At 30.7% G+C, this 67,365-nt stretch overlaps 6 protein-coding genes across 19 annotated transcripts; 4 read left to right on the top strand and 2 right to left on the bottom strand.

Annotated features, from left to right (window-relative positions):
• Window positions 1-11,534: 11,534 nt before the first annotated feature.
• Window positions 11,535-12,898, bottom strand: LOC113874785 (transcription factor CYCLOIDEA). Its single transcript, XM_027512999.1, has 2 exons — window positions 11,885-12,898; window positions 11,535-11,597 (listed from the first exon to the last, which is right to left on the bottom strand). Exons 1-2 carry the CDS (start codon window positions 12,896-12,898, stop codon window positions 11,535-11,537), a joined length of 1,077 nt encoding a protein of 358 aa, XP_027368800.1.
• An 11,204-nt stretch (window positions 12,899-24,102) lies between these two features.
• On the top strand, window positions 24,103-39,591 carry LOC113845926 (DNA mismatch repair protein MSH2). 2 transcript variants are annotated; one of them, XR_003501597.1, is made up of 14 exons: window positions 24,159-24,387; window positions 24,532-24,581; window positions 25,228-25,260; window positions 25,914-26,987; window positions 27,359-27,913; window positions 28,049-28,159; window positions 28,306-28,395; window positions 28,489-28,560; window positions 28,708-28,818; window positions 29,309-29,435; window positions 30,181-30,380; window positions 31,462-31,611; window positions 32,434-32,705; window positions 39,581-39,591. XR_003501597.1 is itself a non-coding variant. In XM_027473635.1 (13 exons), the coding sequence occupies exons 1-13, from the start codon at window positions 24,336-24,338 to the stop codon at window positions 32,632-32,634; spliced, it is 2,826 nt and encodes a 941-aa protein (XP_027329436.1). In that variant the 5' UTR covers window positions 24,103-24,335; the 3' UTR covers window positions 32,635-32,944. The 2 variants fall into 2 exon arrangements, 1 of the variants encoding a protein (XP_027329436.1); XM_027473635.1 differs by lacking the exon at window positions 39,581-39,591 and having other exon boundaries at window positions 24,103-24,387; window positions 32,434-32,944.
• On the top strand, window positions 37,212-44,761 carry LOC113845928. 9 transcript variants are annotated; one of them, XM_027473641.1, is made up of 15 exons: window positions 37,244-37,675; window positions 39,045-39,135; window positions 39,391-39,475; window positions 39,744-39,828; window positions 40,156-40,225; window positions 41,036-41,105; window positions 41,789-41,834; window positions 41,944-41,982; window positions 42,064-42,190; window positions 42,268-42,473; window positions 42,591-42,665; window positions 43,220-43,289; window positions 43,500-43,580; window positions 44,139-44,218; window positions 44,343-44,705. In XM_027473641.1, exons 1-15 carry the CDS (start codon window positions 37,560-37,562, stop codon window positions 44,419-44,421), a joined length of 1,320 nt encoding a protein of 439 aa, XP_027329442.1. In that variant the 5' UTR covers window positions 37,244-37,559; the 3' UTR covers window positions 44,422-44,705. The 9 variants fall into 9 exon arrangements, 8 of the variants coding, with proteins under 8 accessions (XP_027329438.1, XP_027329442.1, XP_027329437.1 ...); XM_027473637.1 differs by having other exon boundaries at window positions 37,212-37,675; window positions 41,944-42,190; XR_003501598.1 differs by having other exon boundaries at window positions 41,036-41,126; window positions 41,944-42,190; window positions 43,220-43,393; window positions 44,343-44,713.
• A 1,899-nt stretch (window positions 44,762-46,660) lies between these two features.
• Window positions 46,661-50,878, top strand: LOC113846174 (protein DENND6A-like). Of its 3 annotated transcripts, none has more exons than XM_027474149.1 (5): window positions 46,661-46,690; window positions 46,954-47,049; window positions 47,434-49,239; window positions 49,393-49,579; window positions 50,206-50,878. In XM_027474149.1, exons 3-5 carry the CDS (start codon window positions 47,624-47,626, stop codon window positions 50,425-50,427), a joined length of 2,025 nt encoding a protein of 674 aa, XP_027329950.1. In that variant the 5' UTR covers window positions 46,661-46,690; window positions 46,954-47,049; window positions 47,434-47,623; the 3' UTR covers window positions 50,428-50,878. The 3 variants fall into 3 exon arrangements, with proteins under 3 accessions (XP_027329950.1, XP_027329949.1, XP_027329951.1); XM_027474150.1 differs by lacking the exon at window positions 46,661-46,690 and having other exon boundaries at window positions 46,735-47,049; window positions 47,434-47,946; window positions 48,007-49,239; window positions 50,206-50,543; XM_027474148.1 differs by lacking the exon at window positions 46,661-46,690 and having other exon boundaries at window positions 46,697-47,049.
• Window positions 50,879-54,382: 3,504 nt separating this feature from the next.
• On the top strand, window positions 54,383-55,869 carry LOC113847047 (transcription factor MYBS1). Its single transcript, XM_027475891.1, has 2 exons — window positions 54,383-54,879; window positions 55,069-55,869. The coding sequence occupies exons 1-2, from the start codon at window positions 54,458-54,460 to the stop codon at window positions 55,565-55,567; spliced, it is 921 nt and encodes a 306-aa protein (XP_027331692.1). The 5' UTR covers window positions 54,383-54,457; the 3' UTR covers window positions 55,568-55,869.
• A 2,582-nt stretch (window positions 55,870-58,451) lies between these two features.
• LOC113845990 (histone deacetylase 15) lies at window positions 58,452-66,355 on the bottom strand. Of its 3 annotated transcripts, XM_027473776.1 has the most exons (19): window positions 66,231-66,340; window positions 66,043-66,123; window positions 65,670-65,874; window positions 65,366-65,560; window positions 65,035-65,149; window positions 64,272-64,348; window positions 63,305-63,380; window positions 63,164-63,228; window positions 62,616-62,671; window positions 62,052-62,175; window positions 61,831-61,956; window positions 61,652-61,702; window positions 61,369-61,437; window positions 60,774-60,882; window positions 60,225-60,304; window positions 59,856-59,938; window positions 59,725-59,770; window positions 59,321-59,492; window positions 58,453-59,076 (listed from the first exon to the last, which is right to left on the bottom strand). In XM_027473776.1, exons 3-19 carry the CDS (start codon window positions 65,856-65,858, stop codon window positions 58,964-58,966), a joined length of 1,746 nt encoding a protein of 581 aa, XP_027329577.1. In that variant the 5' UTR covers window positions 65,859-65,874; window positions 66,043-66,123; window positions 66,231-66,340; the 3' UTR covers window positions 58,453-58,963. The 3 variants fall into 3 exon arrangements, with proteins under 3 accessions (XP_027329578.1, XP_027329577.1, XP_027329576.1); XM_027473777.1 differs by having other exon boundaries at window positions 58,452-59,076; window positions 61,849-61,956; window positions 66,043-66,330; XM_027473775.1 differs by having other exon boundaries at window positions 66,043-66,355.
• Between the last annotated feature and the right edge of the window lie 1,010 nt (window positions 66,356-67,365).

Genomic DNA, 67,365 nt, shown 5'->3' with positions numbered 1-67,365 from the left:
TATTTACAAAAGCTAAAGGCGCATCTAAAACCAGAAGATATGTGAACAATGAAAGATAATATGGTTTTATTGGAGACATCATTTTTTATTTTGATAGCCTCGTCTAGTCCTATAGAGTGATGCCTATTGACTCACAGACGTTGAAAAATCGAATTTCCCCTACATTGCTGTTGTCATAATTTCCTTTCCCAGCATTGTTGCAGTAATATCAATTTTTCTTTGTTTCAATTGTAAAATTAAATAATTATAATTTTGGTCTGTACGTGTGTATGTATGCTTAATTAGCATTATTTGATACGATTTGAACACATTGTATTCAAAATTGTATGTAATTTTTTTTATTTGTGAACATGAATCTAAAAAATAATTTTTCCAAGTAAGAAAAAAAAAACCGAAGTTATCTCACTTTAATTGTATAAAAAACGTTGTCGTAAGAATTATACCATTTGGCTAAATGTCTCCATTAATGGATATTGATATCACAAGTATGTAGGTTCCTTGTAGTCAATAAAAATAATATTTTACAATAAAGAGTTCAATTTGATATATCTCTTTGTTAGTAATTATATAGTATATATATTTCTTTTGAATTTTTTAATTGAAATCCTAATTTATTTTAAAGCATGCATTCGACCTTTCCATACATAATTAAGACGAAAAGTGTGTGTGTAAATTAACATTTTCTTTTTTAGTTTAATTTGATTAGTGCAAATATCTCAAGTAATAAAATGTTACAGCCTGTCGTGTAAGAGACACATCTAGATTGATCTGTTTATTAATATTAATGGAAATAGTTTTTAGAATAATATTGCAATCAAACAGCTTCAACGAATGGTTTTAAAAAGTTGGTAAAAATTTGAAACTCAATGAATATTTGAGAACGAAACAATGCTTTTCCACATAAACATTATTTTATTTTTTTCCTTTCAGCTTTAAGCTGAAGCTATCAGTTGTACTTGCAGATTTTATCAAATTTCTTTCTTTATTTTCCAACGACCTTATTTTCTATACAGATATGTAATTTCGTACACTGTTACAGATTCCCGTTTCCTAATTTTTGGGTCATATAGATTTTCTTCTTTCTATGATGTTCGATTTGTTTTCTTATGGTGGCATTCAATAAATATTTTTGTTTATTTATCCTTTCTGTCCAAAACCATATGTATAGTTTGATGTACTTATAAAATGTTGTCGGGATGCAATTTACTGTATAGATAAGAAATGGGTGAAGCTTTTTTTTTGCTAAACAAATGAAATGGATGAAGAAATTATATGATGAAGTGTGGTGAAATTTAAACCCACGGAATGTGTAATATAATCATACCAAATAAATTGTTTTAATTACTAATTTAAATGAAATTGATTTGATGAAATGAATGACGTAAATATTCCAAAGATATATATTGTTTTATAATGTAATGCATAGCATTACTGTATAATACAAATAAGTTTTCTCTGCAGATTAATCATGAATTGACCCAGTTATGTTTTAGTAGATAAATGTGGATTCTCTTTCCTATTAACGAGAAACAATGATAATGTCATTTTATGATAAAAATTACACAAAAATTATTGTAAAATTTACTTATTGTTTATATAGATTTTTTAATTTTAGTTTTGTGTCTTTGTCTTTTTTTTTTTAATAAGATATTGGTATAATTTTTCATTAACATGAGAGGATCCTTAAATACTCAGTTTAAGAAAGAAAAAAAAAGGCAGAGAATGACAAATTATGCCACATTTTTCATATCACTTTCGTTAAAAAATTATTATATAATAATTTCTTTCACTATTCTTCACGAAGTTATTTTTATAGCACCTAATCAAATGTAAACAAAACATTAACTTTTACTTATTTACACTGTACTTTTTAATTAAATCCATATTATAATAAGATCCTCATCATGATATTCTCATGTTTTAAGTCCATTTTTAATATGAATACAATGTTTTTCTTTATTGAAGCACATTATTGTTTTCCGTTATCGCTTATGATATTTATATTCATATAAAACAAAAATAACGTTATTTTTTTTTTCATTTGCAAATGGGTCTGCTCTCATGAGAATCTATGAATATATATTATAAAACTTAATTATGTAACATATATAAAGAAATACAAATGAAAAAACATTTAAATGTTATATAAATATATTGAGGGAAATTTATTCAGGGACAGATATAGGGGGAGTAAGGGGGTCTTGGTCTCCATCCCAAAATATTTCTAAAGTAAATATATTTATATATATAATTAGTATAAATAATGAATAATTAAGTTTTTTAGTTATAGTAACTATGAACGGGATTATATTTATTTCAATAATATATTTATATTAAAATATTTGATATTCAATTTTTAATTAAAGATAGTGCATGTTAAATACATTGGCACTTCTTAAAATTTAATAAATTTTTATTTAATTTTTATATAATTATATAAATTAAAAAAGATTAAAATAATAAAAATATAGAAAAGCAACATTTTGTTAAACTTCAACAAACGTAAATGTAATTTATCCAAAAATATAATATATATATATATATATATATAGAGAGAGAGAGAGAGAGAGAGAGAGAGAGAGAGAGAGATTATATTTACTTTCATCTCCCTTCGACTAGGTCCTTGAATTAGTTAATATCAATGAATGTTCAAAATATATAACATTATTGATGTCGTTTTATTCACATAAGAAATTATTAAGAATCATTAAATGCCTGGAATAAAAGCTTTGATAAGACCAAGTTTATAAATAAATAAACTGGTATCGTAAAATGATTGAAGATCGAATTTATTCTGTAACAATCTATCATTAGACAGTAAAATATTTGAACTTATCTAAAATAATGATCAAAGAAATATTTTCATAATATTAGTGAAATGAATATTGGATAAATAATCTAGTCGTCCAATTTAATTGATGTCAAAGGGCTGCTGCTGTGAGTCCTAAGTTTTTCTCCACCCCCTTTCCCCTTTCTACAATCCCATTAGTCGTCACCCAAATTTTCAGACTAATTTTTATCGGAAAAACCAACGTGGGAAGATCCATAATGGAAGGTGCATGTGTTATCCCATTAATCATCAATTCAGCATCTAATAGAGATTTGCACTTTATTAACGTATATTTAATATTTAGTTTATATAGAAGTTGATTTTTGTGACAGATAAAATATTTTCCTTGTTAATGATATGATATGTATTATTGTGTTTCTTTTCTTGCTGAGTTTATGTTATTTGCATCTTGAAATGAACAAGATTGTAGGTCCTGTCAGTATGCTCAAGTATATGTAACGTGTTGTGCATGCGCATGATTTGATTACACGGTTGGTTTGGTCACTTTGAGGTGAGTGTTTGTTTTGTAACAAATGGAACATCGCTGATTTAATGTTGATATTAAAATGGACAGTGCAACTTGTTTGCTTTCTTTTCCATGTCCTGTTAATTACCTGTTTTTTTCTGCTTAGTTATTACGACTTTATAATGCTATTTTATGCATAAAAATTCTGTTCATTTAAATATCCTATATTTCTTCATCGTTACTATGCCAACTAATATGCATGCTTCTCATTGAAAACGATATGATCTTAAATTCTGTCACTAAGATCAATCAATTTTTGTTGTCAACTTTTGGTCAAATCGCATCAACAGGATTGAAGTCATGTTATTATTATTGTTTAATTTTATATATGTAAAAAAAATCAAAATGAAGAGAGTTGAGCCATGTATAATAGCTAGAGTAAATAAATATATTATGTATATTAAGCAAAATGATGAGTTTCATGAAAACATAAATAGAAATACACCGAAAACAACATAAGAAGTCTTATAGTTGTCCCCCTTAATGAATAGCAATATAAACTATTTTAAAAATAACGCAGGACTATAAATAAATTTTGTACAAGGACGGAACAGGCATTTAAGTATAATTAAAATTAATAATTAAAAATTTGATAAATTGTAGTACATATTAATTTAATAATTTTTGTTACGCAAAGTCATAGGTGTTGATTATAACAAATTCTTTATTTTATAAATATTATTTTATAAACTCGAATGTTCAAAATATAACATAAATACAATTACATATTTTTTTAATGCAAAAAATTTATTTTAAAAAATTATTTATTCACAAAATAATATTATTAACTTTTCATTTTTTAATAAAAATATGTAATTGTACTTGTAAATTATGAGTTAATTTAAATTTATATTTTATTAAATTTACTACCTACTTTTTTCCTTATTTAAAAAAAGAAAAAAATAGTGTTTTGCAATTACGATATATCAACGTAACTTAAAAAAAAAAAACTAAATATTGGGTGTTCTGTATGTGTACATGTCTGTCTTATTATAATTAGATCGTATGTACAAAACATGACTCACTTAGTATTATAACTTGTTTTTTTTATAAAAAAAATAGATTTTGTATCCAACACGTGTGACTTTTGTAAAAGAATATAATATTTATTTCACAATTCCACTTTTTTTAATTAATTTTCCACTTTTTGATAAAAACTTGTATCATTTAAAATTCCTTGTGTTTCATACCATTGTGCATTGTCGTGTATAAATTACAAAAATATAATTTGTTTATAATTATGCACAATACTTTTTAGCATTATTTAAAATAAACTTGATTTCTTACTAACCAGTACATAACTAACAATAAAGGCTTAAAACCTAATAATACATGTGTGTCAGTATAAAAATAATAAATTAAATAGGTATTTCAAGTTCATTAAATTTTACACCTATCGAATATGCTCAAGTTATTTTTCGTTTGGTATGAATTAGCATTGTATTAATTTTTAACCTCACATATAAAGGGATCATCCATCGTTTCCTATGCTTTAATTATTTGTCTCTCTTGACCTTGTTGAAGATCCGACATCAATTAATTATACATATGATTAAGTAAACAAATTATCGTAGAAAATGTCTTGTGCAATTCTTTTTTCTCCAATTTTAGAGTTGATTTAAGTTTATATTATCTCAATTCAATCCTGTGACACTGATTAGACGGAAATATTTAGTGTCAAATGTATTTACTTTGAGGCTAATGACATATTTAGTTGAAGGAAATGAAATGAGGAAGGATAGAAAGACATTTTGTATTTGAACGAGAGAGGGACTGTGTAAGAAAGACTGAAGTTGAGTTTTTTAGAAAATAATTTTCAATATTTAGAATTATTTATACAATTTTAAAAATAAAATATAAAAAATAAAATTAAATATTTATTTTTAAAATAGTAATTTTTTTTTCTCAGACCCAATAGGAGTGTAAAACTTGGTCAGTCCTCAATTTCAGTACACTCATTACTAAAACAAGTTTCGTAAGTCTATGATACACTTGATTGGTGTTAAAAACACATGCGCCCACTTAAAAGTGATTAGAAATTTTGTAAAAAAAATAAAATCGAATGAATGGAGAGTGAAGAGTGGAGAGAAAATTAATATTAATGAAATAGAAGCATAATGAGAAGATTCTTAATTTAGGAATATTAATGAACACTATGCACCCCTTCCTTTTTCTCCTAAGAATGCACATTTTTTTTCTATTAACAGTAGCATATAATACTATCATGGTTTTTTCCAAAAATCAAAAAGTAAATGTAAAGAGTATCCACTTTTTCTCAATACAGTAGTTGCAGGTCTAATTGTTTTGGAGAGAAAAATAAAATAAAATGTACATATAATATATTATCTTTACAACACAAAAAACAATATTAGTAAATTTTAAAATAAATAAATAATTACTAATAGAATGATACGTCTATGTTGATTTCAAATTTGTGTAAAAATAGATTAGGCAGGATTAAATACTATACGACACTTAAAATAAAATATTACAGTAGCTTTTAATTTTTATTGATAGTCATAAAACATTGTTTTTAATAATCGATGATAAAAAGAACTGCTAAATTTGTATAAAAATTGAATATATAGATTGTCAATCACCATCTATTGTTTGTTGACAACTGAGAATTAATGTTGTATATAATTATTTTTATGTTTTTACATACAAGCATCTAAAAAATATATCTAAAAATAAAAGAAATAACTTAAAGTTATCCCTCAAAATTATGTAAAAAGGAAATTGTTTTTGCTTTTCTTTTTCACGTTTCCCTTTAATTTAAAGGCATTGGTATCTTAAGAAGAGCAAAAACCAAAAGTGACAGACAGGCCAAGGACTGAGGGTTAGATAAGTTGCAGAAAAAACAGGCACTTGTCCTTGTGCAATTATTTTCTTGCCCTAATAATAATCTTTCAAGCCTAACACCTTTTTTCAAAAAGTTCAGATAGTACATATCTAATTCTCTATAACATTATCTCAAATTTAGTCCTGTATATATAAAAAATATTTTATTTTCTTGATTACTTAATATAAAGAAATCTTAAAAAAGTAATTTGAATATTTTCTTTGATTGTAGGGTAAATTATATTTTATGTAATTTGAATATTTTCGTCTCCTGGTAAACCTTTCTTAAAGAACTAAAATGATTAATATCACAGAAATTAAGCTGACATAAAGAGATATAGTGTATTTTATCTTTAATTCTATCATGCTAAAAATTTCCAGATAGAATAGAATTATAGCATATACATGTGATGGAAGAGAAATTAATGTCATTTTCTATCAAACAAGGACGGCACTAAGTGTTGCTATTTGAGAACAGCCACCCTCGGTTTGGTGTTTTCCATTTGAGCAAGCTCACAATAGTAGGGTCAAATGGTCAATCATTCATAGACATGCCAGTCTTTTCCGTTATCCATAGCCATTAGGGCTTCTCAGGCGTGAATGCTATGCCACTCACTGTTCAACTTATCTTTCCTACCTAGCTAGGGCTTCTCAGACTTTGTAACATATGAGTCAGAACTCAGAACAACCCGCTCTGCCTAACCATATCTGCATATGTATTTTATAGGATTTGCTATTATATCTATCTCATTTCTCGATCCGGGTATATGCTAATTCTCTTCCTTTGGTTATATATGTCACATATATGTTCTTTCTTTCTTCTGTAATTATCTAGTGATAAAGTACAGAGAAATTAAAGCCCAAAATGGGTTTCACATTTAGGGTGTTGGACACCATTTTTGTTTACTGAAAAAGTTGATTCCTTTGATTCCTCGCAGCTAAAGATAACTTTTTGAACATCTGGGTAATTTCTGTAGCTGCAGATGCACATAGGTGTATATCTGGGCTGGCTGTTTTTGTTTCTAGGATTATATTTCATTTTCTTCTTCTATAGCTTTGCTGCTAAAAATTAATGAGTATTTGGATCTAGCCAAAAAATTTAAATTACTAATTTACTATATGTGGAAGAGACCCAGCATGGTACTCTAGTGTTTAGGGCCTCCTTTCTGATCTTGTTCTTGTTTCTTCTTGATTTTCTTTTCTAAATAAAAAAAAAATAGATTTTGCACATTTATTTGTGAGTTTATTCACATGATGATTTTTGGATTTAGCACCAATTCACAGTAATGTATTCAACCGTTCAGGTTTTGGTTTTATCATCTTTTGGGTGGGTTTCTGGATTTCATCCTGGTTTTGTTAGGGTATTTACATGCTTATGTTATCTTTTTTGAAGTTTCCCTGTTTCTGGTTAAGCTTTGCATTGATTTTCCTGGAATTCATGATTGAGAGGGAGAAAGGAACAGGAAATTATAAGAAAACAGATTTGAAAGAATATATTAGGGCTGAAAATTTTCTCTTTTATATTTATTTCTGAAACACGGGGTCTCTGCAGCAAAGAATCCCGATGATTGAGAAGAAGAAAGAATTTAATCTGGAATATTCCTTTATGGATATTTGGTTTAAATTATTGTAAAGAAATAATCATTCCATGTTATTGATTTTTTAAAGAGAAATTAAAAAAATTATTTTTGAGAAAAAATTTATTCCAGTTTTTGTATTAAATAGAAAACATTTTTCTTATCATTTTGAGTTGTGTTTTATTTTTTACAAATCTTTGTAACAAGCTTCTTATTATTTTATAAAATAGATGTTACATAGAGAAGCATAAATATTTATTATATGTAAAAAATAAATGACACTAAAAAACAAATAAACCCAGTAAAGATTTTTTTGAATCAATTAATATCGAGGAATAATAATGTATTAATCGTTTATGTTATTTCATGCAATGTTGAGTAGATTAAATTTATAAAAAGAACTTGGTAAGTATAATTGTTTATGATTTTCTAGATCTTTTCTGATGCTTACATAATTTTGGGTGTCAGGGAAATTATTCTAAAAATTATAATTCAAACTCTTAAAGCTGGATTCATCTTTTTACAACTAAACAACTTCTATAGTTAGGTATTAGTGCAGGTTGCTCCCAAAATTTTCCAATTCAGAAACTTTATATAAATGGTAAAATCTCATTTGAAAATTAAAACCCAGGAAGAAGGTAGGTTTTTTTCTGTGTGTAAATTAGAGGTTTATCCAACAAAATTTCCGTTAGGAAACTGAACTAATAATTGAAACTTTTTAGATTCCTTCTCTCACTGATAGAAAGAAACAAAGGCACACACACCAGTAGGAGTGGCACTGCAGCTGATATTCTGAACCAAAACAGTAACTCTTTGCATTCTTTCTCTTTACTGCTGTATTAAGGACTTGTGTTTCTGTAGAATGCAATCTCATTCTCCTTATCTTTTCCTTTCTTCACTGTTCACTTTTGACCGCACGGAATGGAATATTAAGACCAGCCTCCGGAATAGGTCCATGTTATGTAACACACCCAAACTATGTTAATAATATGATACATTATATTAATAAATAACTTTATTAGTATATGTTTTGAAATATACTATATGTATGTAATGTTGTTAAAAATATATATTTTGTTGTCAATATAGACGTTTAATGTTTATATTTTTTTCATTTCGTTACTTAAATTTTATCATAATTAAAAAACTATACTGACAAAAGCTAAATAAAGAAAAAATTTGTTAGTAATTTTTTTTTTCTGTAGTGAGGAATGTCTGTTGTTAATAAAGAGGTGAATTTTTTTTTTTATGTTTTTAAAATTAACTTAAATGATATACTTAAAAATAACATTTTCTTTTTTATCACTATTTATTATTCTGAATGGACACAGTGTCTTGTTTTATTAGTTTGTTCAAAAAGGACATAATTGAAATGGAGCATTATTATTTATTTAATTGGAATGCAAATAATAGCTTTGAATTTACAAATCTTCATTGAATTTTTCTGAATGAATACTTAAATTATTATTTGCGCCAATTTAAATCTACGTCTAAATTATCTTCTGAAACAATGGTATAAACACAAATATTATCGTACTATTTTTGTTTTCCAAAATATTATCGTACCATACTAGACATACTCATTATTGCGTATCCCTGCTAACAGTTGTGGTTCAAAATTTTGTGGATTAAATTTAAGCGTTTGATGGGTATTTTTAAATTTGATCATTTCTCCACCCATAGAGGAAACACCATATAGAAAAGCAAAATCTGTCATTTCTTTAAAGCTCTTTTTGTAAAATAATGTCAAGTGCGTGGTAGTATTTTCTGAATTTGATGAAATGACTAAAGAACTGATTTAGTATGATTACATCTGACATAAAATTTCCAATGGGGGTAAAAGGGTAATTAGCATAACCTTCCTCTATATTTTGCTCCTATTATACTGACATTTATTTTGTGGTAAATTATATTTCTATCGTTTCTTTTATATATTATGTTTGTATTTGATAATTCCCTTACAAATTATCTTTACCAACCTTATTTTTTATAATTTTAAATTATACTTGTAATAATTAATGAAATAAACATAAGTAATCAATCCAATAAGTATCAGATATAATGAGTAGGAAAGTTTGCTATTGTATATTTATTTATTTATTTGCTCAAACACCCCCCCCCCCCTAATGGCAGCAAAATGTTTTATATTTGTTTATTCATCTATAACTCGTGAAGTTTTCTTCTCCTTCTACTCTGTTCATGATCTCCAACTTATTCATATCTACTTCTTTCTCACAAGCTAAAACGAAACGATTCTCCTAACCCCTCCCATAACCCTCAAATAAAAAAAGAAAGAAAGAAAAAGCAATTAAGCCACACATATATAGATCGTTTTTGAAAGCATAATCAAACATCATATTCTTTTAAAACACAAGCTTGAGAACACCCCTTGTTTAAACATAAAAATTAGATAAATGGAAATAATTAAGAAAACTATGGAAAGATGTATGTGAAAAAAAAATACACGACAAACGTACCAAACAATTTATGTAATCACCTCTATTGCACATAATTGTCGCTTACAAGCATATGAATTTCTTGTGTTCATGGACGAATATGTCATTGGAGTCAACTAATCCCTATTTATTGATCATACAAAACAACTTATAATTAGTAATTAAAAGCCCTACATTCTGGCACAAGATGATTTATATAGTTTACTGAAGTATCAACAAAATTCGATCGATACAACTGATTCTCTTAAATATGCTAGAATTTGATTATTAATCATGCATATAAAAAATTATTAGAAGAGACAAATTACTTTAATGATCTCTTAACCTTTGACAAATCATCGAAATAGCGTTTCTTGCTATAAAATATACGAACTTGATATTTTAAGACTTCGTAAATATGTATGGAATCTATTTTTGAGACTTCGTAAATAAATTCTCCCAAAATATATATTTTTTAATTTTTCTCTGTTGGAACTGTTTTTTTCATCCAAGCCTTCTAATTTTACTATCTGCCAATTTTCAAAACTAGATATTTTAAATTTATTTTATATTTTTGTCTCAATTAACATTCCTTTACGTGTTTAGCTTCGTCTTTATTTGTCTTCTTAAATCCGGTGTTATAATCAGGCTAAATATATAATTATGTCGAACATTCAAACGGATAAGCTAATCATACATGTACTGGAAGTGGATTTATAGTGGATCATCACCCAAGTGTCAATTCAGTCACGTCTATAAAGCTATACTGAATTCACAAATTGGAATACACTTAGGATTTATGAAGCTATCCACAAACAATTAGAAACATACATACATCTGAGAGGTAACCCTAACACTTTTCAAGGGATGATTGGATTTTGAAAAAAAACAACCACAACAAGAAAATATGTCAAGTAGCATCAACAAGACTATTGTGTGAATGGATATGGCGGCAATAACTGCATAAATTGAAACATGCCAAAGCTAAAATGTTAAAACTGGTAAAGTTAACACACATCCAACCAGAGTTGGGAAAAGGATTCAATTAATTATATTCTTAATTAAGACAATTACGAGACATTAATGAATTTTTAATAAATATGGAGGTCAGAGAGCAGAAACAAGAAAGAGATAACAGTTTATGGAGATGACATACAACTATTCACGAAATATTGTTTCCCACCCATATGCCAATAGATGGAAGATACCTTACCACATTACATGCCAAAAGGAAAGTAAAGAAATACATAGCATGATTGTATTTTATTCTGCTGACACATAAAAAGATGATGGGGGTGCAATTGATGAGCAATTGAGCATAGATATTAGATGTGATTGTTGTAGGCCTCCCAAGATTTTCCCAAGGACTGAAATTCTGCATATTGATGCTGCAAACAATTTCATGAAAGGATGAATGATCATCAGAAACATTACCGATAAAGTTGATCGATCTTGCATATATATATGCACTCCATAAACATAGAACATGCATGGTTGTCATTGACACATAAAACATACTAATTGTTAGACCAAGCATGCATATAACTTAAGCACCTTACTAACAATTAAATAAACAAAATGTTTATATTAAAAATTACGATGAAATATGTTAGCAAAATTTTTTAATAAAATCTTATTTTTAATTTCTTGATCTGTATCGCTAATTTGAACTTACCTCTTGAAGGATTGCTGGGTTATTGAGAGAATTGAACATCACAGTTGGGCTCCACTTGCTCATGATCACCAAAGAATTATCTTCGTGCGCCATGTCCTCTACGGTTCCCAAATGCTCTTTCGCGTGAGAACTTGGTTCTTCGGCCTCAGCAAGTTGAACATCCAAGGAGGGATGATTCACGCTTTGGCTCTGAGTACCTGCAGATTCTTCTACCGTTTCAAAGGGATTCCATGAACTCAAACGGTTCAGGTTCCGAGTCCTCATCTTTTCTCTTGTACGTTCTCTTGCCCTTTCTCTTGCCTTTTCCCTCGATTCCTTACCAATAGGATTGAATGCACTTTTTCTACAAAGCTTACTCGTTCTTCTCTTCACGTGTGGCTCCCTCTCTTGTTCTTGGTTAACTCCACTTACCACGACCTCGTCCAAGCTTGACACCCCTTCACATTCCGAAGTTGAGGATGCACTCTTGGCAGCACCACCACCACTCTTCTCTCTAACAAGTTGTTTGATTTCAACTTTGGCTTGGTTCAGTAACCACTCCACAGTTTTGCTGGCTTTGTCAAAGCCTAGCATGTCTTGCAAGCCAAAAAAGCTCTTGGCAACTTCAAGGGACAACCTCATTCTTCGATCCCTGAGTCCTCGTGCGGTGTTGATTTTACTGTGGCGATCTCTCTTGCTGGATCTCTTTCTAGGTGTGTGATCCATCATTGTGGTGGTGGTGCCTTGTGCACAAGGAATAATTGGTGGAAGCTCCATGTTAACAAGTGGAGGGTCTGCTAGAGATTGGTGGTGGTGAAGTAACAAGTCATGGTGTTGTTCGAGGAAGATATTGTCTTCAAAGGGGAATTGAAAAAAGGACAAAGGAGGAGGAGGGAGGGCGTAATTGGAATTGGTTTCCTCTTTTGAAGAATTATAAGTTGGGTTGCTTTCAAAGGAAAAAGGCCTAAAGCAAAATGGTTGGTTAGGGTACGAGATTAGGTCATTGCCGTTGAGGGAGGTATTTGAGGAATACATCTCTGGAATATGAATAATAAGATTAGCTGAGACTGCACCAAATAACCCTAGCCTTCAATAAGATGCACCTGGTTATTGGTTGGGCCTTCCAAAACCTGAGAACGACATGTTCACTCTCCTATTGAAAAAGAAAGATAGCAGCTATTAAATCCATCATTTTCCATCCATCCCTTCATTTTTTTGTTTTGCCTGTTTCCTGCAACAAGTAAAGGAAGACATAATTTGAGAAAGACACCCCTATCTAAATAATTAATACTGTTTTTTTTACCTAAAGGTGAGTGAGTGAGTGAGTGAGTGAGAGGGACACGGCTACGGATATGATGCACCACCGTATGTTTGTGTTCGTGTGTGTGTGTGGAGGGGTGCGTGTGTGTGTGAGAGAGTGGTAGCATAGTACAATTGGCTTCCTCAAGCAAAGTACCACAGTTTGAGAATGACAGCACATGGACAATAATACCTTATAAGCATGAGGGTTGAATTATGAGAGAGGGAGAAGAAGAGCTAGTAGTGAGTGAGTGAGTACTAGAGTAGAGATAATGTGAGAGACAAAGGACCCAACAAGAGCAATTTATTGTAGACAAGGGGCATCCTTTTTCTTAATCGTTTCTTTTGAGCAAAAAGTTATGATCTCTTTAGAACGATAAATTTGAGAGAAGTGAGTGGATAGGAAAAGTTATAATTTGTGCCACTTCACGTGGTGCGCACAGCACAGATGCGAGTTGACAGAAAACTAAAACCAACTTCCTTTCCCTCCCTCACTTTCCCCCACTCCTCACACCTTTAATTTGCTACTCCCTACCAATCTCACATAGGGACTGTTACTTAGCACAGTTTTTATAAAATTTATGAGAATTGTTTTTAATTTTTAAATAGGTTTCATAAAACAATTTTGTTAAAATAAGTACTTTTTGTTATGAACAAATTTTCGCATATTGAATAAGCATTTAATTAAATTTACTATTTGGGTTCTTCCTTTGTCCCACAAAGTGTGGTGCGTAGGAGTGGGATGTCACATGCCGTGACTTTTTATGGGAAGATTCACATAACTCAAATAATTTCATTTCTTCTTGTTATTCCCTTTGTCTTTTTTAACTATAATTTTGATTCACTGTTGTAAACCTCCACGTGTCAGTATGTCTCTAGCCCTAAAAGTAGATAATGGTGGAAACAAAGTACAATTATTTCCATCCAACGGGCTTGCAATGGTAGCCAATGCTCCCTTTGACTGGGGTTGCTCAGGTAGTCACTTTCACCAAAAAGAGATGCGCTATATATCACTCACTCTCTCTCTATCTCTCTATCTATCTCTATCTCTATCTCTCATTGTGTTGTGGTAGATGTCAATGTATGTATCTATCTATCGATATCAGAGTCTATTAGAGAATGTTGTTGTTGGTTCTCCTTCCCATGCGTGCTGCGTGCTTATCGGTTCTGCTTGGTTTGACATATATAGCTAAGTAGGTTCTCTCTCTCTCTCTCTATCTGTCTACCTCTCTATGAAGAAAGAAAGGAAGCAGGATAGAAATGCTTGTGCAATTGTGCACTTGTGCTTGTACTTGCCACTGGCATATATGTATAGAGTATGACACCTTCCAAGCCCTAATAACCAATTGCAACTTGCCATAGATTCAAAAACACCCCATGATCTCTCTCAACTTCTTGTCAAAATGGCAATAGTCCATCCACACTTGAAAGCGCTCTATAGTACACCAAATTTTTCTGTTTTTTTTTTTTTTCTCTCTCTCTTTATCTGTCTTTCTATTTATACATGCCGTCCTCCCCACTTATATCTCCAACCCTCTCTCTCTCTCTCTCTCTCTCTCTCTCTCTAGCTAAGCAGTCTCGATCAAGACCACTTTAGACTGGCATAATTACAAGGACCACACGATATATGGCAAAGCAAAGGGTTGTTCTGGGGTTGCTTTCAAGCAGGAGATAACTATGACAACAAAGCAGTGGTGAATTTATGTAGTACATACATATGTTCGAGTGCTTGATTGCGATTGCACAATTATCCTCTATAAAGTCGAGGTTAAATATTCTCAAAATGCTTTTATTTCGCTTCTATATATATATAGGGATTGTTTTTCTTTTTTTCTGTCTGTACCATATGAAGAAAAAGAAACAAAAATACTTTTGTGGTTGAAATTGCAAGCTTTAATTTCAACTCATTTATTTTATAAGCATCGCTGTTTCTTTTTTAAAAAAATAAATAAAAGGAAGAAAGGCGTACATTTGTGGGTTTTTTGAGAGGGACAATATATAAGTATGCACTCTTAAGAATAAATAAATAAATCCAACTCTGGAAATTAAAACAAAGACGTTGATAGTGAGATTTTAGCTTTGATGCCTAAAAAAAGGGTTTCCGTAATTTGTCGCAGAAATTAATTTTGTGCTAAGTATTGAATATCCATTTCTAATTCCGATGGGTAATAAGCCTATAATTGATGCATTTTCTCCTCGTGTTGAAAGTATGTGAAGTTCGTGAATTCCAACCAGGCATGTATATGATATCATACATATGTGGGCCAGAAGAAAGGACAAATGCTAGTCATTAGGGCATTACATTAAGTAACAAAAACTACTCTGCAAACTTTACATATATACAAGAGGGTACCCAAGTACCTTAGGTGGCTATACAGATTTTTTTCATGTTGGAGTATTCCCTTGGCTTTTCCCCCCAACATCAGAACTTGACTAGGTTGTTTATGTTCTGTGAAGTAACTAGATACCAAGATAGAATTGTTTGGTTCCTCTTTTGGATTTTTTTGCTTGAAGCTGTATTTGTTATTGAAGTATAGCTTTTGACAGAAAGCAGAAAGCATGCCCATCTTCGTCCATTATGAGAGGAACTTGTCCGCTAGCTAGAGTTCAAATACAATTAATTGATTAACGAGAGCAAGTTCTTCCTTGCATTAATTGTATTATCTTTTTTCTGCTATGATTTGATTAGATGGCCCTAAAGTTTCTTTCACACCCTAGGCAACTTTCCCAAATCAATGTTTATTGGTAGGGCCCAATGATTTGATGATTAAAATCTAAGCAGCAGTCGTTAGGGTTACCTCCGATGGTAGAATTAAAGAATCGACAAAAAAAGGCTTTGATTTTGATTTCTACTGTGGTCCTTTGTTAATGCGTTGTGTTGATTGGTTATCAAAGAATAATGAATTACTTCCTGCGCATTGTATGAATATTTTAAATTTAAATAAAAGTATAAATAATTCAATTTATGTCAGAAAGAAAAATGTTAAAATATTTAAAAAGAATTAATTTCAAACTATAGATATTCGTTTTATTTTTCTGTTTTTGGCCTTTAAGCAAGTATTTCATAGATATATAAAATTCTAAGATTAACTTTTATGTTGAGGTGTATAATTTTTTTCAAAGTGAAGATTCTAAATTTGATCCCTAATGTTACCTATAGAATTTGTCTAAGTTTATGATTCACTTTCACTATAATTGACCAACCAGTTTTGGGTAAAATATAGATGATTTCTCGTTACAATAGTATATGTAAATGAAGTATTAATATAAAAAAATATTAACATAAAAGAACACTTGTTAATAATTAAGAATTTGAGGTTTTTAAAAATACAGAAATAATTGTTAAATGATGGTAAAATCGTCTGTTGTAAAGAGAGAAAAAAAGCATGACATTAAAAATTATATGTATATTTAAGGATTAGGACTCAGATTTATAACACATAATCATTGATTACTATCATAGGCATGTAAAAAGTAATTAAAGTTTACCTCAAATTTCGAACTTTACAAATAATGCAGATAGTTTTATGTTTTTTTTCTAACTTTGTATTTTATAATCAATAACAAATTATGCTAGATGTATTATAAAAAAAATGGGAAATGTAAGATACGAACCATATTAATTTTGAATGAAATATTAATCATATAATGTGTATACGGACAGTGTGATTGCTAAGCAAGTTCTTATAAGGTATACTGGATGATTGTTTAAGGTATGATAATGAGGAAGAAGAAATTGAATAATATTATGGTAGATGGTAGTGCAACTCTTGTATGTAATTAATAGATGTTAGTCCTAGTTGAAGATTGCAAAGTAATGAAACCAGTGGTTATTAATTCTTCTACTATTTAATAAGCCTCTATACCAAAGAAAGTAACATTTATACAATTTGATGGAAGAGATGTCTGAAAGTCAAGCCAAGAATAAAAGTGAGACCACCACGCATGGATGCCACCTTACTAGAAAAGAAGAATGAGGTCTCTTGGTGGGTTTGACACAAAAACACAAACTATACTTGCTTTTGGAAAGGAGTGAACATTCCTACTAAGTAATTGAGTTGTTAGCAGCCTAATAAGGAAACCAGCCACGCAAAAACTAGCACCTTCAAAGGTCAATCCACTGCATAGGATACTGTCAAGGGCATATATAATTAGTGTGGTAACTAAAATTTGAACCTATTAATTCGATCATTGTTCCGATTCAGATATTATGGCAGTAAAGCTGCTAAATAGATTAATTAGCTAATCGTGACATGCTTGGTTGAAGTTGTTTAAGGGTTTATTTGTATAACTGCTTATTTAAATATTTATTTAATAAATACTTTTTAAAATGATGATCTATAAATTAAATGATACAATTTAAAAATAATTTGCAGTATCTTTCAAACAAGTCATAAACCAAGGTGGTATTATAAAATTGCTACAAATATCAAACCAAGGATTAAAGTGAAACTGTTCTGCAATAGAATTCGTCTATGCCATCTGTTATTATTATTTTGTGTAAATCTAAAAAAAATTACATTGAATTAAAAAAATTTATTTAATAGATTATAATTTATTATTTTGCTGACTGTAAAAAATAAAAAAAAATTTCTTTTATATATATATATATATTACAGTTGCATTTCTGTTAGGAGTTTGACGTAAATTTTTAGGAATATTACAACATATTGTAAATTATAAATTTTACTATAATGACAACTCGAAAATCCAGTACCAAAATAAGAAAAATGACAAATAAATACGTACTAGACTTGTACATACACGCACAGATAGTGATACAGTTGCGTGTGTGTTGTTTCTCTGAGCTAAACTTAGCAATAAACAGCTATTTGGATTTTTGTTCTTGATGTATTGCGTTTTATAGGAATTTTACAAACTAATAATTCCAAATTATAAACATGGGACGAAATTAATTAAAATGAAAACATGCAGAATTTATTTAATATGATTAAATGTAACTCTGATACAAACTACACATAAATGAGGGGAGTGAGTATGTGGATGTGTTTTAAGTATGGTTATTCTAATTTATAAAAGTAAATCTTTTTAGTAGCAGCCAATGTTGACTTTTCATCCTTCTCTGATAGTGACTATTATTGTTTCGGTTTCAGTTCTTGATTATTTATTAAGTTAGCTTCCCAAAATTCTTAGCTAGGAAAAAAAAACAGTCACTTTACCTCCTAATTTACAATATCAGTTAATGATAACAATATATTCTTTAATATATATGTTATTATTAGTTAAAATTATATTAATTTTATTTTTTTACTTTTAAATTAATAATTTTTAATAAATTTCAATCAACAGCCGCTAAAGAGTATATTATTAATATTATTTTATTGTATATTATGGTCACTTCTCTCCCATTTGTTAATTAATTTTCCAAAATACAGTAGCTTAATTTAAATATCGAGATGTGAATACATTGAGAGACACTTTATGTGTAATGGCACTCACTTGATCACAATAAGTGAAATACAAGTTATTTTTAATTTATTTAAGAATTTTTTTTATATAAATTATCATTTTTATATATGAAAATAACTTATTTTAAGAAAATTTATCATTAAATTTATAACATAAATAATTATTTTAATGATAATTTTTTTAAATAAGTATTTAAATAAATAATTATCAAATTTTACCCTTGATTTATTTTTAATCATCTTTTCAAGCCCTCAAAGATCTCTGTAAGGATCAAACATAGTCTCTCTCACCGTATTGTCGGAAAATGTGGAAGTGCATTAGGCTGAGTATAACTTTAGTTATTCACATTTTACAATATATTTAATTAATTGCTGGGGAAGGTTTAAGTAAAAAGTACTAGAAACGCATAAAAAAAATTAAAATTTCTAATATGATATATTTTTTTGGAATATTTCCTTTTAAAAACTAGTTTTATTACTTGGATATAAAAAAAATTGAACATTGTATACAATATGATATGATATATAATTTTTATTATTTATTTATTTTTATATACACATATCTAAAATTATATATTTTGAAATTAAAAGAACAACTTTTTGTTATTCCAAAATTGTATTTGTAAAATATTTTTCTAAATAAAAGTAGCAAATTGTTCGAAAGAAGTGTAAATTATAATAAAGCAAAAACATATTAAAAAGGAAAACTAGACAAAGATATATTGGGTTTAGATGAAGGGACCAATATATAAAATGATGAATAATAATTAAAATTCTCAGAAAAAGGCCTGAATAAGATTCCATTTTAAGAAATATGGATTATCTTATAATTATAAAATTATATGATATATGTGCAGGAGAAGGGGAGGAAAGTGCATGTGCGTGAAAAATGTATTTAATAAAAATAGTTTCAATATTAAAATTATAAGTTTAAATTTTAATTAAATAATTACTTATAAATAAATAAAATTAATTATTTTAAAGTTATAACATGTTAGACTATTTTTTATAGTTTAAATTTATTCTTAATAAAATATTAATATTTAATAAAAAAAATATCTGTTAATGATATAATATCTTAAAGTTATGTTTGTTATTCTTTTAATATAATCATTAAAATAAAATTCAATAATTTATATTTATTATTCTCATTATTGCTTTAACAAAATATTCTTTGATAGATAATTTGGCATTTTAAAATGTGATATCTACTGATACGTATATATAAACCCAGTAAGTCTGGGATGAATCATGCTTAAAGAGTAATTAAGTTAATTTGGACACTAGAGAGTGACTTATAATATGTACTAAATTAGATGATTTTTCTTAATGTGTTTACTGTTAAGAACCGTACTGCACGCTAAATTAATTCTTTCTGAAAATATGCTAAAAGAAAACGTTAGATTACAATCAGAGGTGCTTTTAAAAGAGATCTGTCTTTTCATGTCTTATACGAAGTTAAGGGTATTGTCTTACCTTTGTTCTTTATTGCTTGGTCTGATGCGCAGACAAATTACAGCACAAGTTAAATTTGATTTCAGATACATAGAATATGAAATAATCACCTTCATCAATTTCATGATTCGACCCACTTCACCACTATAATTCATAGATTTTACTAGGCATAGCAGCGATTCTTCTGTAGCCTTTCATTGTCAGCAAGTAATTGATCAGTAGTTGATTGTTAATCATAATCCAACTTAGAACATTTTTCCTAGATTGATAAAATGAGTTGCTTAATTATTGTCAACCTGGAACAGTGGCATTTCTTCAAAACTCCCCAGATGGGTATGTATTCAAGGATTAATGCATAATTATATTTGTAATTTTAATAACTGTTTAATTCTAATCATATGTTTATTTAAAATATAAAAGGACCGGGATAACAAAAAAAAAATCCAAAATAATATTCTATTAAGGTCAACGATCTTCTAGAGCAGTTTTTCTCATTATTCTTATCCAAGTACTAAAATTTGAGCTATGATGTTCAACTTTGTGTTGGGTTAATGCAGCTATTCAAAGCAATAAATGATATAGGACAAAAACTAACACACTATTTATTTAGAACTAAAAGGTCACACAATAATAGGCTACCATACATATTGCGTATGATATCATGATAAAGATGATGATACAGTGCATTAATTTTTACACGACTGTTAGAGGAATTTTGCTTGTGAAGGGTCGATGTCTGCCATTCAGTAGAAATTATCAAGCAAAGAAATGGGTTTCTTTATGAACAGAAGAAGGAACAAAAAAAAGAAAGACTATAAAGGAGGGGGGCCAGAAGCACATATCACAACTAGAAGTGTTTAGTTATTGTGTCAGCGCGAGTCACAAAACAGAAACCATCTAAATGCATAATAAGATAAATTAAAGTGGTTCAGGTGCAGGGTCCTATATATAGTTATTGGTGAAATATTCACTTGTGGTTATATCTATATATACCATAAATATAGTGAGCAATTGTAAAGGTTATACACAGAAATGCGAGGTTCATTTATGATGGTGTGTGGGTGCATGGACAAAGACAACATAGGGTGGGGGCGACAAAGATAGATGATTTAGTTACAACATTTGGATATGCTATTCAAATAATTAAACAAAGTTCAACATAGAGTATTACTGGAAAAAGCTATTTTATTGTTTTTTTAAGTTATAAAAATAATTTAAAATTATGAAAATTTGTATTATATGTGAAGCTACCTTTTCAAAACTAAACTAATAAAATGAAAAATACCACAATTTTTAATGTAAAATTAGTTTTCCTTAATTACAAGATCTCCTCAACGTTTTGCTTCTCTTTTGCCATTTTCTCTTAGTTCCCCACAATACTTCACTTTAGTTTTGAACCTAATGCAACACCACTGTAACTTCATTTTGTTCAGAGTGAGATTTTTTTATTTTTTATTTTGGTTTTGGCTTTACTTACGTTAAAAATCACGGAACGGCCACCAACTACAAAACAGACAAAACTCAATTAAAATATACCGGTTAAATTATAAATTTAGTTTATATATTTCACATATTTTTAAAATATAATCTTTACTTAAAAAGTTATATTTTAGTTTCAACTCAAATAAATGCTTTCAATTTTATTTTTTCCACGAGGGACCAAATATTAAAAAACTTATATAATGATTAAAATATAAAATTTAACTATAAAAATTAATTTATAAATGAGGACTAACTTGTATTATAATTTAATTTTTTTAGAGTACTCTTATTTTTTTACCATCAACTTTTTATATAAAATTTTGTTAATCTCAACCTTAAAATTAAATTTAATCATTTAAATGTATAAAAATATTTTATTCATTGTATTAAAATTATAGAAGTGTAATAAAAATTTATTGTTTTAATAATATTTTATTACAATTAGTTGTTAAAATTGAGTCATAAGAGTTGGAGTTAATTTTTTAATTTTATGTTTTTTATCGTATTTTCAAATTAGTGAATAATCTTATTTAAATATATAAGTTTTAATTCTTTTAAAACTTTGTAATTTTTTTACTCACCATTTTGTTTCTCAAAAAAAAAAATTCTTTATTTTCTTTCAAATTTTTAGTTAAAATATATGTATTTAGTAATTATAAATGTGTAATAAATGTTTTTTTCTTTCAAATTTTTTTTATTATATTTGGTGGTTTAAACCTAGCACTATGAATTTTTATTTTATACTTCTATATATTAAAAATAAAATTTTTCAATTTTTGTTTATATTTTCATTTAATACCTCGTGATTGTTTTTTTTTATATATATTTTTAGTTAAAATATATATTTAGACTCTATTTTAGTGAACTTATAAATAAACTTTTATAAAAAAGGAAAAATAATATACAAAATAATTGTTATTATCATTCTAAATAAATGATGTAAAAATAAATACATATTAGAGGTATTTACATATAAAAATATTTTTAAATAAACTTTTTGTTATATTTTTATAAATTAAAAATAATTTATTTCTTTCAGTTTTTAAAAAGTAATCATAATAATTTCTAAAAAATAATAAAATGTGAATTAATTTTAACTTATGAAGAAAATTTTATTTACTTTTATATATTTTTTTATAAAGACTTATCTACTAGCTCACTCTAAAAACTCTTAGTCCCTATCATCAATAATTACTTACAATTTTGTCCATATAATTAAATTTACATTTTAGTTCATTTAATGTTGTTAGCAAAAAAAGTGTTTCCTCTTGTAACAACTAGATTATAACTTATTTAAGGATAAATTAAAAAAATATATATAAATACTATATTTATATTAACTAACTAAGTATATTTAAAAATGATTCTAAAATAATTACAGAACTTGCCCTAAAAGACCCTTTAAATATGTTAATAAAGAAAACAATTAACATGAAATCAATTACACGCATATACATTGTTTTTTTTTCTTTTGTTAAAATTAAACCCTATTCCAGACAGTTCAATATTAAGTATAGATTTTTAATATCATACTGTGTACCTTTGAAGTTTCGATAATGATATACTTTTTTACTCTTATTTATTTTGAAATAGTTTTAACATATATAGTTCGAGTAGATAAAAAGATGTATAAAAAACATATTTTACATTTTATATTCATTTTTCTATCACATCATTTTATATCTATTTAACACTTTAAAACGGGGTGCCAAAATTTATGTTCCTAAGAAAATAACAAAAGTTTTTTTTAAAATATTTTGATATGTAAATACTTTTAATATGTATTTATCTTTACATCAATTATTTAGAATGATAATAACAAATCTGTATCAAATAAAAAATAATAATTTATTGGAAGTATAGGTGTTTTATTGAAATTAACAAAAATAAATTGTGGTTTTGAAGTTACTAGAGCTAATTAAATTTAAGTACGCGTTTTTAGACATACAATTTTTTTAATCAGTATAATTAATTTAATTCACCACATAATGAAAATACACTAATAAATATTTCGTACATTATATTAATACGCTTAAGGAAAAGTAAAATGTCAAAGATACAAATTAAAAAATATCGAACAGAAATACTGACTTAATTGATCAAATGTTATTTTAAAAATTAAAAATTTAAAACACGTGTTTTAAACTTCTATTTTTTAAATTGAAAATTTGAATGTAATTATTATAAATTTCTTTTAACTGCGATTAAAAAATCTTATTAGGCTTGATATTTATACAAATTATAACACGATTAAACAAGTTAGATTAAAAAAAAATTGATAAAGGAAATAATACGTGGTTTTGATAAGAAAGTTTGAAAGATAGGTGCAATAAAATAAGATAAATAATAACATAAAAAAGAGAGTGAGTATATATAAAAATTATCTAATTTTTTAATTAAGAACTTAATTGTATAATATAGCTAATAAGTTTTATACAGGTCTACAAATGTATAAATTTTACATCAATTGACATCTTATATTTTCTTAGAATTAGATTATAATTTATTAATGAAAAAAATCTTTAAAAATTTGGGGTTAGAAACATAACTATCTTTGCCTTTTGTTCTGCTCTGTCTCTGGATCGGGCCTGGTTCAAATAGCAGTTACCCAGAAGAAAACCAACGGGCTTCAGCTTCAGCAAAAGGCCTCAGAAAAGCCCGCCAGTATTTCCCGCCACCAACACCACAGAAACGCTTTCATTTCACCGTTCTCACTTCTTATACACACACACACACACACACACACGTTCTCACAGTTCATACGCACTTCACAGACTCAGTTTTGCTGTAGAACCCTATTTGCAGCAATGGGTGAAAATTTGGACGACCTCACTTCTAAACTCCCTGAGCTCAAATTAGGTACCCTATCATTCACGATTTTATTTTTTCCCCTCTAAAAAAAATTGATTACTATTTTTTTTTTTTTATAATCATTTTCTATTCTTGGCGATTGGTTCAAGTTTGCTAACGGTTTTCGTTGTTTTCCTTTATAACTGTTGCTAGATGCTAAGCAAGCGCAAGGGTTTCTATCATTTTTCAAAACCCTATCCGATGTAAGTATTTTTCCTTTCTCGTATTGTTCCATCGTGTCTCTCGGCATTGTGCTTGGCTTTGTTGGGATGATGTTCTTAGCATTATATGAATACTCCATTTTTTTACAGCTAAAGTGTGAATCTTTCCTCCAATATGTTCATAAAATTCCACTTTAGCCTGATCTAGTCTTTCTTACTCTATTAAGGTGTGTACAAATTAAATTTATATTATACTTCTCAAAGGAGCTTAATTATATCAACCACTTCATTGTATACTTATTGCTGCTTAAATTTTCTAAATTTAGTCCTGAAGCAGCGGCATGATATTTAGTTGTAATTTGTTTAGATCCATCAAAATATGTTTCTAGATGAAGTTATTAAGCAAGTGTATGAAAATTTAAACTGCGTCAATCCTTCCCCAACTTATATATGTAGTAGTGAAGACTTGTTATTACTAGTTTTCAACCCTTATTTTATGTGTAATGGACTTGTTTAACTATTTTTGTTACTTAAAACCAATGCAATAACGAAATGACATACTTCTGTGAATGTAAACAATCCATTTTTTATCCCTTTACTTGCACTGGTTTAATGGTCTTGACACCAGTTGCAAATTGGTATTATTCCTTTCCCATTCATTCTGTTTATTTGCATGTTTGTGTTACAGGACCCAAGGGCCATTCGATTATTTGATCGTCGAGTAAGTTTATGGCTGATATTCCCTTTTTTCTTTATTATGTTTTTAATTACTTTGTTCAATAGATGCCAAATAGTACAATTTCTACACAGGTGGGCCCTTTTTGTGTTTGAGGCACTTTTAACCTCTGAAATGTCTTAATCCTTTCTGTCTTCAGTTATTTTTCTTTAATGGATTTCCAGAAGAATAATAAATGTATATAAAGAGACTTCTTTGACCTCAGTAGTATTTATGAGAAGAGATCTTAAATTTGTATTTTTTTGAGATAATTTGGATAGGATGAGGTCCTAGATTTTTTAAGGTTTGTGTAATATTGTTAATTACTGTATAAGACTTCCCACAATTAAAAGATAGCTTGTTTTAGATATTGTTTTAAGTTGTTTTAATACAATGGTTAAATCTTTTTTTAACCTTGAAAGTACTACTTCTAGAAAAGCTATTGTCAAATTTTTCTGGTCTACAAATCAGTTTTGCTGTACTTCTTTTCCTCTTTTGAAGAGTTTCTACAACCTTTGTTATAAATTATCCGAGTGGCTTTTTGTTAAATTGGTTTTTCTTTATATTGTGTGATTGAAATTCTTTTTATTTCCTCCTTTTTATGGATTATACGATATAATAATCATAATTGGGTTAGTGGTCCTTTTTAAATTATTCAGGATTATTATACAGCCCACGGTGAGAATGCAACTTTCATTGCCAAGACTTACTACCGCACTACTACTGCTCTGCGACAACTGGGTGGTGGATCAAACTCTCTTTCCAGTGTAAGTGTCAGTAGGAACATGTTTGAAACAATTGCACGTGATATACTTTTGGAGAAAACAGACCATACTCTTGAGCTATATGAAGGAAGTGGTTCTAATTGGAGACTGGTCAAAAGTGGAACACCTGGTAATATTGGCAGTTTTGAAGATGTTCTGTTTGCTAACAGTGAAATGCAAGATTCTCCAGTTGTTGTTGCATTGTCACTTAACTCCCGTGAAAGTAGGTGCACTGTCGGGTTAGGATTTGTTGATATATCTAAAAGAGTACTTGGGATGGCTGAATTCCTTGATGACAGTCACTTCACAAATGTGGAGTCAGCATTGGTTGCACTTGGTTGCAAAGAGTGCCTTTTGCCCATGGAGTCTGGTAGATCTGTTGAAAATAGAATGTTGTGTGATGTGTTCACTAAATGTGGTGTGATGATAACTGAAAGAAAGAAATCTGAATTTAAAACCAGGGACCTGGTACAGGATCTGGGCAGACTTATTAAAGGTTCAATTGAACCAGTTCGAGATTTAGTGTCTGGATTTGAATTTGCACCTGGTGCTTTGGGGGCATTACTATCTTATGCAGAGTTACTTGCAGATGAAAGCAATTATGAAAATTATACTCTTCGTACATACAATCTTGACAACTACATGAGGTTAGATTCTGCAGCCATGAGAGCACTTAATGTCCTGGAAAGCAAAACCGATGCAAACAAAAATTTCAGTTTGTTTGGTCTCATGAATAGGACCTGTACAGCTGGAATGGGAAAACGGTTATTGCACAACTGGCTAAAGCAGCCATTATTAGATGTAAAAGAGATTAATGCAAGGCTGGATGTAGTACAAGCATTTTTAGAGGACACTGTGCTTCGCCAAGATCTGAGGCAGCATCTAAAAAGAATATCAGACATTGAGCGATTGATGCATAGTCTTCAAAAGGGAAGAGGTGGTCTGCAACATATTGTTAAACTTTATCAGGTAGAGTTTTATCTGCATTTACTGTTATGTTTTGATAGAAGGTGTATAATTTTACCTTTGCTATGGCTATCTTACAATGGCATCTGTACCTGCTTTGTGATTCACCTCTGAAACCTGTAAAATTGTTCCTTACCCTTTTTCTTTAGCTGCTTCAATTTTGTAATTAAATATTTTTTTATTGCCTTAGAAAAAGTATATTGGGAATTGGGATAAAGAATCATTAGGATTTTGATTATCTTTTCTTTTCTTTTTTTTGGTAATTTTTTTAATTACAGACATTACATGCACATTAACCATGATAATTAGATTGAACTTTCTGTATTTGGCTAATGATACAGCTTCTTAATTCAAATGCTGTCTTTTGAGTGCAGTCAAGTATTCGACTTCCTTACATTAAAAGTGCTTTGGAAAGATATGATGGACAGTTTTCCACAATGATGAAGAGTAGGTTTTTGGAACCTCTTGAATATTGGACTGACGCTGATCGCCTCAACAAATTCACTGGGCTTGTAGAAGTGTCTGTTGACCTTGATCAACTAGAGAACGGGGAATACATGATTTCTCCAAGCTATGACTCTACACTAACTAAACTAAAGGAGCAGCAAGAACTACTAGAGAGCCAAATACAAAACTTGCATAGACAAACTGCCAATGATCTTGATCTGTCCATAGATAAGGCATTAAAGTTAGACAAGGGCACACAATTTGGTCATGTTTTCAGAATCACAAAGAAGGAAGAGCCAAAAATAAGGAAGAAGCTCAACACCCAGTTTATTGTACTGGAAACCCGTAAAGATGGAGTGAAATTTACCAACACAAAGCTCAAAAAATTGGGGGACCAATATCAACAAATTGTTGAGGAGTACAAAAATTGTCAAAAACAGTTAGTTGGTAAAGTAATTCAAACAGCAACAACTTTCTCTGAGGTGAGCAGAAAAATTCTTTTTGTTTTTTCAAAAACTCCTTCAGTAAGCTTTCAATTATAAGGTAATTCAAACATACAATTGTTATGTCTTTTGGTTGTTTCTTCTGCTCTAAATTTTAGAATTTTCCTTCTGCAGGTATTTGAATCTTTAGCTGAATTAATTTCTGAATTGGATGTATTACTTAGCTTTGCTGATTTGGCTTCTAGTTGTCCTACTCCCTACACAAGGCCTGACATCACTCCATTGGTACTTTGCTAATGGTTATTTTCTATTTTAAGAATAACTGCATCATTTTCTTCTTTCTTTTTCCTCCCTTTTGGTTTTCCACCTGTTTTGGTTCGGGAGCTCTTTTTGTGAATAGCATTGAACATTGTCATCTTGGCTTTTAATAGGATGAAGGAGATATTATTTTAGAGGGCTGCAGACACCCTTGTGTAGAGGCACAAGACTGGGTGAATTTTATACCAAATGATTGTAAGCTTGTAAGTATTCATGAGATCCCTGTAAAGTAATAAGTGGCTTCTTTTAAATTCAGACGAATTGTGACTTTTATTATGCTTTTTATAACAAACCAGATTAGAGGAAAAAGTTGGTTTCAAATAATAACAGGGCCTAACATGGGTGGGAAATCAACATTCATCCGGCAGGTGCTTATCTTCTCTATGACCATAAATTTTTGTGCGTTCTTGAGTTTTCTTTGTATAGACTTTTTAGTCCTTGTACAATTTGTGTGCCACCATCCTTGATACCCGAGGTTGGAGATTGGTTTACAAATAAGTCTTTTCTATATGTAGGTGGGTGTGAATATTTTGATGGCTCAAATTGGTTCCTTTGTTCCTTGTGACAAAGCCAGCATATCTGTTCGTGATTGTATTTTCGCCCGTGTTGGTGCAGGTGACTGCCAAGTGAGTCCTATAGACCTATGCCATCTTTGCCCATTAGTACTGTTTTCCCTTGTTAATAGCTCTGTCTGAGACTTTTTACTCAACATAAAACGGCTTATAGAATGATTTTTGTACATGACTGTTTGGATTAGCTATCTGTTTTGAAATGCATAAAATTGGGATTTCTTCTTCTTATATCACTTTAATTAATTTTCTCTTATTAAAATAAATAACAACATTAATGGGATTGGGAGACTGGGAGACTGGGAGTGGTAGTTTCTTGAAAGTGGTCAGAATTGTTAAGGTGATTGTAATGGTATTACCAAATGCCAAAAATCATCACTTATTATAATGCCCATCTGGAATGGTATTCTATTCTCTTTTGAGGCTGTTCTGTGAAAACTGTAATTGCAAGTTATTTTTCTATGCTGGTTATTAAATCTGTAGGTATACTTGTAGTGTTATATCCTTCTTTGAGGATTTCTGAGGATTTTTTTTTCAATTTCCCCAGCTTCGTGGAGTTTCCACATTTATGCAAGAAATGCTTGAAACTGCATCAATATTAAAAGGAGCTACTGACAAGTCCTTGATAATCATTGATGAGTTGGGACGTGGGACATCAACTTATGATGGATTTGGTTTGTTTCATGCTTAAAGACCTCCTTTAATGTGTTGGTGTTGCAATCTCTTAAATCTGAATTGTAATTGTCAGAATATATTTGTGGACAACACTAAGTCTCTCACTTTGTGCTTCTTGAATGACCAATACAATGGCTTCTACCTAAAATTGGGTCTTGGGAACTGTTTAAGTTGCTGACTTTAAACTGAAAAGAGAAATTAAAAAAAATTGTTACCCCTTCTTCTATCTAAATGCTAAAATTTAGATTTCATAAAATTTCTATTACTTTTTTCTGTCTGTTGTCACTTGTTACTATATATAATTGGACCATCTGGTCATGATCGCCATGCATAACTTTTTATATGATGTCCTTCTCACATAATCTACTATTGGATTCAAAGCTCCTATCACATAAAATATCCTTTAACTTTCATATTGATATGAAACCTATTTACACATTGATATATCCTTGTAAAATATATGGAATAAAAATTAACCATATCAATAGAAGTGTATTGATATACAATTTTTCTGAACTTTGACATGCAAAGTGAACTTGGTGGCTGCTTGTAATTTAATGGTTGGATTGATGAAAATTAAATTTTGCAAAAAATTATTAAGTGATGTGGTGTGTTTTATATTGGTGTCAACATATCCTAATGAACCCATGGTTTTGAAACAGTGGGTTTAACATAGGCCATTGATTAAAAGGCTTTAGTGTAAATGTTTCAGTGCATTATAAAAGTTTTTTATGTGATATGCAGGTCTGGCTTGGGCCATTTGTGAGCACATTGTTCAAGTAATCAAAGCACCTACTTTGTTTGCTACCCACTTTCATGAACTGACTGCGTTAGCCCTTGAAAATGTAAGCAATGATTCACAAAAGGAAATTGTTGGTGTGGCAAACTATCATGTTAGTGCACATATTGATGAAACAACTCGCAAGCTAACTATGCTATACAAGGTAAATGCAGTCCTAGCATTCTTTTTATATATTACCATGCCTTTATTCTATTGGCTTTATGAAGTGTGTTACTCAGGGAACTATGGATGTATTTGGATAAGTTTCAGAGGAAAAAAACACTTTTATGATGTATCCTTTTTTGGAGTTTTTCTCCCCACAGAAGTTGCTCTTTCTAGCTTCTTAGAAAAGAACTAAAACTGTTTTTTTTTTCTTTGGAATTTTTTCTTTTCTTTTTGAAAAACTTATCTATACTTGTCATGTTTAGAAATGTGTAGGCAGAACTGTATGTTCTACTGGAGAATTCTTGTATAAATACTGGTTTGGTACTAGCTAATATTCTGTCCTATATATGACAAGCCGATATTTTGCATTAAAAAGTAGCTAAAATTCCATATATACCTTTATTCTACAGTTGAGCATACTAAATAAGAGAGAATGACGGTTATAACAAATTCATACTGTACAATCAGATAGGCTTTGCTGGCTTTAAATGTCCAGATATCCTATGCTGAGAATTTGCTGGTTTTAATGACCACCTATTTTACCAATTATTGCTGGTCTTAATGTGCTGCAAATTTACCGCATTAATTCTATTTACAATACTATCATCTTTTTTAAATTTCAAGTGTTTTTCTTTATAAAAAACCAAAAACAAATAAGAATGGTAAATATCCTTGTTGGTTGGGGATTGATGCACAAAATGCCTCATTTAAGGTTCTAAATTTGTTTTTTTTTTTTTTTTTTTTTGCGGGAACAGAAATGGAGGCTCAAAATCTCCTGAAATAGATTTGGAGATGGGGACATGGGTCATACTCCTTACCCTGCAGGGACTACATTGAAAATAATAAAATTATCCTTAATTTTTTTACATGTATATGCATATATAAATATATATTTTTTAATAACTAGTATATAAATTTACTCTTGGTCTTTTGTTTAAATATAATTTAGTATATTAAGTTATATTCTTGCAATTTAAAATTTGTTAAATGACACTAACAATTTCAGAAACTGCAGTATTGTAATCAAATAACAATATGCATTTGCATCAACTCATTCTTTTTCATGTGTCTACTTTTAGGTTGAACCTGGAGCTTGTGATCAGAGTTTTGGTATTCATGTTGCTGAGTTTGCAAACTTCCCTGAAAGTGTTGTTGCCCTTGCCAGAGAAAAGGCAGCAGAATTGGAAGATTTTTCTCCTGCAATATCCTTAACTGATGCCGCAAAGGAGGTATAACTTGTAGCCTTTTTTTGTGGCTCAATTATATGGTATAAAATTTACATACTATTTCACAGAATAAACAGATGCGAAAATTAATCAAAATTTTAGTCTTGGTAAGTAGCCTGTTGTTTTAGGACTGGAATTGTTTTTCCTGGTTTGAAGCTGTAATGTAAAATATTATTGTCTCTTTGCTTTCTATTTGTTTATCTTTATTCAGCTATTGGTTATACACATTCGTGAAAGAGCTTCCTGAATTGCAATAGCTTATTTTGGTTTGATTCCAATCCTTCCTAAGTTTTGCAGATTTCTCTTAAATTTCTAAGTTTAGTAGTTGTTTGGGCTTTTTGCTGGCATACAAGGAATGGGAACCTTGATTTTTACTTTAATTATGGTGGTTCAAGTAGCTGGTTCTAATTGGAAATGTCTTTGTTAAATTCTTACTTTATTCAGCATAGGAAGAAACTTCTATATAAAACTGATTTCGTGCTAATATACCATAGAGGGAGCCTGTCGCTTGCACACGTACTCAACCCTTGTAAGATGCAAAGGATATCACTGTCTCACATATTCCTCTCTGTTTGCTGGGCTACTTCTCTTGTATTTTCTTTAACTGTTTCATTATTATATTGTTTACATGTTGGAGACCCTTGTCTGACTTGTCTGAATTTGAAAAAAAGAATGTCAGATAATATCTTCAATATTGGCTTGGGTAAATTTATGCTTTTCTAATGCAAAATTATAGTAAATAAAATTTTAATGTAATTCTCGTTATTTTAAAGAAACTTGCATCCTTGGAGTGAATCATTAAAATTTTGTAGTTATAATTGGCAGGTGGGCTCTAAACGTAAGAGAGTATCTGAACCTGTTGACATGTCACAGGGGGCTGCAAGGGCTCGCCAATTTCTTAAAGCATTTTCTGATTTGCCACTAGAAACCATGGATAAAACGCAAGCTTTGCAAGAAGTAAGGAAGTTAAGAGATTCTTTGGAGAAGGATGCAGAAAGCTGTCACTGGTTGCAAAAATTGTTGTAGTTTTGAAAAGAAAAAAAAAAAAAGGTAGTCGGTACCCAAGCATGTGAATTTTGATTAGCTTGCTGACAATGGTAAACAGAACAGTGACACGGTGTTTTTTGCGCTTCTACGTAGATTGTAGGGAAAATTTAAGTTTCTTGCATAGCATCATTGCCAGAAATGAGATGTATATTGTAATCTAGCTTGCTTTTTTTTGTTATTTGGAAAAAACGTTGAAGACCACATGGGCATGCTTCCTGTGAGTCTATGGATAATATATTTAACAACAGTTATTGATAAGATTATCAAAGCATTTTTCCATATTTGTCCCCAAGTACGGAAACTTACCATTAATCTATTTAGTTTTACGGTTAAGAAAGGCAGAGAGCATGTCATCTTATGATTGAATAAGGGAACAATTCAGCTGGAAATAAGATGAAAGATGAATGCAGCTTGTGCAAGTCCAACCGGAAATAAAAATATCTGTTCTCTAACCCCCCCACCAAAAAAAAAAATCTAATTCATGTCAAAAGATATTGAATTGATTTTAGACGCAAAACAATAAAAGAAATGTAGTAACCGAACAAGATATTAACATGAATGGTGCGAGGATCACAACTTGATCGATAATAAAAAAGGTTATAAGGTGTTGTGTAAGGTAAAGGCCAATCAGAAACATCTTCTGAGCTCGTATTTGTCTTGTTCTTGCTAAGATATCTTACTTTTTTGTCACGGGGCTTGGACGTGGTGAATACTTATTGGTCATTAGCTTGTAAGTGCTTCTTATCCAAATCCAAACTCGAATCGTTAGTCCCTTGTCATGCTTATGCTACTTGCCCCATATAATTGTGTAAGGGATGGGAGATTGCGACTTATTAATTTTCAAGAACAATAATTCTCGGACTCCATAACTTCATCAGACGCTACAATCATTTGGGTACTTTGTTTATGGTGCTAAACCAATCAAACTTTGCCACTAATGAACTGTCAAATAGTTTAACAGTCAGCCTCAGTCCACTGCATGACAAAATCAGTCAAAAGAGGGAGTTTGGCTTCTCTAGGCACTTCTCACCAAAGTAAATCAATAAGTTAATAACAATAGCGAAGAAAAGATAAAACGGATAGACTCTTAGCAATTGGGTTCAAATCCTCGTATACAGATTAGGATCCTTTCTATTTTTTTTAAAATGTTCCACTCATTAAAAATAGTTTTATAATAAAATAACTTATTAGATATCAATCGTTAAATATTTAACGGCATTTTTATGTAATTTTCAAAAATACACATGTCCGGTTCCCGCCACTATCCAACTTCCTATAATAAGTTGAGGCCAATTTTTTACCCAAATAACAATTTCTATAACAATATTTTTTTTGTGTTGTGCTATATTTTTAAAAAGTTAAAAGAAATTATAATAATAAAAGAATTTGATTATTTAGTTGTCATTAATTATTAAAATTATTAATTCGTTAATAATTATTTTAACTATCACACTATTCTTTTTTTTAATTTACACATCCTCTATCTCATTTGAATTGAATAACATTATTATGAGTGACAAATTTTATTTTTTTGAATATTTAATATTTATAAAAGCTCGAATTTAGGATCACCTATTAAGATAGAAGAATCCTTATCGTTGATTCATATATTCGATGATATTGCACAGTTAAAGTAATGTAAATGCTTTTTTAGTTCAATAAATAATAAAAATTTATATTTTCATCCTATACTTTATTTGTCTCCTAACTATTATTAAAATAAAACATAAAATAAGTATTTTATAATATTATATAATTCTTTATTTTTACCAAATAAAACACATCTTACTATTAAAAATAAAAAAATTGCCGCGCCATGTTCTGAGACATTTTTCAAAAGAAATTTGTGAAATATCTACGAGTTGATGGGTTGAATCCCAACAAATGCTGTGGCACGTGTCTTTCCCCAATATCTTAATCCTTCCCCCACTTTCATTTGATTGTCTCTGTCTTATTATAGGCTTTATACACACACCCCACACCCATCAGTGAGGCCTCTTCATAATTTAAAATTAGGTTATATTAATGTGTAGGTTTTTTAGTTATTTAGATATTTACATAAAATATTATATTTTAAAAGTTCATAAATAAGACCTTTAAAGTTTAAAATTATTTTTGTTTAGATATCTTTCTTAAGATTTTATTAAATATAGCAACTTAATTAAAAATTTTAAATAACTTAAGAATTATATGCTATTTGGTAATTTTACAAATAATTTTGAAATCAATATTATGTTTATACTTAACAGAATTTTAATAAAAATGTGGTCAAAGACTCAATTAAAAAATAATTTGAAAATTCAGTGACTTATACAAACTTTTAAAGAAAAAAACTTGTTTAACAGAGGTAAGACCCACAGATTAATTTAACTTTTAAAATAAAAATTTATTATTGATATATAAATAACCATGGTAAAATTTGAATATAATAATTATCTCATTCGTTATAACTATTTCATCACGGTTTAATTAAAAAAAAACATTAAAATTTATGCCTTTTAAAGATTACATACAAAATTGGGAAATGGCTTTAGTAGGTCTAAATTCTAAAAGTTACTTGGACCAACAAGATCTTTGACAAATCATATACATGTCTTTATTTTAACCACATAAACATATCACACGTGTCTCCTCAGTGAACAAACACACGTTGATGCTATCATTTTATTTCAGAATTATTGACTACAATTCCTCTAAATTATAATTATCCCTTAATTGTTTTGTACTAACTATCATTTTCAGCATACTCTGTTTGGTATTAAAAACCAATTTTTATTCTCTTCAAACATCATGTTACAAAATAACGCTATTATAACTTTTTTAAATATATAATCTAGTTACCTAACGAAGTCACTTTTTTTAAAAATATTATAAGGGTGAGTTTAAATATTTTTTTTTTGAAAGATTATAATGTAATTTATTCAAAAAATATATAATTATTTTATACTTGTAAAAATGTTCTGAAATAAAATGACGCTATATCAATCTGTAGAAATATCAATTTAATTAACTCATTTTTATCATCTGAAATCATTATAAATATTGATTGGATTTCTATAAAATAACAACTTATCCTTATTATCTCATTATATTCGTATAGGATACAAGTCTTATATTCTGCAGTGTTAAATGGTGCAAAAAAATTCACACAAAACATGGAATGAATACAAACATGGTCGTGTTTTATTTTAAAAAAATATTTTTTATTATAAATTATAAAAGGCAAATCATTTATGCACCATTTCGTCGTATTTATTCATACTAAAAAAACTGTATCCTTCTTTTCGATTTTTTTACTTTCATTATTTCATAAAAGAATACATATTTATTTATATGGAATATTATTTTTTTAAGTTGGCCATAATAAATTACTGTATGAAAGTTATTGAGATGTCATACCCTAAATAACGTAATTATTTTTTATGTTATAAATAAAAATATTATAATTTAAGTGAAATATTTATTAAATTACTATTTTTTATAACTTGTTACATGTTTACATGTATCTTTTTAAATTAAATTTATTCAGTAATAACAAATCTCTCTTGTTGTAATTATTTTATTTTAAATTTAAAAGATAAATTTTTTATTTAATTTATTTGTTATCTAATATAATTTTAAAAATTTTCATAAATTTTTATTATATCATATAAACTTTCAATTTTTAAATATTTATATTTATACATAAATTATAATACCTAATATATTTCTAATTATTTAAGTTTTATTATTTTGATACATATTATTTGTAGTGGGTTATAAAGTTTAAGTGGAAATAAAATTTTACAAAAATTAATGTTTTAAATAACTTTATTATATATACAATAATTATTTAAAAAATATTTTCTTTTATTTGTTGATAGCTATCTAATTATTATGTAATATTAAACATAATTCTAAAACCCAATAAACAATTGAATGCTAAAAAAGTACAATTTAAGAGGCGTTGATGTGATTTTTTTAAAAGCAGAGTTACACGGTTGATGTGGCATTCTCGTACGACATGAGCCAACTTTATAGTTATTAATCAAAATAAATAAAACGATTCGTACATGAAATAAAAAAATAAAGAGAATTCAAAACCAGAGCTTATATGCTTTGCTTAGCGTGTGCGTGCGGATTCAGATCACTTTTCATTTTCACCATCACAGAAAATTCATCATTTAAATTAATTTAAACACACATTTTCAAAATATTTCATAATTTTAAATAAACTACCAGCCACCAAATACACGAAAGAAAAGGCGATTTGTTCTTCAAAATTTCCGGAAAAGCAAAACCAGCAACTCAAAACAGTGAAGAGAGAGAGTGAGTGCGTTTAGTTTTATATTCATTCCTCATCGCAATCATAACTATAATGACAATATTTAATATTTAAATTCTTCTTAACAATAAAAAAAGATAAATAAAATACTATAATTATTTATACAAATTTATAATAAAAAAGTAATTGATGTAGCTAGTTGACTTCACAGCAATATTGAAGGCCAAAAAAGATTAACTGAACTCCGAAGTGTGTACCCAAATAAATAATAAATAAATTAAAACAAACAGACATTTAAGAAAAATATGTTATTTATGATCTTATTCAACAAAACATGAATCTTTGTTTTCCTCGTTCCTATGGCGCACACTGTAACAGAAGAGGAGCCTCGGTTTTTCATCTCCCAACGTAGAAATTCAATCTACTACTACTAGACTGTGTCACTGCTACCACCCTTATCGTGTGACTCAGAAAATTCCTCAAAATCTTAGGGCTTTGTTTTTGGATTGTTGTGCAGAGCAAGTGGCTTTGGTGTATAAATTCGCTTTGCTTCGGTTTGGTTTGGCTTTTTCTTGTTTTGGGGTTTTAGGATTTGGTTTCTGTGTGCTCTAAATATCATAAAGGAAAGTGCTTTGGGAAGATGAGCTGGCGCAGGGTGTTGAAGTCAGCGCAAGCTCTCGCTGCACACACCTTTCTCTTATGCTTCACTCTCTTCCTCGTTCTCAAGCTCGATCATCATATCTCATGTTCTTGGTGGTTAGTTTTTCTTCACCCCCTTTTTTTTTATTTGTTCCAATTTTTTACTTTAATTCAATACCCAATTTGGATTTCTTTGTTCTCATGTGTTGTGGGGTTTGTTATTATTTTCCTTTGGGGATGAGGGGTTGTTGATGGAGTTACCCGAATGAGTGTGTTCTTGAGAAAGAGAAGAGGGTTGGGCCCACATGCAATGATTAATCCTACTTATGTTGTTGTATGGGAAAATTACTCAAGAGCATGAGTGTGATGATCATTACTGGGTTCTGGTTTTTCTTTCTGATAACTCTTATCCACCCTAATTTGGCATGGTTAAGAATATATGGGTGCTATGCTAATGTGAATTGATTGATGAAAAAAGTTTTTTTTTTTGTTTCTGGGAACATGTGCAGAGTACAAAACGAAAATGCAGGTGGTTGTTTCACACGGGAGTTCTGTGATGTGAGGGATTTTAAGTATTAAAAATGTTCACAATCACAACAGTTATGCTATTAATAAGGCGTTGCAGAACCCGTTTTGGTAATAAATAATACGATTCTCACCTCAGAGGCTTAACTTGGGGGTTGTTTAGTTTGCTTCCTTTCTTCATTCATATTTTGGTGTAGGCTATGTGGCTGGTGAAATTTGATTCAGCTATGAGTTATGTTTTCTGCTATATAAATTATGTTCATACAAGGAAGAGTCTGCTTGATTGAGCTGACAAAATGTGGGAATGTGGAAAATGGAGGATGGGGTGAAGATGATCTTTGACTAAAATTATGGCCTATAGTGAAAATAAGTACACTTTATTATTGTGGAATAATGCTTGTTAGACCAAGATAGTCAAAGAGTGTGCAAACTTTTGCTTCAATTGGAATAATGTCTGCGAGTTAAAAAGCTTCCTAAATGACTACATGACAGATCAAAGTAGGCCCCATTTTTAGGTTAATATTTGAGTGGTTAGAGATACTCTGTAGGTGGTGAATTGTAAAGTGGCTTCATGTCATTGTGTGATGTTCTGCCTCTAAAAGTCAATAGTATCTGGAATTTATTGTGGGATTCAATTAAAATAATTGCAGTGCAATTCCTGAAATTATTTAAAAAGCTACATGATCCACTATTCTCAATGCCCTTAAGTGTAGGGGAAGATCAAGAATATAACAAATTATGATGTTAGTTTGGTATAAGTCCTTTAGAAAAACTCTTTAGCAAAAAAGTAAATAAATGAATAAATTGTGATAGTGTCCTGATATGGTGGGGTTGATGGTGTTGTCTAAAAATTGTTTATAACGAAATTTTATGATTCTTAAGATGGATGCGAAGGTGTGATGTATATTAGGTTCTGAGTTGATGGTAACTGTTAATGACTGACTTCAGCTTTAATATACAGGATAATATTTTTACCTCTTTGGATGTTCCATGGCATTGTGGCTCGAGGAAGGTTTTCATTACCTGCGCCATCTGCTCCTCGTAATCGAAATGTATGCCATTGCCATTCTTAACTGAAATTTGAGAGAGTTTCTATTTTAAGTTTTAGTTTAGTTGTTGAGTGTTGGGCCATTTGACTTCAAAACCATGGCTTTACGTATTGTTCTTTGGCTATCATGGATAAAAACACAAAACAAGGTTATTGGCTCCTTGTTTTCTCCTTCTTTTATAAATTAATATTATAGTGTTTTTTCCCCTGACAATGTTATGATGAGTTAATACAGTACTGAATTTCTATGTTGTTACAGTGGGCACCATGCCATGCCGTCGTTGCAATGCCATTGCTTATTGCATTTGAATTGCTCCTTTGTATATATCTTGAGAGTTTAGATGGTATGCTTTCATCTTTACATAACTAGGAATTTCCAATTATTTTTATGCTTTCAATATGTATTCAGTTATCTGTGCAGGGAGTATTTCTAAAGAAATATTAAGTAGTTTGTTCAATGCTCACAAATTCCTAATATAGAATTGTGAGCATTTTGCAATATCCTTGTGTCTGTAAATGAAAGACTGTTGTCGCAATAGAAGACTTAAATTTCTGTAATAATGACATTGGTGCAAGATCTCCAATTATACTAATGCATTTGTTCCTGCACAGTTCGTGGCTCTGCAGCAGTAGATCTAAAGATTGTCTTTCTTCCCTTACTAACATTTGAAATCATTATTCTCATTGACAATTTCAGGTAACATATTTTATGATAGCTTCCATAAACCTTATATTTTTTGTTTGTTTCTCTCTTATGTTAGGCAAATCAATGGTTACATGAGTAATTTTTTGAATTCTATACACCTGCTAGACTAGATACTTCAGTGAATCTCTTTATCATCTTTTTCTTTCTCTATTTCCCTGCTTTTTCTCAAATCTTAATAATTGATGTGCATAATTGGGTTTGTTATGGTATGCTTTGTTTCATAGAGATGAATGTGGACCCTTTGGCATAAATCGTTGGTTTGGGTTCATACTCATCAATTATTTATGTCATTTGTAACCAACTATGTTTTATGTGCAGGATGTGTAGGGCTCTAATGCCAGGCGATGAAGAAAACATGAGTGATGAGGCAATATGGGAAACTCTTCCTGTAAGGATTTATATCAATACTTTGTAGAAGTGACAGACATAGGGTGCAAATTTTCCTTTTCCTAAATATCAGTTTATTTTTCAGTCTTTGTTGTGTTCTTTAATAATATAACTAATAAAAACGTACAAGAAAATCAAAGGAATGTTAGTTTGTGGTGCTAAAGTCTACAACACTTTCATCTTTGATAATGTAATGATTTAATTTGTATGGGGAAAATGGCTAGACTCTAGAGAATTTCTATTCTAAGCATAGATATTACAGTAAAATTGCATCAGGACTCAGGAAACAACGTGAAAGAGCTGTGGTTGGGGCTTTTCAAATTATTGTCAGAAGAGTGAACTTATGGTGAATTTAGTGTCAATTCCTTCTCCAATTAACCCCTATTGCTTTTCTTCTAAATTAGTACATGATATTTTATTGTGCTGTGGAGAATTTGCTATTGCCTTTTTTAAAAAAAAAATTATATTTGAAGTTTAGTGTTATAAATTGTTGCGGGTATCGTACTTTCGGTATTATAAAGTTGTTCAACAAAAGGGCTTTGCTATGTTTTAGTTTACATTTAAGGATATCTTTGTCATGCCAAATTCAATGTGCAATATTCTCTGATTGTGACTTGCATCAAATAAGGAATACTTGTACTAGGAAATATTCTGATTGCAATTGGTGCTTGAGTCTATTCAAAATTTTGTGATTTTTGTAATGTTTTTTCCAGTATAATCTTGAGTTGCCTCCTTTTGTATTGAACTATTATAACTTCAAATTGCTAAAGCTTGATTACACTAAAAGTGTTTTTTATTTTGTTGTTTGTAGCACTTTTGGGTTGCAATTTCTATGGTGTTCTTCATTGCTGCTACAGTCTTCACACTCCTCAAACTGAGCGGTAACGCTTTTTCTTCTAAAGGTTGATTTTTTTTTCTCATTTATTCTTTATAAATTCTGTTATTATTTTTTAATCTCATGGTACATAGTTGTGATCTTATGATTCTTTTGGAATATTGTCTTATATTGCTGTTGAAAAGGTGAGATAAGGAAAAGAAAAAAAGAGAATGAATAAATTCCAAATTTCATTTTTCCTTGACTATGGTTCATGAAAAAATGTGGTTTCTTTCAAATGAAGTGCCCATTTAGTGAGCTGGAGTGAAGTAGGTGTGATTACTCAGCATTGAAGCAGTGTCTAGTTTATTTACCCCCCCATGTTATTAGATGTTGAGTGGCACAAAGCCACAAACAGTGTGTTCTAAAATGGTCAATTCCTCATGATTTATCTATATTTTGCACAGAATATTGAAATATACCTTATAAATTATTATTTGTCATGAATACATTTTATTTTCAATTTTAATTTATGGAAATATGGAGTCCATGTCATGCACTGGACTGGATGTTTCTACAGTATCAAGACAACTTTTTTTTATTTAAAAATGCAAATATGGAGTCCATGTCATGCACGAAATTTGACCCTTTTGGAACTTTGGATAACGACTAAGTGACAACTAATACATTTTTTTTATTCTTGCTTTTATATGCATGAGATTATGGCTTTTTTTTTCTTGTCTAATACAGGTGATGTAGGTGCTCTGGGCTGGTGGGACTTATTTATTAACTTCGTGTACGTTCCTTTGTCTTAAGTGCTAAAAAAAAGTATTTTGAAAATTACCTGTCTTTGTTTGAATGTTTGAAATTTTAATATAAGGCTTTTATGACCTATTGTTCTGCAGTATTGCCGAGTGCTTTGCTTTCCTTGTATGTACAAAGTGGTCCAATCCAGTCATTCATAGAACTTCAAGAGAAGCCAGTAGTTCATCTTCAACTACGATTAGATATCTTGACTGGAACAGTGGTTTGGTGGTTTCTTCAGAGGAAAATCAACGTCAGGGGAGAATGTGTAGCCTGCAAGACATAGGAGGTCATTTCATGAAAGTCCCAATTATCGTATTCCAGGTTCTGCTTGTTATGCATCTAGAGGTATGTGATACTGAATTGTGTGGTTGGCCAGCCTTTGGAATATTGTTTTTGGAGATCTGAGCTGTCGTGCATTTCAGGGTACACCTGCTTGTGCTGTATATATACCTCTTCCAGTTCTTTTCTCTCCCATTTTCCTACTGCATGGAGCTGGTATACTGTTATCTGCATCTAAATTAGTTGAGAAACTTGTGCTTCTGGTACGAAGTGGAGCTGGTGGAGGAATATATTTTAGATTTTCTTCAAGAGCTCATGATTGCTTGGGATTCTTGCGCCATGGTTCTAGGTAATGAATGTTCTTTTATTGCTATTATTATTAGGGAAAAGTTCAGATTGTTGATCTTGTTGAATTACCATATGCATGTATTGTGCTGCAACTATATCTGACAATTCGTGGAATCAGATTATTAGGTTGGTGGTCAATTGACGAAGGAAGTCGAGAAGAACAGGCACGGTTGTACCATGAGGGAGCATCTGGGTAAGCATTATTTCATTTTATTACAACATGGTGTGCATTGTCATAGAATGTAACTGATATGTTCCTCATCCATATCACCTGCAATGTGGCTAGTCAATTCATCTTGCTTGCTTGTGAATGTTTAATTTTCAGGAATGTATCATTTTGGTCTGCAAAAGACACATCTTCCAATTTGATCCATTAAAGATATTCATTTTGTTTTATTTCATCTTTTTTAAGTCCTGCCATACATATTTAGGATGTGTGGAACGCTTATGGAAGGACCAAATTGAGATGAATTGAAAAGATTAAGTATTCAAATGACACAATTTAACATTGGGGAAGCAAATTGTGCAGATGTTTTATCTTTAGGACCAAATAGTAGGTTTCCTTTCATTTTTATGTTTGAAACTAGAACTTGTTTGACTATGACAAATACAAGTACTATATGAAGATATCCTTTTTGCCCCTTCTTATGATACGAGATGCATGAAGATATTTTCAACTTTATTGTTATATATTCACCTAGTAGTTGCTTCTAATGATCTTTTTACACTTGTCTTCCCACTCCACAGGTATAATACGTTCTGTGGTTATCCTCCTGACATTGTTAAGAAAATGCCTAAAAAGGATCTTGCTGAGGAGGTGATGACAGTTGTTATATATACACAATTTATGTGGGTGTATATTCATCTATAGGCATGTAGATAGATATTGCCTTGTGTCGTATGGATGAAAAATCTGCATAGGTTTTATTTCCTTACATTCATCTGTTCAATATCAGCAACAAAATTTTTCAGTAAGTCAATAACTCTGATTTCCTTCATTAGCATGCTCAAAAATTTCTAATGTCAGGTTTGGAGACTCCAGGCCGCTCTTGGTGAACAAACTGAAATTACAAAATACAGCCAACAGGAGTATGAAAGACTTCAAAATGTAAAACTTCTAACTTTTATGTGTACTATATTTATTCATGTGCTTGCGCTGTGTATTTTTCAAAGTTTCTTATATATGATGTGTTAAGAAGTCATCCATAATGGCAAGGGTCTATGTAATATGCAATTTGCATGGTCAATGGGGAATCATTCGGTTAGAATATTCTTTATGTTTGAAGTCTTTTGGAGTAAATTTTAATGATCAGTCACCAAAACCAAGTCTTGTTTTATACATCACATGCTTCTGTTTTGATGTTGCAAATCACAGTCTGTTAGTGTAATGACTATAGTGGAAATATAATAGGTTGTGATCATAATATTCAATATACTGTCTTTGCTGTATTATAAAAGTAGAGCAGCTATGCAGTAATGTTAGTCACGCTAAAATGATAGCTGGGCTTGCACATTATTTTCGTATTGTGACAACAATCATCAATGGTATGGGTTGTAACTCATTCGCCCAATTAAAGTGAAGTTTCTGAATATTGCATCATTGCTTAATTTGGATTCATTATCAAGCTTCATTTGGCCAAAATTTAATTTTTTTATCTTGTATCAGGAGAAAGTATTATGCAGAATTTGTTTTGAGGAAGAGATTAACGTTGTATTGCTCCCATGCAGGCATCGTGTCCTTTGCAGGTAATGTGAAATAAATGATGTTCAATGAGACAACTTCATGCATTACATTCATAGTTTGGCCTTGTGCTTTTATTTTTCCTTTTCAAAATAGTTTGGCCTAATGCTTGATTTTCATGAACTGCAGCATATGCTCAGAGAAGTGTAAGAGGTGCCCCATTTGCCGGGACTCTATTGCTGAGCGCTTGCCTGTGTTTGATGTTTAGGTGTTAACTTGGCCAACTTTTTTAAGACCATAGAAAAAAGGGACAAGAAAATGTGAGAAAATGTTAACAGAGTGAGTACCTAGTACAGTTTTGGCATTGACATTAATTTAAAAGCATCTTGTTGACTGCCCAATTCCAATACACATCAAAAGATAGGAAGAATAGAGCATCCACATGATACTCTGGATTTTGAATTTTATCTGTTTTGCTTTGCTTTTACTTCCTTGTGTAATTTGTATATAAATACTAGCTTTTTACAGGCTCCAATGATGAGTGCGATTAGTGTTGAATTCTATACTCTCTTCATTTCCTTGGTCAATCGAGCGTGTAAAAGCTAGCCATCAATTTTTTTTCCTTTTTCTTCCTTTGCTTAATTGCACTTTTAATTTTTATATTTTTTATGCGCAATTTTAGTCAGTTTAATTTAATTTCTTACAATTGGTCTTTAGTTTTTAATTGTTCAATCTAAGGTTTTTGCTTTAAAATATATATATCAATAATATTACATTCCTGTTATTTGTTAACTGAGATTTGATGTGAAATATTTTATATCTTGAATAAATAAAATTTAAAAAGATTAGAATTATACATAGACTAAAGTAAGGGGATAAAGATTTTAATTACTTTTATCAATTATTTTTTGGGAGAAATGGATATTTGAAAATGTTTGAAAGATATAAAACAAATTGTATTTTTGGTTTTTATTGTTTGAATTACATATAATTTGTTTTTTAATATTTCTTTTGAGCTAATTAGATTTTTTCTAGTTTTAAAATGAAACCGAGTTGATTTTTACTTTAAAATTCACAAACTACTCTCTCTCTCTCTCTCTCTCTCAATGATTAGTTTTGTACTTATATTGTTAGCTTTATAACTTCAGAAGAAAAGATATATTTTTTTTAAATCTGTAATTTTGTTTTTAAGACTTAAATTTATATGTGAATTTTGTCTTTTTAATTTTAATTGATTATATTTAGTCCTCTTAATTCTTCAAGTTAAATTTTCAGTCTAAAATTTTATTTAATAATTAATAAAAAAAAGTAAAGATGTGACATTTTATTGATTTATATAAATTAAAAAAAAAGTCGTTAATTTTTCTTTGTAATTTTGTATAAAATGATTATATATTACATGGTTGTTATATTTTTATTAATTATTGGATGAAATTTTGGAATAAAAAACTTAATTGAACAATAAAAACTAAAGAGATTAAATACAAACAACTAAAATTAAGAAGACTAAAGTTATATATAAACTAAATTGTGAGAATTAAATTTCAATGAAGTCAATCTAACAATAAGAATATTTAAAAACTGAATTTATTTTTTCAATTTTTAAAATTAATTATTTAGAGCTCATAATTAATTTTCAATAATATTGATATTTTTTAATGTAGCAAAAAAATTACACTATACACCCCCAAAATGAATAAAATATTATGAAATGATAAAATTTGATCATAATTATTTCTTAAAGAAGAAATTGATTTGGATATATTTATATTAAACTTAAGTAAATATGATATATGACACATTTATTTCTTTTAAAAAATAAGTATAATTTTTAAAATTAGTAAATATAACAATATAATTTAAGTACAAGTTTAATTTTAATTTATTTTCAATGTAAAATTTTTAAATGTTAACTATTTAAATATTAGATAGTGAAATATTAAGAAAAAACTGAATAAAAATTTACTCAACAATATAAAAATTTATATCCTAACAACCCTAAAATTAAACTCATATGATTTTTTATATCCCTAATAGTTCGTTTTATTAAATATTTCTATGACAAATCTCTCAACTACACAAAATAATATAATTTATGATTTTATAAACTTTAATCCTTAAAATTAATTATAAACACAAAAAAATATTTTTTTTTTATTTTTAATATAATAAATACTTTTTGCTCACAAAAATCTTCCATCTATATTTGCTGAAAATCTGTTGATGTTAATAAAATTATTGTTTATAATTCTACATATCCTTTTAATTATTTGACAAAAATTATAAAATAATTAATTTTGTTAATGACATTGAATTTACCAGTAATTTATATTATTTTAACAAGTATCCTTAAAATTATTAAAAATATAATATTATTTTATTTTTATTTATTTAATTAATTTATATTTATTAAAGATATTTTAAGAAAAATTAACTAATGTAAGAAATAATTTAATATGAATTTTATAAAAGATATAAGGACAATCTATATAGGACGTTCATAGTTTAATGTTAAAATCAGATAATTAGACAAGAAGGTACCTACTGCAGAATGCAGTACTTTCAAATATGTACACAATTTGTTGATATTTCGAACTATTTACTCGTTTCCTTTCCCAAATAAGAATTGAAAATTTGTTACTTAACAATATCTCCTTTCTGTAATGTAACTCATTTGTCTCTGTTTATAGTTCATAGATTCGGATACCTATTACACTGTGCACAGAAAGTTGTTGGATTTGGAGCCACAGTTATTGGGACCAAGGCCTAAAGCTCCTAACTTTGTTTAATTTTCTGGAAGATTACACTGTTTTCAGTCACTTTGGTTTTCTGCTGTTGCCGATCCATATGGGTTCGTGCCAGGAACTGTGTCTGGGTTCCATACTCCTATGTTCAGGTACCCATTTGATATATCTTGTTGAAGTTGAAATTGTAACTTACACACCGTTATTTTAGTTCCTAGATTTGGTTGCTGAGAAAATGCATTAAGGGAACTGTTTGAAATTCGGGATCTTGCATAAGCTTTTGTTCTGAAATTTTGTTTGGTTCTTAACCAAAGTAAGACTAGTAGTTAAGCACTGATGTTTGAACTGATCTGAACTTCCTTTCTTAATACTGTTCCAGAGAAAGGCTTGCAAGTCTAGTTGCTAATTGCTATCTTTCTTTCTGAGTTTCTGCTATTCATTGTAGTACACCTCATATTAGTTTGTTGTTAATTCTTCCCAAAATAGAATCATATTAGCAAATTAATGCGCTGTGTTTTTTTGTGTTTCTTTGTTAGGTTTCTGAGTTTTCTGTAATGTGGAAGAGAGAAGAAAAAGGAATATTTCATGCATGAAAGTTGAATTGAACTTCTTTGATCAATGAAGATGCTGCAGGTTTTTTAGCAGGAAATAGTTGCCACTTGCCAGAGGTGTTGTTGATGGCATTTTGATCAATGAAAGTTTATATTATTAGTGTTTTTCTCAGATATGAGTCGGTCTCCTTCCTTTAAAGTTGAAACAGAAGTAAGTCCCAGTCTTGATCCGGAGTCTTTACAGAGATGGATTGTTGCCATTTGTGCTATAAGGTTTGATCTCGAACAAGGGCAGCTTGTAGAAGTGTGTTATCCACCAGGCTGTCTTACACATGAAGAGGAGCTTGAAATTGCTTATAGTTCATTTCCAGATTCTGTTTCCCGTCAACAAAACCGCTCTAGCATTCATGATTGTATCTTCTTTTTCCGATTTCGTAGGCACCTTAAATCTCAAACCAGCAATGCCACTCATTCTGAGATAAATGAAGTTGACCAGAAGTTTTCTCCAAAGTCCATAGACAAAAACAATGTGAGTAAAATATTATCCAGTACAAGAAGTGATAATGTTTCTAAATACATGTATGGCTTTGTCTTTAATAGACAAAGACATGATGAGAGGCTAAAGCGTGGAGGGGAACAGAAGTCTGTGGTCATGTTGTCCCACAGTCCTTATTCTAGTGTGTTCAGACCTTTATTACAAATTGCAGGTCCCTTATATTTTGACATTGGTAAGATAGCACTGGAGCATATTGCTGCTTATGTTTCAACATGGCCCGCTCCTGTTCCTGGTAAGGTAATGGATCTTCCTATTGGGAATGCAATACTTAAGGTGAACTTGCCACCTGCGCACAGCTTGCTCATGGAAAACGGAATATCTTTTGATGAATCTGCTTCTCCTGTGGCTCCTTTTCTTCCTAATAATCAGTTTATCCCGCAGGGCCTTTTTCATGATTCAGATCTTTTTGGCACCTTCCGTGGACTTTTATTGCAGCTTTGGTTGTTATGGGAGTTGTTACTCATTGGTGAACCCATTCTTATCATTGCACCCACCCCTCCCCAGTGTTGTGAGGCTGTTGCCAGCCTTGTGAGTTTGGTTGCACCATTACTTTGCAGTGTTGACTTTCGGCCTTATTTTACTATCCATGATCCTGAGTTTGCACATTTGAACTCAATTCGGGAAGGGGAAACCTTCCCTCCAATGGTTTTAGGGGTGACAAATCTTTTCTTCCTTAAGGCTCTACGTAACATCCCTCACATTGTCTCAGTTGGAAGCCCCCCTCCTAGTTCAAACAAGGTTTCCCTTTCGACCAGGTCTTCTACTGGTAGAGTTTCTAGTAGACCTGAAGGTCTTGGGCTTCAACAACTTTCCCTACAGAAATTTTCTCCTTCAAGTTTATGGAGTGCAATTAAGCTACGGAGAGATGGCCCTCTTTGTCTGATGACAGAACATAGGGAAGCCATTTGGACTACATATTCTGCCACAACTAAGCCTGACACCTCTATTTTAAATAGGCTTTTAGATGCCGGAGTGTCACCAATAGTTGAGGAGTCAATGTCAGTTGTCAACAATGAGATATTACGGCGGCATTTTTTAGAGCTAACAACTAATTTTTTGGCTCCATTTGGTCCATATTTTAGGACTACAACACCATCGGAAGGATCTTCTCCCTATGTAGATCCTCCTTCTTTACCTCCATTTAATGCTGATGAATTTCTTGCAAGTTTATCAGCCAGAGGTCCTGGGAAGTTCATTTTGAAGCGAATGAAGTCTAATTGGCTTGACTTCTACAGGTAATGAATTTTGTTTGCAATGTTTGTCATGTACTACCATTTGCCACTTACCTCTCTGTATGATAGTCTTTTATGGTGAGACCTTGCACTAAAGTTTTAGGACTTCATTATTTGATTTATATTCTTCATAAGTCACTTGAATGTTCTTATCAGGCGGTTCCTGAATGGACCCAACTTCATGCCTTGGTTTCAGAGGAGGCGTGCTGTAGCTGAACAGAAACAAGAAAGATTGTGGAGGCATGCAAGAATAAAAACTGATATTCGATGGCTTATGTCTAAAATGTCTGAGTTGGAAATTGTGGATTCCTTCAATGTTATAGAGAGACTTCTACTTAGAGAAGTACAGTTAACCTACCCTCCTAGGGTCCTCCCGTTATGCTTTTAATTGATTGTGCCTTTCTTTTGGTATTTGCCCCGCATAAATAAGCTGATGTGTCTACATTTTTTGATTAATTAATTTTTACCAGTTGCATTTGTGAATGACTAAGTATCTAACGTAATGTCACAGGTTTTTTCTTTGGACTCGAACCCCCTTTTTTTACCCTAACAAAATGTAGTTTTGGATCCAACAAGGCAAATGATCAAATTGAATATAGCAAGACTGATACTCAACACAAAAGTATATAAGATAACTAAATATGCCCTATTTATCTTCGACTATTCATCCAGGAGAGTGCTTGCTTTTGTGAATCATTCAGTTTTGCCTAAACGAATAGACAGTATGTCAGATACCATGAGCCTTTTGGGTAATGGGGAAATGCTTTGGGATGAAAATTTTCACCATGTTATCTATAAGGAAACTTATTTTTTGTATTTTAATAAATTAGGCGTACCATTAGTTAGGCTCAAGCATAGTTCACATCATCATTATTCGTTACATACTGTGCTGACTAAAACATAGTATTGTTTTAGCTGTAAATGAAACATACACAGTGCTTTTAAATCTCTGTCAAATGCAATTATCAGCTGCAGCAACCTGGAAATGGTGGCGTCAATTCTACAGCAATGCGTCAGAAACTAACAGGAGATCTTCAGGCAGTTTTCAATGCGCTTTCAAAAGACATGCAACAACTCATGCTTTCAAATCCACAAAGGGCATCCCTTCTGCAAGGTAGCGAAGAATTGACAAAACATCCAGGACATCCACGTATACTAGCCAGGGACTTGTCTTCTACATCACCCCTTTAATGGTAAAAGCATGAAATAGGTGATCTTGGTTATATGTGATCTTCGTATGGTGCTGAAGGGGACACCCTTCCTTTGCCTCCATCTGATTGAGCGTAGTTCTTTGATTTGTGACAAGTCATGGGTTAAGACTCATTTTTGCAGACAAACCATTTTCCTTTGTATGTCATGCAATTCATTTCAATAGAAAGATTTGCTGATTGCATATTTTTCTTCAAATAAACAGCTGTGTGTTGATGATTAATCCTCATCAAGAAGTAGACATGGAATGACTTGTCTCTTGAGATACATACATACATGGAAATTTGATTTTTTGTAAACTTGCCAGGTTGTTAATGTGCCTTTCTCAATGGTAACTATGGCTTCATATTGTCTCTATTATGAAGGACCAAGCTGTAAATTATTAATACACTTTGTTTTAGCTTTTGGTAATGGTCTCTATTCCATGTTTTCTACTATTCCAAATTTCTCAATTTGTGCAATGGATTGTCTCTCCAAAAAGATTCATTTACTTTGAACTAGACGGTCATTTAATCCTCATGACAGTTTCACACGGCTATTTGCAGGTCATTTTGCAACATACATAATTTTATTAACTTACAAGTATTGATACAAGATACAGTGGCAAGTGTAATATGCAGAATTGATGTGTGATTAACAATACCATTCCTAGATAGTTTTTGAGACCAGCAAAAGTGAGGGAACGCAGTATGTTAAACACCTTTTACTATACAAAGTAGTGAATTATAAATGAAGCAAAGGACTTGTGTTTGAGGCTAATTTACCCTGAAAAGACTGGCCATATTTAATAAAAAGGGTTATTTTAATTAGTATTTTAAGGACACTAGTTCAAAAATTTAATAATAAATTTTTAATATACATTAAAAATGTATTGAAAATTATTCATAAAAATATACTAAAAATTATTCATAAAAATATATTAGAAATTATTCATAAAAATATATTAGTAATATTTTTAATAAAAAACTTCACTTTTAGTTAAGGTTGTTAGTAAAATAAAATTAAGGATAATCCATTGATTAATTTGAGCAAACTTTTTCTGTTTTTAATGATTGCATAATATTTTTAAAATGATTACTTTATTTTTAAAGATATGTCCGCAATATAATGAAAACCACCAAACAAGCTTTCTTTTCCAACATTCAATGGTTGAGACACCTCTTCGAAACCCTGTGAAAGATGACAGAGATTATTTTTTTTCATTATGGTAACGACATGTGTCAACCATGGCATTTACTTGTCACTTCAATGGTCGATTTGCTACATCCTGGTGTAATTATATGGCGTGACTATGGATTAGGACACAGATTTATTTGTTCTTGAAAAAGAAAGCTAAAAGCTTAGTGGTACATGAAATATTTTAGGGAAGTTTATCGCACTTAGTTTATGCTTTTACCCTTTTAGGGTCATCACCTGCAATAGAATTCAAATACCCTGCAACTAAACGCAACTCTGTGGAACCTACTTTTGTTGTTATCTCCATACAATAACTGGCAAATGAGTACGTGTACAAACATTAAAGTTAAGTTAAATCATGTTTTAACGTTTGAGTGAATTTGATATCATAATTTTTAATTATTTAATTTCTGAAAAAAATTGACAACTATTGATCAGATTTTTTTTAATAATAATTATATAATAAATAATATTAAATTTTTAAATATTTAAGGCCTCTAATTCTATCATAACTTTTTTCTTTGATATATTGTATTAATATCAATAATTTATTAAAAAATTTAATTTATATGTACTTATAATATAATATTTTTTGGGAGAAGAATCTTCTTACACCAATGTAAGTAAAAATTCTTTCACTTAATCTTATTCTTTCATTTAACTTAAATCTAACGGCCAATGAAATAATAAATTATAACCTATTAAATTTAAGTTAAATGAAAGGCTTAAATTGAATGTAAGAATTTTTAGACTTATATCGATGTAACCTTTTATTTTTTTATATTATTATCTGATTATAAATTGTCATATTAATACACAAAAATATATTTTTATAATGATTAATATAAAAATTATATTCACAATATATTATCATTGTTTAATAATATAAAATTTTGAAACTCACAATGTACAAAAAAATTAAAAAGCTTCGTCCCAAAATTTATTTTAGGCTTAGATATACTTTGGCCGTCCTAATTTTGTGCTCTATGATTTCCCAATTAGAGAGTTTATATCATTAGTAAATGCGAAGTAGTAGTTATATGGTTGCCATCGCAAGGTCTTAATCACATGGAAATGTTTTGCTATAGTTTGCTGATAAATTTGTACTACTTTTAGACGTATCTGAAGATATCATTTCAACAATGACATTAAGCTATGATTTTTTGTATGTGTAAATTCGTTAAGTTAATCTATAAAATTGTAAATTCAGAAATAAATTCAGTGATATAAAAATATTTGTACGAAAAATAAAGACAAGATTTTGGATAGATAAATATAAATGACCTTGTCATCTAGAAATTTTACAATGGAATCCATTCCCCTTTGTCCCAAAACTAAGGTAGAGAGAGTAGTCTTATAGAAGTTTTCGTTGTTATGGTGCAACTTGATGTTATATTGTATTATCCCTAGCTACAACTTGGCGTTGAACATACTATTTTTTGATGTGAACATTGCCTTCACTTTACAATAACATTAGTGTGTGGATGTGGATAGTATTCTTCCTAGTTTTCATAATGTAAATGAATAGGTTCCTCTTTGCGAAAAGGGAAACTTGGAAATGTGGTTCATATTATCGCATAGCAGACGTGGAGAATTAGCCACGTCTCTAGTTTTCTTTCTTTTTTAATAAGACAAATACTATAATCCTATCGTGAGTAGGGGCATGTGAATGTGTCATGTATTTTTTGAAGTTTGTTTAGGGCAGCATAATATCTGACTTAATTTTCATCTCTGAATAGAATTTAAGTAAATATGTTAATTGGATGAGTTCATTAAATGTTAATTTAATGAAAAATTATTATATGAGTTTATATTGTGTGTTTAATTCAATAAATCTATTAAAATACCTTTAAAAGAACTCATAAGAATGTCATGAGTTGTTTTTGTAAATTTAACCAGAATTTCTAATTCTTAACTTGATGATAATCTAAGATACATATGAGTTCTTTAACACTCTTATTGGCTGATTATAGGTTAAAACTTTAAACTTGTATTCCTGTCTCCAACTGCTTTACTATTTTCAGCAGTGTCAGATAAACTAATACAGTCACTGTTAATTTAATTCAAGGAGGTATTTAAGCAGGAAAAAGTGACAAGAAAATTTTAGCTGTGTTGGAGAATCACAGGTTATACATAAATCATTGAATAAGAAGGGAAAAAGAACCCATACCTTAATGGTTTTGTCTTCATCACCACTGGTCTATTCATTGGTATGGTCGAGATTCCATTTGATTTTGGTTGTATGAAAAGAAAATTCTATTGGGCCTACTATATACTCATTCAGAAATTATGTTGGTAGTTTGAAAATTTTACACCCTTTTCAAAGCTATTTTGTTTTCAAATAATTAAAATATTACATTCTAACACACACTTATTAGATGGTTTTTTTGACTTTTTCCCCCCTAAACAAGCAAAAGCATAAAAAGGATGTAAGATTTTTAAGGGTAACTCGTTTACGCACTATGATAACCAATATGTTTGTCTCCACGGTTAAGAAAGAAAATACTAACAATATGGTCAGTGTAACTGTGAGAGAGAAAGTTCTTCTAAAGAAATATGCAAACAGGAAAAAAAATGATATGAATGAACATGACAAATCACACATCCCTTCAATTACAGAGTGTGGTCCTCTCGAAATTGATTGTTTGATACCCCTTTACTTCTTATCCTACACACATTGTGATTCTTCTCCTTATCCTGCGCACCCTTTCTGCTACTTTGTCCAATAGAGACAAAATTCACACAACAAAAAAATGACTTACACACCCATATCCCAATTTCACCATTCTCATTCTCCAAACTTGAACCATAATTGCAAATCCAACCAAGAGTCACCATGTCATCTAGTGGAACCATTTGGAGCTATGAAGAAGAAAAAGCATTTGAGAATGCCATCGCTTTGCATTGGATTGAGGAAGCCTCAAAAGACCAATGGGAGAAGATTGCTTCAGCTGTTCCCAGCAAAAGCATAGAAGAAGTGAAGCAACATTACCAGGTACTAGTAGAGGATGTAAGTGCAATAGAGGCTGGTCACATATCATTCCCAAATTATGCTACTGAAGAAACCACATCTTCAAATAAGGATTTTCATGGCTCTTCAAAGGCTTCAACTTCAGATAAGAGATCAAATTGTAATTATGGAAGTGGTTTTTCCGGGTTAGGACATGACTCCACCACTCATACTGGTAAAGGAGGCTTGTCAAGGTCATCAGAACAAGAAAGGAGAAAAGGAATTCCATGGACTGAGGAGGAGCACAGGTACTTTCCATTTACATTTACTATAACTTACTCTCACAGTAAGTAACTCCTCTTACTGTAAAAGTTCCACATATACATCTATTTATATGCATATATAATTCCATTAGCCATATGAGTTAGGCGTACTATATTTTATATGGGATTCCAAGTAAGGGTAATTAACAAGTTTTTCTTTTTGCTACTTTTCAGGCTATTTTTACTTGGTCTAGACAAGTTTGGAAAAGGAGATTGGAGAAGCATTTCAAGGAACTTTGTGATTTCTAGGACTCCCACTCAAGTGGCAAGCCATGCACAGAAGTACTTCATAAGGTTGAATTCTATGAATAGAGACAGAAGGAGGTCTAGTATCCATGATATTACTAGTGTCAACAATGGAGATGTGGTAAGTAATCAAGCACCAATTACAGGCCAACATACAAGCACAATATCTTCAAGTACAATGGCTGTAGGACAATCAATGAAGCATAGAGTTCAGCCTCATATACCTGCTGGTTTAGGCATGTATGGAACACCAGTTGGCCATCCTGTGGCAGCTCCACCAGGGCATATGGCATCAGCAGTTGGAACTCCTGTCATGCTTCCTCCTGGACCCCACCCCCATCCTCATGCCCATCCTCATGCCCATCCTCATCCACCTTATGTTGTCCCTCTTGCTTATCCAATGGCTCCTCCAACAATGCACCAATAACAACCCCCTTTTTTTCAATTTGTAGTTAGGTTTTTTTTTTAGTATGGATTAAAGTCCTTTTATGTGGAAAGTCATAAATCGGTTGTGTTAAATTCTACTCTAGTTTACGCTAAGAAATTGTCGAATCCAATGGTGCTTGGTTTATATGTAGTAATAGTGTAGAGTATATTTTAGTTGATTTTGCTTGCCCCTTTCCTTGTTAGGTTGTGGATGTAATGTTAAGAATTGCCTCGTGGTGTATATGAAGATAGATATGAATTTAAATACCGGAATTGAAGGTAATGAATGAAATTCTCTTTATTATTAAGTTTGTCATGCCTCTTTTTCCGTAAGTGCTTTCACAGGGTACTAGAGATGCTAATTAACAGGTTTTTGTCGCTTTATATACATATTCTTGGACATTCTCTTAATCACAAGTCTTTGGAATGACTTTTACTTAAAGAGAAAGGAGAAAAACGATAGAAGTTTATAGAGACCTTGAAGATGGGACTGGTAGAAACGCAAGGAAATGAGTTGCCTGTATTAATTGTGGAGATATGCTCCCTGTGCCATGTTCATTTTATCTGTCTATTCAATTATTTTAGGGTATGTTCCCTTTGAAAACTCAATATGTCAAAATAATTGGCAAAGAAATTTTCATGGCAACAATGTGACAGAGGTGGACAATATTTTGAGAATCCAAATCCATTTTTATCATCTTACTTATGATTACTTCAACTATCAATGCGAGATACGAGGGAAGTTAATGCTTGTCAATCCTGTAAGCTGGTTGGGTTACATTACCACATTACATATGTGGAGTCCCAATAGACAAAAAGAACATTGCAAGTAATATCTTAGAGGTGGTCAAAGCCGTATAAATTAATATTTATTTTTTATGTCACAAATTTATAGAATTTTTTTCTTTATCTAAAGAAGAGGTTCATTTTGACGTTTCATTAGGACGTAATACTTCTTTTTCTGCTGTATTTTGGTGTATCTTCACAAGTGTTTCCCTGATTTTCAAAAGTTTTGTGAGAATCTGAATGGTGTTGGCAACAAAAGGATTAGAATTACAACAAAAAAACAAAAAACTTTAACTTACCCTTGTTTTTTATTATTGCACTTTTTTCTCTTTTACTGCTAACAATTGTTGGAGCTCACTCGTTAACCCTTCATTTATTTTTTTCTTTGATTTAATAATACATTTTTCTATTTTTTGATGATTCACGTATGATAGATGACCAATTCTAGCTTTTGATCATAATATTTGCGTAATTGGATTTGCATAGTTTTGAAGAAGGCATATGTGTACAATTTGATTTACTCCTTTCAATAAAGACCGGGGAATTTATTACTTATTTTATGTGCATTCCAACTAAATTAAATGTGTTTTTTGTGTTATACCAAATAAATCAATTTGCCAAAACTATAATATACCTCCAAACCTTTCTATACTATTTTGGTCATAATATTTACAAGACTTCATATTGAGTTAATTTTGTCAGTCTTCATAAAGAAGCTAAAGAAAATTTTCTACAAAAACAAAAATTAACTCGGTCTGAAGTACCAGCAAAAGTTACTGTCAAAATTGCGCAAAAAGTTTTGGATACTCTTCTCCATAATTATGGTAATATCAAATCTCCACAACAAGTCCATAATTTCCTACAAAAAGCAATAGAAACACATTTAATTAATGTGTAAAGATTCACTTAAAATAAATAATAATGGCCATGACCTTCATTCTAAAGCACTCGAATTTATGCTAGATCAAGTTTAAAATGTGAGATTTAGAGAGGGGAGAAGGAGGATTGATAGCTTTATGTCTACTGCTATATCCATGTCTTCATTTGCCATTACTTCTATTCCATCTCCATCTTCTCACTCATTGCATCTCAGACAAGGAATCCTGGAACCTCCAAATTATTTCGGACAAGATCCACATATATAGGTCAATAAAGTTCAGTTCATCTAATGGACATTTAGCGGATGATGCTGTATTAACTTCCCCATGATGCAGTGCAAATTCCCACTTCAGATTGGAGATGGCAAACCACACCAAGTTAAAAAATGAGTTACTTTAACTTGAATCACAAAAATAACTCTTCAAACCTAACTAAAATCGTTGTTTTACAATTGACGCAACCATGCTAACTCAAATTTAACTAAAGAGAAAAACGAATGAGTAATATCAAAGAAGCTCTAGACTAATTCAAATCGAAAATTTGGTGTTCAAGCCTTATATTTAAACTGAAACAGTTATGTTTTCACCTATACTTACAAGACATTATGGTTCTATTAGTTGTTAAGGAGCAAGATGGACCAGTCCCCTACATCTTGTAAATTGCACTATGTGGCAATTAAATGCAATAACAAATTAATTTTCAAAAGTAATTAACACTTTCTGAATTTTATTTCCAGAAGATAAAAAAAAGTGTTGTAGAATTAAATAAGAAGGATACAAAAAGTAAACCTGGATTGAAAACTTGGGATGTCCACCTAACAGGCACAATCAAGCATCCATACCGCTTGGTCACTCGCTGCTTAAGTGCCAAAGAATGAAAAACTAGTAATTAAAGCATGCTGTGTCAACAGCAAATCCGAAGTTCTCAATGAATCTGAGACCTACCGATCCAGAATTAGGGTAACTATGCCCTCCTTTTACAATTTCACTGCCTAAAAATATATAGCTTGCTATCGACATGCAAACATTTTTACTCAAGTCATGGACCCTAAAAAGAAAAACTAAATTCAATAATGGAAAAGTGTCTAGGTATTAAATTTAAAAGCAATGCCTTAAAAAACAGGACGGTCAAGACTATCAACGACTGCATGATCTTTGTTGTGATGCATGTATTTGAGTAACATAAACCATAAATTAATAACAATATAAAAAAAAACACGAAACTGAATAGCACTCACCAGAATTGAAATAGATATTGTTTTCAATTCACACTTCGGTTAATGCCACAAAAACAAAGTACAAGAGTATACCGAAATATTGGATATCATACAAACCTGTTTAGAATTATTTATTTATTTATTTATTTAGAACAAAGCAAATGATTTGACCATAGGAACAAAGTAAACGATAAAAATAACAGATGACAAGACACCACATACCTCTTTTTAAGTTTGTGCCATTTTAATTCGAGTAGTTCTTTAACATCATTTTCCTATCTGATAAATTTATAAATATTCAAACAAGGAAATGGGAAATTTTCATCCCTTTTAGTTTTACACCCGCAATCCCCCCAACTCCACCCCCGTCACCGATTTCTGTCTCACCATTCCGCACAAATCTATAATTTGCACGGTCAAACAAAAATCACACTGTCCTGAATCAAGATGGAATATACAACATGCTGACAATTACTAGGTATTCACTGTATTGCAAAATTTATCAGCTCAACAAAATCACTTTGATTTTACACTAAGATGGTCGTTCAGGAAATGGAATAAGAAACTTTTTCGTCCCCACCGCCACCACATTGGCACCAGAAGTCGGCGTCTCTTCTTAATCTGTTTCCCTACAGAATAACAACAACAATCAGATATCTACCATTGAAGCTTCTCTAACTAGATTCTAATCTCTATTTCCAGTGTGGTGCACAGTATTTTAGTAGAACAGGAAATGAGACAGCAAACTTCCCCCTCCCCACAGGTAATCCAACCCTTTCTCCCCTACTAGACCAAATATATCAAAACAAAACTATATTAAAATGAAATAAGGCTGTGAAACTCAATAAATACAAATCAAAGACAATTCCTCACTTTTTTTTCTTAAACAGTACATTTTCCATTGTGACTGCAAATTCATAAACATCGGTCCCAAGGAAGGCCAAAAGTTCATCTGAATTTTAAGGACTTCCAGAACAGTTTGCAGTCCAGCTCTGGAAGGAAAACTATTCTCCGGATCACATTCAGGATTTTCACCCAGCAGTACCTGTTCCAATAGAACCCCCTAGTCAGAAACCAAAATATGTTAAAGAGAAATAAGATCTGATATATCATTCTCACAGGTCACAATCATGCAATAGATTGCAAACATTAGAAATTTAAAATGATTAGATAAAATGTACCCTTTATCCTTAAGGGGGAAAAATAAAAGAAATGAAAGAGGAGGCACACCCCAGGCAGGGATATCACCATAGAAAATGTAGGGCAAAACAATTCACCTTGATAACAGCAGTTGCTGAAGATGATATAGAGCGAAGATTATAGCTGCAATAAAATGTATTTAAATTGACCTGAAGCAAAATACAGAGCACAATAGAATAAAGAAGTATGAAAGGCATTAGCTACAAACCCCCCCTCAAGAATAACAAGCAATTTTCCACCAGAAAGAGCATTCAACATGCGGGTCATCTGTGCATAGCCAGAGGGAGTAACCTGCATCATTGATGAAAGTTTCAATTTACACCTCATAAAATGCTGATTTATTATTGTCAAATTTGGTTGTTTTAATTGAAGTACATTGAATGTTTTTAACCCTCAGTAAAAAATAATGCAGAATATTGTTAAAAAAGGAAAATCAAACAGCATGATAGATTAGGTTCTTTATATGGTGATTTTATGTAACTTATTGCACATTCCTGCAAATGATTTTAGTCCAATAAAGTGATTCATAAAATTGAAAAACTAACAAATGATAAAGACTGAATTATAAAATTCTTACATCGCAACATCCTAGGGGATCACCTCTTGCAGCATCAAATCCAGCTGATATTATGGTAAAATCTGGAGCAAACTCAGAAGCTGAAAAGGCAAGTCATTCATTATTAATATTTTAAGCCAAGATTATGTATATTTTAGAAGATACTACCCCAAGGGGGTGATGAGAATAGACTGTCATGTGAAGAACATACTATAACAAATATTCCAAGGCATTCTATACAAATTTATTTCACTCACTATTAATTTTAGAATTCTTGCCAGTTTCCAAACAAATCTTTCCAGGCAGTGCATCAGGAAATTAGATCAAACAACAAAAAAGCATATAACCACCTTTAGACAAATAATCCAAATGTTGATATATTGCGTAGCAAATTGGTTCCAGTACATTAATTATTACCTTTACTGAGGTAATAAAAAAAGGTAAACTAAAAGTCGATTTATTTCATCATTTGTTTCTTTTCTTACTAAAAGAAAGTTCTGAAGTTATTCATCAATCCATCTTCCACGAACCAAATTAGCTAAGTTTCAATAGGCCACAACATAAGCTAACCTATAGGAAGGACAACATGCTGAAATGCAAAATTGTAGTCATTGTCACCAACTCCTCCTCGGCTCCATGGAATATTCACACAGTATCCTTCTGCACCCATACTACCAACCTGAAAAGATCAAAATTAACCTGTGACCACCTCTCAGAAATCAAATACATTAACCAGCATTCGTCCAATAATTCAAGAAATACAACAGTCAAAAGACTGCTAAGTTTCAGTGAGAAAACAAGACATCAGGACAAAACATATGAAGCTTTAAAGCATTTCATGAGCAATCAACCTGCCCCTCCCCCCAAAAATATTACAGGGGAACAACATGCTGAACGCTATAAAACCAAATTCCCATCCACAAAACCTAATTGTATCTGCAGGAGAAAAGTAGAACTTACTCAAAGTCCCAATTCCACTTGCCATAAAGATTACCCAAGTTACATTACTCGATGCAAATCTTTTCTTCAACCCTTCTAGTTTTTTCTTTTTTTAATTCTTTACCCCATAAAAAATAATATTTCCACTAACACCAGACCAAAAAGCACCTGGCTGAGTTGGCCAGCAGCAGCAGTTTAATTTGAAAATTTGTCTGCAGTCAAGTACCTCATCAGCAGCTCCTGTACCAGGATAAAAGTTTCCTCCCTCATGTCTATGCAATGATATATACAAGACCTACCAAAAAGGAAAAAAAAAAGAAACTCATTAGCACCAGAAAAATCATGAAAAAAGTTAGTAGCATAGCTCATAAAGCCACCGTAAAACTTTAAAAGAAAAAAACTAATGTGGAAAACATACAAAACAGGGAAAGATGAGCACATTGCTAAAATTTTATATAAACACCAAGGAGAGCATGAAAACAAACAAAATATAATTAAAAACAACTCACCGATTTGTTTTGCTCAAATATTTCCTGTGTCCCATTTCCATGATGGACATCCTGTAACAACCATGAAGCTCAATCAACGCATAGAATACTTGAATAACATAGCAATTGCCCCATTCAACACTGCCTTTAATGAAAAATACTATAATTTCTCTAAAACATATTATGAGTAAAGACATTACCCAATCTAAAATTAGAACCTTCCTAGCCCCAGCAGCCTGAGCTGCCAATGCTGCCACTGCAGCATTATTGTGAAGGCAGAATCCCATCGCATGTCTAATACCAGCATGATGACCAGGAGGTCTAACCTGATTTAAAGAGCAACAAAAAGCAACTTAGTAGATAGCAAAACTGAAATTGCTAGTTATGTAGCAATTATCATAGGCAACTTGACAATTCATACCAAAGCAAATCCATTTTTGGCATGCCCAGAAACAATTGCTGATGCCAGATCAGCACATAACCCAGCTGCCAACCTAGCAGCACATGCTGAATGCTCATTGGCATATGTGTCTGCAGTGAAATAACTGCAATGACAGAGATTAGGGATATTAATCATAATGAAAATATCCTATCAACAAAATGCAAAAAGCATTAAGCATCTTAACACTAAAGCATTATATGAAATCCAATAAAATATTTACTATCCAATTACAGGATTAGGATCCAGGAAATGGTATATGATAAGAGAATACACCTATTGACTGGAAATTTCTGCTTAGGCATAAAAATCAGCAAAGAGGACCAAGCACGGCACAAGATGTATTAAAAAATACAGTTCTTGGAAAAAGAAAGGAAATGATTAATTTTTGTATAATTTTTTTCCCCAATAAAACCTTTCCACTTTATTTTCTTAACATCAACCCTAAGAGATGATATCAACAAAACCATTAAAGAATATCAATTACAAGAGGAAAATGGATGAAAAAACAAAATATGTATTTGATAGAGAGAGAGATTAACATACCTAGACATTGATTCGCTTGTAATTTCCACAGATTCAATATGCTCAGAAGAATGAACCTTCAATTCCAATATTTTAAAGGATTAAATAGGGTTAAGGATCCCAGAGTCAATAGATTTACAATTAGATAAAGGGAGAGGGTAAGGGGGCAGAAATCAAATATCAGCACAATCTAAAAAGACAACCAACAACAATTTATTCTGAAGCTATTTGCAAACTGGAACTGATGGAGTACTAATACTCGAAAAAGTGATTATTTATGTCATAAAAAATGGGGCAGGTTTTGATCCGTCCGAGAAATGTCCATTGACAATGTATATCATACTTGAATACAAAAGTCAGTTTTGACATTAATACACCCTCCCACAACAATACCCAGAATACATCATTAACAAGTATGTCCAGTAATTGAACTGCATTTGTTTGCACCTTCATGGCCCTATGTATCTCACATATTCTTCATTAATAAAGCAATACCATAGGCATTGGAAATGTGTAATGTCCATACTCCATACCACATGTTCATCCAAGATATAGTGAAAATTAATTACCATAAAAAGTTCTTCAAGTGTGATTTCTCTAGCAGGAATTGAATAGCATCTTCCAGGAAATATTCCTGCATGAATAACAATACTATCAAACATAAATTGAAAGGAAATCAGTGGTAACAAATATTTGCAACTGATGGATACCAGCTCTAGCAAGACTAGCAGCAATGGCTCGAAGACGATCTGGCCTTTCAGGGTGTGGGTGCAATTTCTTTTCAACCTACTCTAACACATACACCACCAGAAAAGATAACAATAAATTAACAGCCACGCAATTCCCAGCAAAAAGACGCATTCAAACATAGTTATTAATAGCAGGCTATAGCAGCGTTACAGAGCAGAGTGGCCACAGGTTGCTACAAAATATGAATAGGGAGTGACTGTAGCACCGCTATAGCAGCACTACAGTGAAACTTTAAAAAGAAAATCATATTACCTTAAGAAAGAGCAGTGTTTTGGGGAATCTTTTACTTGGGAGCTATGACTTTTTATCATGCATAGGCAAGAGAATTCCATGACTCAAATATGTTGCCTTCACATGTCATGGCAACAAACATCAACTGTTGGGCCAAGGTTCCCTTTTCAGTTTCAATTCAAAAGTTGATTTGGTAAAACACTATCCTATAATAAGTTATTCACTGGTGTAAAAAACTGATTTTGATACATGCCTAAGACACCTATTTGTTTAACTTAATATCAAAATAAACATCAATATATACAACACAATGATAGTGTAAATCCTGATATGGTATCAATGCTTTCTAAAAGGTTCCAAGATACATACTAACTAACAATGAGATATCACAACAATTGAATAGGAAATAGAATTAGTTTTGGAAACAAATCAGAATGGTCACATTTTATGGCAATAGTATAATCTTGAAACATGTAAAAGCTTAAAGTTATTAACTACATCAGAAAAGAGTTGAGAGTGTTTAAGAAAAGCACAGATAATACTGCACATAATCAAAGAAAAGAAAGAAATTAGCGGCAACCAAAACACTTCAAATATGGAGTTTTATCATCGTAAAGAAAAAGATCTGGTTTGATATATTATTAATTTCAAAATGGGGTGAGAAAAAAGAAATTACAAGGACAAACAGGACTATACTTCTGCATGTAACAACATTCTCTCGTCAAAACCAATTGCAGTAGAACTATCTGCCACTGATTCCTGTGAGCCAACATCTACAAAGATAAGGATAAAACTGAAATAAATTTGGGGTTTTGTATCACATTAGAGCAAGAAAACACATAAACATATAAGAATGATAATATCTACAGTAAGAATCAGAATATAAGGATTTGCAAAAGACTTGGAAAAATATGTGTAAATTATACAGACCTTGTCTGGTATTTGGAAATTTATAGGAAAAAACACCTCTAGTTTCAAACACCACACTGATCACCCTTACCCAGCCTGTATAAATTCCTTTCTGACATAGGCACCCCCTTTGTACAAACTTTCGCACAAGTTAAAGAGAAAATTACACCAAGCTCCACCCTCTTAACAGTTGTGTACAGATAAACCTTGTTCATTCTTTTCTCCCCTTATTTCTCAAGTGTTAACCCTATGCTCCCATCCAACATTAGCACACTCCACTCCGAGTAAAAAGACAAAATGATGATAAATTTTAATGACAGTAGATGAAGTTTTAATCATAATAATAAAACACCCTTGGCTGTGACAGTTTATAATTACCAACCATAAAGGCAACCATTTGTCAAACTTGGAAACAACAGTTTGACAAGATTCTTTCCCAAAACCAATCTTGTGTATTATACCATAGTAACCATACCAAGACAGACTATAGAAAACCATACTGATTCAATAGTAACCATAATAGAATTATTAGCCAAACATGCAAGTATACCTTTCAATCCTTTTACATTATTTGCCTGGATCTCAGTCAGATCCTCGTCTTGGGCAAATGGAGATGCAAAAAACCCATAATTGAGAATTTTAGAGTCTTTATGCTCCCCGCATATCTGCGCATAGAGGATAGCACTAAATCACTAAAAAAAATAAAGAATGGGAGTCATATCAGTGATAGGATGAATAGTTTATCACCATATACCGACCCATATATCACAATTTCTAACTATCCATAAAAGACTAAGATTACCTCCCCGTAAAAACTCATAATTAAAGAAAGATAGCAGTTAGCACTTAGCACACAACGGAAAGGTAAATAACAAACATACTTCGCAGCAGTCAACTTCGTCTACATTAACCATGGTACAATTTTTGCAGAACCACTTGACAACTTCCACACACTTGGGAATCTGAAACGGCTCCCAGTCACTGTCATCATCGTCGTCGTCATCATCAAACATTCCATGGTTTTGATACATGTCCTGAAACGTCAATTCCTTCGGCAACCTGGCCCTCTTCGCAGGCTAAACAACACAACAGTCACACACGAAACACAACACGTTTTAGAAGCCACACAGGATACACAGAAGCAAGAATTTGACAAAGGTCAAAAAGGGTCCAGTAAACACATACAGCATCAGGGTGCGGCTTGGCTTCAAGCTGAAGAGTGTGTGATTCCGATAGCTCCTCAGGGTCTGAAACTGCATCATTGCCATCAGAAAGCAAGTCCTCGCGCGGAGAAGCCCGATCAGCTTGCTTGTGAAGACTGTTCTCAGCTTCCCCATTCGTTAAACGATTCGTTTCGAGTGCTCCAGTACCCATCAGTGGACTCAAAAACCTAGCAGTTAGCACATTTCCTCAGACAGCGTGACCAGAATTTACACAACAACAAAGACAATGTCCTAACTCCGTAAACACAAATAAGGAACGTGTTTTATTTTTTCTAATTCAAATAGGGAAAAGAAAGAACCACAGAAAATAAAAAAGAGGGGAAAGAATGAAGTACCTTTTGCGGTTGTAACGAATTGGTAAATGAAGGAGAGAGAAGAAGAGGGGTTAGTGAAAAGAATAGGGTTGATAATGAGATCTGAGAGGGGTAACTGTAACTTAGAAGGCTTTGAAAAGGGACAGAAACGAGAAAGTAAAAGAAAACGATGGGAATGAGAGCACACAGAGAGAGAGAGAGTTTCTTACGGGTTTGGATCAGCAACGACGCACTGTGCAAAACCAGCGAAGTGCGTCGTGGGTTAGGGCACAAAGGGAACAACACTGTATATTTTATTTTTCTTTTTTCATTTTCGGAAATGTAAATGGTCAGTGCGAGAAGAGAAAGCACAGACACCAATATAAGGCCCCAAAAACGCTGAATCTGCTGCCTGGGTTTAGAGGTGGGTCCCCCTCGGACACGTTGTTTCACGTTTTTTGGGTCCACAAGCAGGGTTTTTTCTTCACTGGTTTTTCAATTTATTTTTTAATATAACAGAGAAAATAAACAAATTTTATTTATTACCCACGCATAAATAATAATTTTAAATTTGAATGTACATAAATAAAATTATATTAAATACTTAAAATAAAATTTATTTTATAAAAACTTTATCTTAAACATGATTAATTTCAATGAAAGATATGTTTAGTCTAAATAAAAAATTTATTTTATTTATTTTATTTTAAAAATTAATTAAATAAAAAATAAATTAATGTTTATTTTTTAAGATATATTTAAAAAACTAAAATATATATATTAAATTTAAATTAATATATTAATTAATATTTATATTTAAAAATATAAATTCTTTTAAAATAAAAAGCATTTTATGCTCTAGTACATAAAATTAGTGATTTATTTAAAAAATATAAATATTTTTTAATTTTTAAGATATTAAAAAAATTACACCCTTAAATTTAGAGAGAATAAAAATATTATTTCAGTTTTAAGCGTGCCGTAATAAATATTTAAAAAATAATAATTTTAAATATTATTTAAAATTTGTCAAAAATATATTAGATTTCTTTTAAATGACAAAATATAAAAAAATAAAATAAAAAATAAGTTTAAATAAATAATAATAATATTTTTTATTATAATTTTTGAAATTAATATAAAAAAATTATATTATACATTTTTTCTTAATAAAATATTTTAATAATGTATTAATATTTAAAAATAAATAAAAAACAAGAAAAATCTTCCAATACATGCAACCACTCTCTCCTCCGACTTCTCTCCCAATTTTGGGAGTTTGTTGGCGAGAAACAAAATTGCTTCTTAGATTATTCTTACATATTTAGATACATTGTTTTTATTCATTTTTTTCCTGTATTTATC

This window comes from Abrus precatorius, unplaced genomic scaffold (genome assembly GCF_003935025.1).
Source record: "Abrus precatorius isolate BTA unplaced genomic scaffold, Abrus_2018 Scaffold8, whole genome shotgun sequence".
Taxonomy (NCBI): domain Eukaryota; kingdom Viridiplantae; phylum Streptophyta; class Magnoliopsida; order Fabales; family Fabaceae; genus Abrus; species Abrus precatorius.
This window is presented reverse-complemented; position numbering and strand designations above follow the sequence as displayed.

Bases quoted from the DNA above. Each gene is read 5' to 3' on its own strand.
- LOC113845990 (XM_027473775.1), bottom strand. From the start codon at position 65,858: ATGGGTACTGGAGCACTCGAAACGAATCGTTTAACGAATGGGGAAGCT. The intron at 63,229-63,304 runs GTATCCATCAGT...TTATTCATGCAG, and splicing joins TGCTAGTCTTGCTAGAGCTG to GAATATTTCCTGGAAGATGC. The intron at 61,957-62,051 runs GTATGAATTGTC...TCTTTAAATCAG, and splicing joins CCAAAAATGGATTTGCTTTG to GTTAGACCTCCTGGTCATCA.
- LOC113874785 (XM_027512999.1), bottom strand. From the start codon at position 12,898: ATGTATTCCTCAAATACCTCCCTCAACGGCAATGACCTAATCTCGTAC. The intron at 11,598-11,884 runs GTAAGTTCAAAT...AATTGTTTGCAG, and splicing joins ACCCAGCAATCCTTCAAGAG to CATCAATATGCAGAATTTCA.
- LOC113845928 (XM_027473636.1), top strand. From the start codon at position 37,560: ATGAGCTGGCGCAGGGTGTTGAAGTCAGCGCAAGCTCTCGCTGCACAC. The intron at 39,829-40,155 runs GTAACATATTTT...TTTTATGTGCAG, and splicing joins ATTCTCATTGACAATTTCAG to GATGTGTAGGGCTCTAATGC. The intron at 41,127-41,788 runs GTTGATTTTTTT...TGTCTAATACAG, and splicing joins TAACGCTTTTTCTTCTAAAG to GTGATGTAGGTGCTCTGGGC.
- LOC113847047 (XM_027475891.1), top strand. From the start codon at position 54,458: ATGTCATCTAGTGGAACCATTTGGAGCTATGAAGAAGAAAAAGCATTT. The intron at 54,880-55,068 runs GTACTTTCCATT...GCTACTTTTCAG, and splicing joins TGGACTGAGGAGGAGCACAG to GCTATTTTTACTTGGTCTAG.
- LOC113845926 (XM_027473635.1), top strand. From the start codon at position 24,336: ATGGGTGAAAATTTGGACGACCTCACTTCTAAACTCCCTGAGCTCAAA. The intron at 28,160-28,305 runs GTACTTTGCTAA...GGCTTTTAATAG, and splicing joins GGCCTGACATCACTCCATTG to GATGAAGGAGATATTATTTT. The intron at 29,436-30,180 runs GTTTGTTTCATG...TGTGATATGCAG, and splicing joins ATCAACTTATGATGGATTTG to GTCTGGCTTGGGCCATTTGT.
- LOC113846174 (XM_027474149.1), top strand. From the start codon at position 47,624: ATGAGTCGGTCTCCTTCCTTTAAAGTTGAAACAGAAGTAAGTCCCAGT. The intron at 49,240-49,392 runs GTAATGAATTTT...TGTTCTTATCAG, and splicing joins AATTGGCTTGACTTCTACAG to GCGGTTCCTGAATGGACCCA. The intron at 49,580-50,205 runs GTACAGTTAACC...TGCAATTATCAG, and splicing joins AGAGACTTCTACTTAGAGAA to CTGCAGCAACCTGGAAATGG.